The sequence below is a fragment of the Lycium barbarum genome, chromosome 1 (genome assembly GCF_019175385.1).
Source record: "Lycium barbarum isolate Lr01 chromosome 1, ASM1917538v2, whole genome shotgun sequence".
Classification (NCBI taxonomy): Eukaryota; Viridiplantae; Streptophyta; class Magnoliopsida; order Solanales; family Solanaceae; genus Lycium; species Lycium barbarum.
The window spans coordinates 105545831-105617919 of record NC_083337.1 but is presented as its reverse complement, the minus strand read 5'-3'; the positions used below and the strand labels follow the sequence as shown (position 1 = coordinate 105617919).

General features: G+C 36.7%; 3 protein-coding genes and 1 long non-coding RNA gene across 29 annotated transcripts; 2 read left to right on the top strand and 2 right to left on the bottom strand.

The window, feature by feature from the left end:
* Positions 1-9626: 9626 nt before the first annotated feature.
* On the bottom strand, positions 9627-11364 carry LOC132643833 (uncharacterized). Its single transcript, XR_009583777.1, has 2 exons — positions 11027-11364; positions 9627-9811 (listed from the first exon to the last, which is right to left on the bottom strand). It is a non-coding gene; the product is annotated as an uncharacterized LOC132643833 (long non-coding RNA).
* Positions 11365-19692: 8328 nt separating this feature from the next.
* LOC132636833 (uncharacterized) lies at positions 19693-28682 on the top strand. 9 transcript variants are annotated; one of them, XM_060353890.1, is made up of 6 exons: positions 19709-19968; positions 20142-20255; positions 20859-20906; positions 21154-21236; positions 28044-28159; positions 28540-28682. In XM_060353890.1, exons 1-5 carry the CDS (start codon positions 19934-19936, stop codon positions 28157-28159), a joined length of 396 nt encoding a protein of 131 aa, XP_060209873.1. In that variant the 5' UTR covers positions 19709-19933; the 3' UTR covers positions 28540-28682. The 9 variants fall into 9 exon arrangements, 6 of the variants coding, with proteins under 6 accessions (XP_060209873.1, XP_060209865.1, XP_060209879.1 ...); XR_009581475.1 differs by adding an exon at positions 20361-20394 and having other exon boundaries at positions 19693-19895; positions 21154-28682; XR_009581470.1 differs by adding an exon at positions 20361-20394 and having other exon boundaries at positions 19711-19968; positions 21154-28682.
* Positions 28683-30346: 1664 nt separating this feature from the next.
* On the bottom strand, positions 30347-30868 carry LOC132613319 (uncharacterized). Its single transcript, XM_060327338.1, has one exon. It carries the CDS (start codon positions 30866-30868, stop codon positions 30347-30349), a length of 522 nt encoding a protein of 173 aa, XP_060183321.1.
* Positions 30869-34321: 3453 nt separating this feature from the next.
* On the top strand, positions 34322-55720 carry LOC132636787 (uncharacterized). 18 transcript variants are annotated; one of them, XR_009581418.1, is made up of 7 exons: positions 34336-34749; positions 34939-35013; positions 35214-35263; positions 35786-37260; positions 37351-37479; positions 37546-38497; positions 38583-46772. XR_009581418.1 is itself a non-coding variant. In XM_060353827.1 (7 exons), the coding sequence occupies exons 4-7, from the start codon at positions 36954-36956 to the stop codon at positions 38346-38348; spliced, it is 1179 nt and encodes a 392-aa protein (XP_060209810.1). In that variant the 5' UTR covers positions 34336-34749; positions 34939-35013; positions 35214-35263; positions 35786-36953; the 3' UTR covers positions 38349-46772. The 18 variants fall into 18 exon arrangements, 3 of the variants coding, with proteins under 3 accessions (XP_060209801.1, XP_060209810.1, XP_060209791.1); XM_060353827.1 differs by having other exon boundaries at positions 37546-37863; positions 37924-46772; XR_009581436.1 differs by lacking the exons at positions 35786-37260; positions 37351-37479; positions 37546-38497; positions 38583-46772 and adding exons at positions 46780-47010; positions 49880-52263; positions 52352-52428; positions 52560-54495 and having other exon boundaries at positions 34355-34749.
* Positions 55721-72089: the final 16369 nt, after the last annotated feature.

The window sequence follows — 72089 nt, the reverse complement described above, 5'->3', positions numbered from 1 at the left end:
TAGTCATCATCGTAACACTCGAGGAAGCTTCAGACCCCAGTATCAGGGTAGGCCACTAGGCTACCACCACCTCAATCTTAGGGGTACAGATCTGATCGTTATGTTCCATCTGGACTAGGTGAGAGCTCTCGTGCATCAGGGCCACAGCAACATAGGGGTTCAGGGCAGACCAGGCCACTACCACCGCAGTGTGGTAACTGTGGTAGGACACAGTATGGGCGATGCCAGTATGGGTCACGTTCTTTTTATACTTATGGCAACCAGATCATTTCATGAGAGAGTGTCCACAGAGAGGACAGGGTGGCATGGCACAGTCGATTGGTTTTGTAGCAAGGTCATCTGCATCAGTGCGTCCTTCTAGGTACAGGTCTCAGTCATCATCTGGTAGAGGCAGAGTAGAAGAGGAGTTTCTGGTTCAGGCGTTGCTCAGAATCGCATCTATGCCTTGGTAAGTCATCAGGACTTGGGGTCCTCGCTAGATGTTGCGACAGGTACATTGACAGTCTGTTCATATAATGTTTATGCAGTAATAGATCCGAGGTCCGATTTGTCGTATGTTACGTTGTTTATTGCGGGGAATTTTGGTATAGTACCAAAATTGTTGAGTGAGCCACTTTCTGTATCTACACCGATTGGTGAGCCTGTTATTGCTAGGAAGATTTAACGAGGTTGTTCAGTAGTTATTTGTGATCATCAAACCCTAGCAGATCTTATAGAGTTAGAGATAGTTGACTTCGATGTTATTATGGGTATGGATTAGTTAGCGTCTGTTTATGCTAATGTTGGGTGCTGGACAAAGATTGTTACATTCCACTTTATAGGGGAACCAGTTCTGGAGTGGAAGGGAAACACGGCTTCACCGAGAGGTAGGATTATTTCCTATCTCAAGGCGAGGAAGATGATTACAAAGGGTTGTATCTATCATATTGTTCGAGTCCAGAATGCTGAGGCAGAATTGCAGACTCTTCAATCTATCCCAGTGGTTAACGAATTTTTAGATGTATTCCCAGACGAGCTTCCAGACATTCCACCAGAGTGGGAGATTAACTTTGCTATAAATGTGTTGCCGGATACTCAGCCGATATCTATTCCTCCTTACAGGATGGCTCTTGCTGAGTTGAAGGAATTGAAGAAGCAACTGAAAGACTTGCTTGAGAAAGTCTTCATCAGGTCTAGTACTTCGCCGTGAGGTGCACCAGCATTATTTGTAAGAAAGAAAGACGGCTCACTGCAGATGTGTATTGATTACCGGCAACTGAAGAAGGTGACGATAAAGAATAAAATACCCACTCTCGTGGATGGATGACTTATTTGATCAGTTACAGGGTGCCAAATGTTTCTCAAAGATTGATTTGAGATCGAGTTATCATCAGGTTAGGGTCATGGAGAAGGATATTCCGAAGACAGTTTTCACTTTCAGGACCAAATACGGTAATTTTGAGTTCCTTGTAATGTATTTCGGGTTGACTAAGGCGCCAGTAGTATTCATGGATTTGATGAACAGCATATTCAGATCCTTCTTAGATTTGTTCGTGATTATATTTATTGATGATATTCTGGTCTACTCTCGATCAGAAGCTGAGCATACGGATCATTTACGTGCAGTACTCAGAGTTCTTTAGGATCGGAATCTATGTGTGAAGTTTTCTAAATGTGAGTTTTGGTTAAACTTAGTGGCATTCCTAGGCTATATTGTATCAGATGCGGGCATCAGGGTTGATACTCAAAAGATAGAGTCCGTGAAGACTTGGCCTAGACCCACGACACTGATAGAAGTTCGTAGTTTTCTGGGATTGGCAGGGCACTATAAGAGGTTCGCAGAGGAGTTTCTTCTCTTTCAGCAACACTGACGAAGCTGACTCGGAAGAAAGCTAAGTTCCAGTGGACAGACGCTTGCAAGCGAAGTTTTCAGGAGTTGAAGGACAGATTGACTTTAGCACTAGTTCTAACACTTCTAGAGGGGTCTGAGGGCTTTGCTGTTTATTGTGATTTTTCGAGCGTCGGGTTAGGCTATGTATTAATGCAGCACGATAAATAATTACCTATGCTTCGAGGCAGCTGAGGAAGCACGAGAAGAATTATCCGACCCATGACTTAGAATTAGCAGTAGTGATTCATGTACTTAAGATCTAGAGGCACTATTTGTACGGTGTTCATGTTGATATCTTTACAGATCATAAGAGCCTCTTGTACATCTTCAAGCATAAAGAGTTGAATTTACAGCAGAGACAATGGTTAGAGCTATTGAAGAACTATGATGTTGATATTTTATACCATCCAGGGAAGGCAAATGTAGTAGCCGATGCCCTTAGCCGCAGATCTATAAGTAGCTTATCGTATTTGGGAGCTGAGAAGAGAGAGTTAGCTCACGACCTTCATCAGTTGGCTAGTTTAGGAGTATGATTGCTAGACTCTGGTGATACTAGAGTTACTATTCAGGATACAACAACATCATCCCTAGTAGCCGAGGTGAAACAGCGCCAGTATGAGGATCCTTTATTGATTCACTATAGAGATACAGCCTCGCAGAAAGAGAAGTCACCCTTTGAGGTCACCGAAGACGGAGTCCTGAGATACCGAGGTGGATTGTGTGTTCCTGATGTTGCAGGCTTACATCAGCAGATGATGGCGCAGGCTCACTATTCCCGCTATTCTATTCATCCTGGGTCGATGAAGATGTACTACGACATCAGGGCAGTCTACTGGTGGAATAATATGAAGAAGGATATAGCCGAGTTGGAGGCTTAATGCCACAATTTTTAGCAGGTAAAGGTTGAGCACCAGAATCCTGGTGGATTGTTGCAGGACATAGACATTTCGACTTGAAAATGAGAAGCAATCAACATGGATTTCATTACGGGTTTACCCCGATCTCAGTGTGAGTTCGATTCTATATGCGTGACTATTGATAGGCTTACAAAGTCAGCACATTTTCTGCCAGTCAAAACTACTTATACTGCTGAGGATTACGTGAAGTTATATATCAAAGAGATAGTATGACTCCATGGTGTTCCAATGTCTATTATTTGAAAGAGAGGTGCCCAGTTTATAGCCAACTTCTGGAGATCCTTCCAGAAAGGGTTGGGGACACAAATGAACCTCAGTACAACTTTCCATCCTAGACAGACAGACAGGCAGAGCGCACTATTCAGATGCTCGAGGATATGTTATGGGATACCATTCTAGCATTAGGATGGCCCCGTATGAGGTTCTATATGGGCAGAAGTGTAGATCTCTTATCAGATGGTTTGAGGTCGAAGAATAAAGGTTATTAGGACCTGACTTGATCCAGCAGGCGGTAGACAAGGTTAAGCTTGTTCTGGAGAGGTTATTAGTAGCACAGAGTCACCAGAAGTCATATGCAGATAATCGACAGCTAGACTTAGAGTTTCAGGTTAGATTTTCAGGTAGATGACTGGGTGTTCTTGAAGGTATCGCTAATAAATGGCGTCATGAGATTCGGCAAGAAGGGAAAGCTTAGCCCTAGATACATCGGACCTTAAAGGATTGTTTGTAGAATAGGCCAGGTAGCCTATGAGTTAGACCTACCTTCAGAGTTAGACCTACCTTCAGACTTGGAGTCAGTGCATCCGGTCTTCCATGTATCCATACTTAATTAGTGTATTAGAGATCCTTCCCGAGTTGTACCCGTTGATGATATTCAGGTCACAAAACAGTTATCACACTACAAAAAAAGTTGCAATTATTGGAGGTCAAAATTATAATCTGTAGAGGTTAATAACCTCCGCTATTTGCTGTCACGGAGGTTGACTATACCCCCGCAGTTAACGTTGCCACAATCAATTTGCGGCAGATTACTGCGGGGGTTTGGTCAACCTTCGTCACAACAAATAGTAGAGGTTTATGATGTTCGGCCTAAAATGCATATAATTAGCCATCATTGCCTCACATTCTAATACTTTTAATAGTCTTTTGAGTATTATTATATCAATTTGTGCTTAGTATTATAATTTCATTTTGTAGGAATAAAGCACCGCGAGAATGAGAAGATTTTGGAGAAAAATGAAGTAATGTGTTAGAAATTAAGAAAGCAGAAAACAAATTGGACGACGTAAAGTTGAAGCTGCAACTGCCAAGGATATTCCTAGAGGAAAGTTCAAGTGAATATTTAAGACGACCTCAACAAGGAAAAGAGAAGTCTTGAATTGTTGTGTTATTTGGGGAGGGAATTAATTAACATATAAGGTGGAATTTGTCTATGGTATAAAGTATAAAAGGAAGGTTGTTGTAGGAAGGATTAAAAACAGGAAAAAAAAGGGTTGCTGGGCGCGTGAAAGTGGGACTCCTAGTCCTACACAGTAAAGGAGGGCACAAAAGAAAATTTACTTACAGTTGGCATGCCAAAGGGATGCCAATAAAAAAGGCCTCTGTGTAACTATATAAATACACCTTCTGCACGATTTTCGGGGGACAACTTTTGACGTAGAGAGAGCTTAGAGCCGCCGTGGAGGCCGGAGTTACAAGGTTTTACCTTCTCTTCTTTGTAATACTTATTTTGAAGTTTTTATTCGGATGATTTGTTATTTTTCTTTCATGTCTATATGGAGCTAAACTCTTTAGTTCTAGGGCTTTGACACAAATATAAAAGTTGACATTTTATTATCGTTTCTATCTATTGATTTTCCATCTTTGGGTTATTTATTTATTCTTGGTCTTAATTGTTTAATTACTTGATCACTAATTAGACACTATCTGTGGCGTGTGAATTGAACTAGGGATAGGAAATTTGCATGCGTAATAAGAATAAATAGATCTTGTTTGATTAATCGTTTCGCTAATGAGGATAGGAATATACCCTTTAGCCTTTCTTAGTTGAATACAGAGAAGTAAATGCGTTCTTGTTACCTCTGGAGACCATACGAATATAGGCGTTATAGTAGCATCTACAGGCTTGTGAGCAACTCGGAAGATACTCATAAAGTTATAATTAACCCGTCAACTAGTAACCCGTACGTAGAACGATTTGATGGCTCAACTGGACTGTTAGTGGTCATAGCTCTAGATCTATCTCTTCTCCGATAAAAATCCTCTCTTTCTTGGTTAAAGTTCATCATTTGTTTTATTTTATTTTTAGTTAGTTTATAAATATAACTTTGGATTTTACTTCTTGTTTAGATAATTAGCAAGAGTTTAATTTAGTAAACAGTTGATCATAAGTCCATGTGGGTACGATATCTGGACTTAAAAATTCTATATTAGTTATACGACCGCGTATACTTGCGTGTGCGTTTGGGAGCAACAAGTTTTTGGTGCCGTTGCCAGGGACTTAGAAATTAACAGTTTTTCTAGATTATATTTTTCCTTTTATCTTTACAAGTTTTTATTCTATTTTAGTTTTGCTTTGTTTTGTGTATTTTTATTTACATGGAGTTTTCATCTTGTCATTACTTGGCATCTTTGGAGTACAACTTTAAAATATATGTTGCTAAAGTTGATAGACTCTCGAATGGTATTATTCAAATAGTTAAAGAAAAAATTGTGTTCTAACATGAGGTTGAAGATTTTTGTGTCACTGTTCACTACTTGAATAGGGATTTGAGTGCAAAAGTTGATGCTTTTAACGATCAACAATTTAGTGATGAGTTGTGTGAAGCCGAAAAAGATCTTCTAGGCCAAATTAAGGAGTTAAAATTCGAGAGTAAATCATTAGACCATATTTTGCTTGATGATGCCAATGTTGAGAGAAGTGCACCAGAGTCTTGTGAGGAAGTAGATAATATTATTTTTGATGACTCTAGCTTGTGTATATATGGGGATGGGGATGGAGATAGTAGTACAATTCATGAGTTAGGACGCATAAGACCTCATTCCAATCATTTTTCCACATTGTATTTAGATAGTAAGATGGTAATCAATCCATTTGAGCCAATGGGGGAGCCAAATGGTGAGGATGAGAGTGCCTATATTCTTGAATATGTTGTGCCAAAAAGCGAAAATTACATTCCTCATCTTAAGGACGAAAAATGCAGAGTGAAAAAATTATTACTTGGCCTAGTTATCTTTGTACCTCCACCAAAGGAGCATAGCCGTAGACTGGATGCCCTGTTAGGGGTACAATTCATAAGTTCAAGGTGGAGGAAAAAGTTGATTCACGTCGTGCCGCGACGTAAATCAAGCGTTTGTTGGGAGGCAACCCAACTTGTATTTTTTTTTTAATTTTTATAGTGTCACGTTTTGTTTTGTTTTGTTTTTATTGTGTGTGTTTTTTTTTTTTTTTGTAGATTAGGCTAAGTCCGAGTACCCTGAGTTGAAAGCTGAGGAGCATGCCAGAGTTTTATGTGTGGGGTCATTCACCCCTTGATGATGAGAGCATGTTGCTAGCTAGGCCCTAGAGGGTCCCAAAGAGTATTTCTTGTTTTACCTGTTTTTAATTTTTCCATCTATATACACTGAGGGCATTGCATAACTTTAAGTGTGGGGTGGGAAATACGTCCCTGGTAAGGTTGAGGATGATGATTTAATATGCCTTAGAATTTTCTTTTATTAGTTTTGAGTCTTAGTGTCGAGAAAAAAAAATGATGAAAAAAAAATTGAAAAATTCGAAAAAGATTCTTTAGTAACTTCTTAGGTCCCTCATTAGTGGCATTCATCATCCGCTCCTTGGGTTTTCTTATGGCTTCAGTTCTTTCCCGAGGGGGGACCTTTGAACCGGGTAATTTTTATTTTTTAGGATTAATTTTTTTTAGGAGTAGTAAAGGAGAGAGAAGAAAGCCCTTGTGACTTGTTTGATACTAGCATATTTAGGCCTGAGTAGTACTTTCCTGTGAGTGCTTGAGTAATGAAAAAGATAGCAGACTTTCTGACACCTAGCTCATGGTTGTGACTCTGTATATAGCTTATTCTTATTTTGTAGTTCGCAATGATCCTATCTGTCCTAGAGTAGAATTGATCCATCTTGATTGAGACTTGTGCCATGTGTGGTGAGGATTTCTTGCATAAATTGCATGTTTTGCATCTTAGTCTAGAACTTGCCCTGCATGTTATTGAAGCGAAATAAAAGTGTTGCTCTGTTTGGAAGATGATTATAGGCTTTCTTTGATATGTTTTGTGAATTTTAGCCTTTTCAGAAATTGTTACCACTATTTAGCCCTTTGAGCCTGTAGCCTTTCATTTGTTAGCCGTATTTTTGCCTTGATCCTTTTTGTTGAATCCCTAGCTTTTGCACCCTGCTTCCTTGGGCATTGTAGCTCAAACTGTGATATAATTGATAAATCGAAAGAAAAAGGACGGTCAAGTGAAAAAATGGGGACCAATGATAGATGCAAAGTGATGAAAAGGCCCTCCTTGAAAGAATGTGACACAAAAAAAAAATGAAAAAAAAATTCTGAAAAAATTGAATCGTTCTTGATATGATGAGAATTACTTGTGAAAATAATTGATGAAGAGAGGGCTGAAAAATAAAATGAAAAGATGAAAATAATGGGTAATGAAGTCTAAAAGTGCAAAGTGCTTAGGAAAGTGTAAGTCACTATTATATAGTTTTCCTACCCGTCCCCTAGCCAACATTACAACCCGTTAAAGTCCTATTTGATTCTATTCGAGCATACTTAATTAGTGCAGATGTACATAATGGGCAAGCCTATGGTTCTTTGTGCATACATGTGAATTTCTTTGTGAGTGCGAGAGTTATGCTTTGATGCTATGTTCTTAAATTACATTCGATTCTTTGTTTTGAGTATGCGGACTATTTCTTCTTGTGAGGGCACTTGTTTCATGATAGATAGGTCATGTTATTAGATTTCTTTGACAGAGTAGGTCAGCAAACTTAAATTTGATGAGTTAGAGTCCGTCTTTGAGGTTAGGAGGTTAGAAGTTTGTTGTTCGATTGAGTTCACTTGTATATCTTGCATGATGATCAGAAAGTGTATGCTTAATGGTTTGAGTTTCTATAGGGCCTAATTGTTGGTATCAACAAACTGGTGGTGTTCCTAGGCTTGATTTATTGAGTGTGGTTTTAATGCTTACTCGAGGACGAGCAAGAGTTTAAGTGTGGGGTAGTGATGTTCGGCCTAAAATGCATATAATTAGCCATTATTTCCTCACATTCTAATACTTTTAATAGCCTTTTGAGTATTATTATATCAATTTGTGTTTAGTATTATAATTTCATTTCGTAGGAATAAAGCACTGCGAGAATGAGAAGATTTGGAGAAAAATGAAGTAATGTGTTAGAAATTAAGAAAGCAGAAAACAAATTGGACGACGTAAAGTTGAAGCTGCAACTGCCAAGGATATTACTAGAGGAAAGTTCAAGTGAATATTGAAGACGACCTCAACAAGGAAAAGAGAAGTCTTGAATTATTGTATTATTTGGGGAGGGAATTAATTAACATATAAGGTGGCATTTGTCTATGGTATAAAGTATAAAAGGAAGGTTGTTGCAGGAAGGATTAAAAATAGGAAAAAAAGGGCTGTTGGACGACGTGAAAGTGGGACTCCTAGTCCTACACAGTAAAGGAGGGCACAAAAGAAAATTTACTTACAGTTGGCGTGCCAAAGGGATGCCAATAAAAAAGGCCTCTATGTAACTATATAAATACACCTTCTGCACGATTTTCGGGGACAACTTTTGACGTAGAAAGAGCTTAGAGCCGCTGTGGAGGCCGGAGTTACAGGGTTTTACCTTCTTTTTTCTGTAATACTTATTTTGACGTTTTTATTCGAATGATTTGTTGTTTTTTTTTTCATGTCTATGTGGAGCTCAACTCTTTAGTTCTAGGGCTTTGACACAAACATGAAAGTTGACGTTTTATTATCGTTTCTATCTATTGATTTTCCATCTTTGGGTTATTTATTTATTCTTGGTCTTAATTGTTTAATTACTTGATCACTAATTAGACACTATCTGTGGCGTGTGAATTGAACTAAGGATAGGAAATTTGCATGCGTAATAAGAATAAATAGATCTTGTTCGATTAATCGCTTCGCTAATGAGGATAGGAATATACACTTTAGTCTTGCTTAGTTGAATACGGAAAAGTAAATGTGTTCTTGTTACCTCTGGCGACCATACGAATATAAGCGTTATAGTAGCATCTACAGGCTTGTGAGCAACTCGGAAGATACTCATAAAGTTATAATTAACCCGTCAACTAGTAACCCGTAGGTAGAACGATTTGAAGGCACAACTAGATTGTTAGTGGTCATAACCCTAGATCTATCTCTTCTCCGATAAAAATACGCTCTTTCTTGGTTAAAGTTCATCATTTATTTTATTTTATTTTTAGTTAGTTTATAAATATAACTTTGGATTTTACTTCTTGTTTAGATAATTAGCAAGAGTTTAATTTAGTAAACAGTTGATCATAAGTCCCTGTGGGTACGATATCTGGAATTAAAAATTCTATATTACTTGTACGACCGCGTATACTTGCGTGTACGTTTGGGAGCAACATTTTACAACCTCCGCAAATTGCGTTGCTGACATCTACAATTAATTTGCAGCCTATGGAACGTTTTGGCTGCAAGGGAGGTTACAAACCCCCGCAATTTTACTATACCTATTTGGGTTTTAACCCCCACTACTTTTAAATATATTCTAGAATATATATATTTATTACCGAAAACAACTTTCCACACTTTTTTCTAATACAGATCTGAATATATTTAACACTAAACCAGAATATCAAAATTGAGAAATATCAACGTTCCATTAAACTACAAAATACTAAGACAAGTAAATGACATCAACTGAAATCGTCACAAATTCACTTTAGTCAACTAATCATATTACATGATTACTAGAGTTAGAAAATCTTGCATCCATGGATCCGCTAGCTGCATCACTCGGCTGCAAAAAAAAAAGAGAGAGATTTGTGAATACATTACCAGAAAGAACGGATAATTAAGAAAAATAGAAAAGATAAGGTTTCACCGAAATCAACTAGTAAACCAGAAAGAACCGAAATCATATTATATGATGATCCTCATGCTCCAAAAATATACATCCAAAAATATACATTCAAATCCAAGACCAACTAGTATCAACTCTTTGATTAACATACAGAAGATGGAATGTCATGAATCAATTCCATAAGAACAAGGCAATTCCATGAGAACCTTAACTCTTTATGAAGCAAAGAAGAAACCATCCGCAGAAGATTAAAGTTGAATAAATTGATCAGTCGTCATAGTAGATGTTAGAGAATTGTACATATGCCCAGTTTTGCCCATTATAAAGTATCACAACACTATTTTTGTCTCTAAGATTCCTAAAGGACATCTAATCCTAGTAATTGACATCTCACTAGTGGTGTTCCTGGACAAAATCCAGTTTTATTCAGAAAAAATAAATGAGCACACCTGAGAGAATTAATCCAGTTTTATTAAGAAAATATCAAACTTCACTCTCTTTTTACAGGAAGTAGCCTTGTTAAATCTTCATGGAACTGAGTTTTCACCAAAAGATTAAGCTTAAACGAGCATGGATAATATCAACTTTAAGACGAGTGATAAATAATTAGTGAAATAGAGAAGAAGACAAGAGATAAAGTACCTTCAACAACGGTAATTTGCAAATGAAGACAAGAGGAGTACATATTGCACAATTTTGCCCATTATCCACAAAATACATCACTTGCAAATTAATTTAATATGAAAGTTAAATTCACTTCTAATAGTTAAATTCACTCCTAATAATATGATCAGAACTCAGAAGCAAGAAAGTAGAGAACCTAAACTACACAGGTTGAATACAAATATCTAACGAGCATTCCAAGTTGCGAAAATGGGATAAATTTAGTGATTTACCCACTGACATCCATATCCCAACTATGATTTACCCACTTTAGTGCAAGCAACTCTTTAGTAGCCGGTGAAGTTCAAGTTGCTAGTTGAAAGCTAAACAAATATTCAAAATGGATACTGAATTTTTATCAAGCAGATCAAGTCCAACTAGTTTAGAATTGAGGCATAATAGTAGTACTTGTTTCTATACAAAGCTGCTAGGTGAAACAACAATGTTCAATTAACACGTATTGAAATTATAAGGAAATGAAAAACAAACCTTCAATGTAATCAAGAATTTGGTCCATGAAGCCTATTTTTTTCTTGGATGAAAAGCAAGTGAGAGAACGCTTATCTCCATTTGAGAAAAAGAAAGAAGAGGAGGAGTTGCTCTTCCAATTACTACAGCATTGTGGACATGGGAAGAAGAATTGATGCACAGAAAGAGATAAAGCTGAACTGGCCATACACTATAGAGAGGCAGAGAAAAGGAATTTGGGTGCAAAGATGTGTAGATGTTTTTTCTAAAGGGGAATTGGGTCGTGGGTGATGGGTGGTGGGTGGTGGGTCATGGGTCTGGTAGTAGGAAAAGATCTGGTGGGGAGGGGTGGGATTTTATTTTCGACCAATAGAAGGCATCACGTAATAAATAATAATAAAAAATGAGAGGTCTGTTAAGTTTAAGGGTATAAGTGAGAAAAAATAAGTGGATGAATGGTATTTTTAGATCAATAGATAGATGAAGAATATTTTTAAACCTTTTGAGATAGTTCAGGGGCATTTTTGGACATTTTCCCTTCTTTCAATTCCATGTTGATAGTTGTGGTAACTGAAAAGAAAAAAATTGTATAAGCAAAGTTCCCCGTTCAGGAAAAACATAACAACAGCTTCCACAAAGCCACATCAACACCCGCATTGCAAGTGCTTGTAGAAATATTTTTTCAAAGACTCAAGGATGCGAGGCGTACACTACTCATACAATGCCGAAAATTTAAGATAACCATATATACATATAGAAGTAATAAGAAAATGGATTGTCTGCCTTCTCGTGATTTGTACCAACTACAATCGCATAACACGAACCTTCAAATTTCACTGCATAAATACTTCGGGGAAGACTGTCACTTTTCGTAGCTATATTTTGCAATAAATACAGTCAAACCTCTCTATAATTGTCATTCGTTATAACAATATTTCACTATAATGGCCTGATTTTATCCAAATATAGATAATTAAAAGAGGTCCCACAAATTTAGGTAATTTTTTCTTCATTTTTCTCATTAACCGGTATGCATCATTTATGTTAAATAATATAATATTATGCACCATTTACATCTATATAATTTGATATTATTTATATACTTTCATAATATGCTTGTCCACATAATTATATGTTATGTATCCTGATTATATTTGATGTATATATTAGTGATACACAAGTACTATACTATTTATATATATTATCTAATTATTATTCATCATTTATCTAGTAATAAGTATACAACAAATGAATTATAAAATTTAATATAATATATGTAATATTAAATTACATTTATTATTGAATTCAAATTCTATGTTGATATTAAAAATATTCATACCAGAAATATACCATAATTATACAACGCTTTAATTTTTTTTATTTTTTTTTTGGCAATAATGTATGGTGTATTTGTGAATATTTATGGTATAAAATTAATTATAGTAATATATATTTGACATATACTATTGTTAAAAGTTAAATTTTCAAACATTTAAAAATCATAAACCAAAAATACGTTATTTTTAGGCATAAATTTGGTACAGATCATTAGTTAGTTTTAGGCTACATTTTAGGTGATAAGTATGGAGCAAATCATTAGTTAGTGTTAGACGATTTTTAGGCATATAACGGGGAGTCAGTTTTTATACTACGTGCTAGGCCTGTGCACAAATCGGTTCAATCCGAATTTCCAAACCGATTCGAAACAATTTGGATAATACAATTCGATATCGATTTACAAATGCAATTGTAAAATATTACGGTTTAACGGTTCGGATACGGTTGGCTTCAATTATCAACCGAACCGATCCGAACAAACCGAATTTATATGTCACTAGTGACTAATATGACTAATTTGGTATATGTAATGTGGTGTTGGCGGATTTGTATGCTTGCACAAGTTGTCAAGCTCTTGTTTTGCTATTTATATGCTATTATGCTTGCAAGTTTATGGTTTTTTCTTGGTTATAAGGTTGCAAATTTAGGATCTCACTATTTTTTGTTATGTTTACCCTAAAACTGAAATGAAATAGTTACTTGTTTAAATTTCGAATAAACCGAACAAATCGATTTGTGTAACCGAATCAAAATAATAAAAAACAAATCGAATTGAACATAGAATGGATCGAGTTTGGGTGAGAATTTTATAAAGTCGAAATTCGAAATTTCAACTCGATGATGGCCAAAACCGAACCGAACCGACTCGTGCACAAGCCTACTACGTGCAACATTTATTAGGCTTATAGTAGGGTTTTTCTAATATGGTAATCATTAGTTGGCTATAATTGTTATTATCATTTTTATGCTAAAAATCTGTAATGTATATTTTAACACTGCCTAGTTACGTAATCTTCTCCAAAAAAAAAAAATGTGAATTAATTGATATTGCGCGCATCGTAAGACTAGTTCATATTAAAGATAACTCAAAGACTGATTGACAACATAGAAGGGATATTATGTTGGGCTTCAGGCCTAACACATAATGTTGAATGAATTCGGTGATCCTAGTAAAATCGTCCATATTTCGTGCATCACATAGGAAAAAGAATGGAATTAGTATAGAATAATACTAAATGAGATGGTGTGCTTAAATGATTAAGAGCATAATTAAATACAAATAATCAACCACTGCTGCAAATTTATTATCGGCACTACTATATCAAATAGAGAATTTCTAAAATCGTTTAAGATTTGAATTTAAATTGCACACTTGAATGCTTAGTTAGAAAGTGATGTATTTATCTTCATCTAACGACTCAAGCTACATCAAAGAGAGAGAACATGAAAAGGATTGTTAAAGAAAACATATGAAGCTTAAACAGTGACTGAGCCTAAATAAACCTTATTCATAAACTTAGCAAAAAACCTTGTTCCTTAGGTAGCAACTTAAGCTACTATAATAACAAAATAAATAATCTAAACTGACCCTTAGGAATACGCAAACACAGACTATAATTCCAACAGCCTATCAGTGCATTGAGGCAATGTATAAACCTTGTATAAAAGTTTATAATAATGTATAAGACTAGTATACAATATTATATAATAATATATAACTTTATACATCTACTGTAGACAATGTATAAACCTTGTATAAAAATGTATAATAATGTATAAGACTAGTAAAAAACTAAAGAGGAAAAAAATGGCTATGGCGGGTAATTAAAAAAAGATGGGCTAAAACGAGTAAATATTTTTTCATAATTGGCATACAGTGTAAAATTTCCTTAAGTTTTTCCCACCCGACATTCAGAGGTTAATAGCAACTGAATATTTTTCAGAGATTTTTTAGTAGTGCACATGATTTGACGTGACATCGGCTAACAAAACATATGTGCAATTGTACTTGACGACTGACATGACGAGGAAATGAAATGGGTAATTCAGATAACTTTTTAATTCCGTATAGGTAGCAATTGTAATTGATTTCCTTCTGGACAAATTCGGGTAAATACTTTGCCTATGATGTGCAGTTTTTGTAGTTTTCCCAATTTTAATTTAGTGCTGAACAAAATCTAAGCCGAGTGATAACCGTTGTATTTTGTCATTATTATGTACAGCTAGCATATTAGTCATTATTATGTACAACTAGAATATTTCCTAGAATATTATGTACAGCTAGAATATCTCCTAGAATTAGGCAAGTCTTTTGTATATATTGATGACATTCAATCATAATCAATCAAGGAATTGATTTCCTACATGGTATCAGACTAGGTTTTCGTTCTCCACAAAACCCTAACCTAGCCGCCACCCTAACCCTAGCCGGCCGCCTCTCCCCTCTCTCCTTCGTTCTTCTTCTTCCTCAAATTATTCCTCCTCCCTTCGTCTTCAAAGCCACCATGACTGACACAGGAGCAAAATTTCACTCTGCCCTCTCCATAACCAATGTCAAATCTCTCGTTCCTTTCACATTGGACATTGAAAATGGTCCATATCATTCATGGGTGGCGTTATTTAAGGTGAAAGCTCGAGTGCATAACCTGATGCATCACATTCTCCCCCCTACAGAGGCCACGGCTAAGGCCAAAATTGATGCCTTACGGGCAGCTGATCCTGAACTCTATGATCGTCTTGATACGGCAGTCTTACAGTGGATATATGGTACGATCTCTCCTGAATTACTTCAAGCCATATTGGTGAAGGATGACACCACCTATCAATTTAGGAGCTATAATTATACTTTTAGTTGTAGATATTTTGAAATAATTTTCCTACATAACAAGATTTTTTTTCTTTGTAGCAATTTAAAGGAATACGTGTGTCCCTTTATTTTAGGCTTTAATTTTGGTATGTCTCCCACCCAATTTTTCTAATTTTCTCTCAGTTTAACATCTCCTCCACCTGCCTCTTTGTTTCCTCTCTCAGTTTCGCCATTGAGACCTATCATTTTATTGTCGTTGTGACGGATTGGGTGGAGAAAACTAAAAATTCCATTCAGAGCTTTGAAAAGCTTGAAGACACGAAACGGATTTTGATGATTTTGTGTTCATCTAAGAAAATTGATATTGGGATTTTTCGTATCTTGATACAAAAGCAATTGTTTAGATTTTATATCATTTGGATTAGGTTCTGAGTGATTTTAATTGAAGAATTTGAGCTAAAAAGGGATAATATATCACATGTATATCATAGTATATCATGTATCTATCTTGACATATCCTATGTATGTCATGTACATCAGAATTATATACGGGACATACATGTGATATACATGTGCTATACAAGTGAAATACATATAACAAATGAGTGACATTCATCAGACTTCAATATTCTTCTTCAACCTCGTAGTTCAATTTGAAATTCGATCCAGAACTTCACCAAATTTGCACCAAATCTTCCCAAACTTGAGATATAAGTTCTTCAAGATGTTCCAAGCTTTTGGAACAAGACCTGGTCTGAAATGACTCCAACTTGCAAACCTCAATTTTAGCTTCAAATCTCCAAAGCTTCATCAATGGCGGATGACTCTGGTTCTTCACGGTTCAATCATCAAAACAATAGCCAATCACAAGTTTCAGCTTTATTTAATATAAAACAGCAACTATTAAGCTCGAATTGAGATTTCAACCACAAGTATTCTTAGTCCGAAAATAAAGTTTTCTCAACTAGAAGTTTAAGTTTTCAGGAGGTCCGTAGCTTAGTTCTTCAATCACTAATTGTGTGTAAAAACTGAAAATAGAGTAGGTTATCCAAATCCAGTAAATTTAAATGCTTACATGTACTATGAGTTATTCCAAAATATGGGTTTTATTTCGTATATCTATGTAATGATCCAATAAATAAATTATACCCCTTAAGAGTTTAAATAATTTTCCTTTAAGGAAACTTAAGATATAAATAACAAGTAGTTTACCATTTGTTTTCAATAACATTGGACCCCCTCCCCGGTGAAATACAGGCATACGCAGCGGAAGCAAATAGCCAGGATACTTGCATGTAATATAGAGAACATGTAATCAAACATAAAATTGATACTTATCTCTTGAAGCGTGACTGCGACCAAGAATCGAATCGTCAACCACGAACACACATCATCCACAAGATCGTCATCATTCAGTTCCACAGTCTTCTGCTGTGTAACCCGAATAATACCAGAACTTGTGAAATTCGTGTGGGCGAATTTCTATAGAAAAGGTGTAGAAACTCGTAAAACCCTTGGCCTCCTTATGGAATAATACTCCTATTTTACAACTACAGGTTTAGGGGTTTCACCCTTTTTCAAAACCTGTTGGGTCTTTATTTTCCATCAAGAAATAATATTCCATTTTATTCTTTATTATTCGGTCACAGCAGGGACCACATAATTTAATTACGAGGCTTCCTATTATGGAATTAATTCAAAAAATCTGAATTAATCCTACCATAATAAATTACAAATTATTCCACTAAAAAATCATAACTGCACTCCTCAGTTCCATTTCGAAATCATACATTAAAACTTATTTAACTCCCCATGTTAAGATTACAGGTACCAATCAATTAAATTAAATTATTGACAATTTAATTCATTGACTGAATCCTTTATATTTCTACTTAACTTAGATCATGTGACGGATACAAAATCTACCTGCAGGGTTTTCACATGAGACTTATAAGCATCCATAAAGGTGTATCATCAATATCAAAGTCGAGACATGGATTCTATCAACTAATTATTATTTCACAAATGTAATTTGCCATTATCCAATTTACCAGGAATACATAAACCCGCAATTGAGTCGTACCTTTTAATAAATCAAAATAGTGAACAAATCACATTGATCATAATAATTATATCAAGATTAAGAGTATAAGTACATCTAATGAACTAGAGAATTGCACTACTAAAAAACTGCTAATTTCTGACCTACAAAAACCGACCTCAATTTAGGTTGGAAAAAAAAGCGACCTCATGAGGTCAGTAAAGGCCTCTTATTTATTTTTTAATTTTTGTTTTAAATAAACTGACCTCATGTGGTCGGTAATATTATTCAAAATCCGTAAAAGAATATACTGACCATACGAGGTCGGAAATTTATTTGAAAGTAAAAATTAAAAATTATTTTTAATAAACCAATCTCGTGAGGTCGGTAATATATTAAATAATAATAATAATAATAATAATAATAATAATAATATATTACCGACCACATGATGTTGGTGTCTTCTTAGATTAAATAAAATAATTACTTAAGATACCGACCTCATGTGGTCGGTAAATTTTTAATGTCAAAAAATAAATATTTAAGTTATCGACGTCACGAAATCAGTAATTTAGTCAAAATCTGGTCAATTTATTTATTAAATTTACCGACCTCATGAGGTCAGTAAATTTATTAATTATTTTACCTCATTTTTACGTTTGTGACTCAAAATCTAAACCCCCGTCTCCCTCTCTCTCTCTCTCTCTCTCTCTCTCTCTCTTTCCATTTCTCTACCGCCGTACCCTTGCCCACATCGCCGCTAGCCAGATCCGTCGCCACCTAGCCAGCTCCTGCGTCCAGTACGCCACCACCACCATCTATTCCAGGTATTTTTTTAATTGTTTGGGCTCTGGTTTAGGGTTCTTCAAGACATTTACTTTTTTACTTCTTTTGCGGGTTTCTCACTAATTTGGTTTTATGGGTTAGTGTATTTGGTTGATTATAGCTGAAAAGGTTAATGTACGTGGTTTTTTGCTTCCTTAGTCGTAACTCTTGCATTTAGGAAACGCAAACATCTTGTTTTTAAACTAAGCAAAAATGTATTTTCTCTTTTTTCTTAAATCTTGTTTAGACTAGCTTAGCCACAACATAGGTAATTCTTCTCAAAACAAAAATGAATTTAGTTTTATATAACAAGGTTTGGATTTTGAACTTTCGGAGGCAAAACTTATTGTAATGGTTCCTGTAATGCAAAAATTTTCAGTTTTGGGTTATAATTAAACGAAATTAATACTAACGACAAGTGATTACTGTTATAATTTTGGTACAAAAGTAGCATTCTTTTTTGTACAAAATAAAAAAGAAAACGTGCCACATAAATGAGGACATGGGAGTCATATATACATTCTAGTTAACTAGCAGCCAAATAATTTGATGTGATTTTAAGGCCTTCAGAACTAGCTGGATTGGTACCGAAAAAGGTCAGGTTGCCTCCAGAAATCTAAACCTGCATAGGTAGGTCCAACCCTTTGGTGCAAAGAACCATCTTTATCCAATTCTAATAAATCCCATTAATCAGACCAGTACTTTGGCAGATGGCTTGGTATATTACACTCTTGGGTTAGGTAGCCTGTGATAGAGCAGTTCTTAATGTCTTACAGGAATCTTGATTTTGGTAGATATCACTTTTTACTTTATTGACCAAAACTTGAGTTTGGGTGTCTACTTGTTCAAAATCATATGCAAATTTTGGCTTTTGGTAATTCTTTGGTACATAAAGCTACTACTTCAACAATCAATTTTGTTGGTCGTATTTTCACTGTTTTCTTGTTAGACAAAGACAATTAAGGAAGTTAGTAGTAGTAGGGCAATGTGCTTCTAAGTTTGTTTGGTGGCTGGAAGTGTGCTTCTAAGTTTGTTTGGTGGCTGGAAGTGTGTTATAAGTTGTTGGTGTTTTGTTTTGTGTAGGAGAAAACATGGTATATTTTGTTTGAATCTCTATAATGCTTTGTTGTCACACCACTGGTGTTGAACAATGTTAAGTGTTTTCATCTAATGGCTAGTCCAAGTTATTGAAAAAAAAAAATCTTGGGTACATAAAACCTAAGTTACTCGGACTCTTAAAAAATGTCGACGGGTGTCTGTCGGATCTCCCAAAAGTAGTGTATTTTCGGAGAATCCGACACGAGTGCGGCAACATTTTTGGAGAATCTGACATGGGTGCGGCAATATTTTTTGAGAGTCCGAGTAACTTATCATAAAACTAGCCTTAAAACGAACAGTTGAATGCCTATGTCATCATAGACTGGTGTTTTTTAGCACAAAAAAATTTAAAAAGTTGATTTTTTTCATGTAAAGTTGGTGTAATGGCTATGAGTAGTTAGAGTTGTCATATACTTCTGTTATTACAATTTGCCACTATTACAACGTTAACTGTGCAGCTTGAGTTGCTCATTTGGTTGTGTTTTTATAACTATATTTAATTTAAACTATTAATAAGTGAGAGTTTGGGTACGACGAAGGATATTTTGGTAAATTTGAGTTAGTGTATGGGCGAATTGGTAACTTGATTGTGTCCATTCTCAGTAAACACGCATCCGTTGGTTCATTCTAGAAATTTCTTTTTCACTGTTGCTTCTGCTCTTTCGTCACTCTCCCTTTCTCACCCTTTTTGCTTTAGTTCTCTCTCTATAGGAGTTTGCTCGTTTTGGATCATCATCATCTTTAAGTTTATTTGGTTCGGATAAATTTTGGTTCTGAACTCGGTATTAGTTTGACCTCTGCTTCGTTGTTTCTTATATCCATGTCAACTTCTCTATCTATTCTTACTCATTTCTGGTTAGTTTTTTATTCCTTAAGTGTTGCATATTGGTAATTTCGCTTAATTATTGTTTTCATTAAGGAATTCGAGATTTTATCTTTGGGTTTTAAAATTGATAATTTAAGAATTTTTAGAGATGGACCAAATAATTGAAAGGTATCCAATTGCACATTGGGTTTTTCTTTTTAAGTTCAATAGTAAGAAGAAGAAGAAGAAGAAGAAGAAGAAGAAGAAGAAGAAGAAGAATAGAAGAAGAAGAAGAAGAAGACTCCAACAATGGAAAGTACTCGCTCATAGTTGAGAGGTAAGGAATGAACTTCTCAATATCTCAGTAAATTAGTAACAATTCCTAGGTTACTTTGGTGGTGATTGGTAAAACAACTGATTATATTTTATTTCAATTGCACAGATTGGAGAGCTCTTTCTCTTCAATTGCTCTTTCCGTATTATCTCTTCCTCTTTCTCCCTTACTTCTTATATTGGATTTGCAATTTCTTTGTTCTAGTTGTTGATTTCATAATTTTACTGCATTTTTTCTCTGTCGAGGTTTCATTTTTTCATTTATTTCCCTATTGCAACTTGTTGTTAATTAGTTTAATGTTCATTTGTTAGCAGTTCCTTCTTTTGGATTCTTTTGTTGCGTAATTATGTCAATGCATATAAGTTCTTGTGCCTCATTTTCACATGCATGCCATTTTTATTTTTTTTGGTTGAAATGGCAAGAATATGATAAATCAATAGTAAACCTTGCCTGTTACTATTATTTTACTGAAATGGTAAGAATATAGTAAACCTCGCATGCTATGTACATTCGAAGTGACCTTCCCATTTGAATTCAATTTTGCTGAAGTTTATTTCCTCTCATTGATCTCTCTCTGTAAACCTAACCCATATCTTGCTTTGGCAGGGGCTTAAGAGGACTCTTCTTTAATCTCTCTCTCCAAATGCCCTTGAGGTAAGTTCACAGTTTCCATGTTCATATTCTTAATTAGTAGGGAACATCAAGTTACATTTTTTCAAATATACTTGTCTATTTAAATATGAGAATAAGTTAGTTTATTTTTGTGCGATGTTCCAAAGGATCTATATTAGTGGCATGACATGCCCCTCTCTAGGAAGTAGTTCTAATGATATTCTATGCTTATGATTGTACAAATTTACCCTAACATTCTATAGTGAATGATTATTTTTCTTCTACATAGTTTACAAAGTACTGTCCATCTGGAGAAAATGGAGGAATATGCCAAAGCATTTGCTACATTTGCTAACTATTTACTGCAAACAGGTATGTGCCAAGCCTAGGTTTCTATTAGTTAAAAACAATTCCAGTTAAGCTAATCCTTGTTCTTTTGTAGTCTATTCCAGCTTTGACACACATATATATAACTTTACCTTATATAAAAAGTTCTTGTTCTTGTGCAGGAAGTTCATCTTGCTAACTTCACTATAATAAATTATAATTCCTCAAAAGTCAAGTAACTAAACTTAGAGCTATAATCTACCTTTTTTTTTTTGGGCTTCCAGAGAACCACATGGTGCAGATTGTTATGTTCCTTGTACTTGATTTACAAGATGGGATTTCTTCTTCTATTTGTTACTAAACATTGCGCTAAAAGAAATTCAGTTCAAAATTCTAATGAGATCCCCACACCTTTAAGTATCCCAAGCTGATCCTAATTACTAAGTAGTTACATAATCTTTGTATTCTCTTCTTTCAGTTTTACTATCCTATTACAAAATATAAAGAAGTAAAAATGATAAATATGCAAATAACCTTATTCATGTTATGTCAAGATTAAGTGTTTCTGTTTTGTTTATGTGAATAAGGGTGTTTATCAGGATTTATTCTAAGGGTGTTTATCAGGATTTATTCTTCGGCATTCTCACTAGAATTTTATTAGATAATTTTTTTCACTGCCCTATCCTGGAACTTATTGTTTACTGATATAAATTGTCCTATATGTGATTATTTTTCTTCAAGTGAGGTTCTTCAACATCTTATATCAGGAATCAGTTTAGTCACTTAATGGTATACAGTCTATAGAATCTATGTTAGTTATTCAAATTAGTTTATTTGTGGAGCTTTAGTTACTCTTGGGTTATGAGCTTGTGCTGTGATTGTTTTTTTTGAATTGATCTAATAAATGTGCTGCACTGATCCTGAGTTAGAAAATATACTGTTATATAAAAGTTGTAGACCATGTCTGAAAATATGCGACTTTTGCTATTCTAAGGCAATGACCCTATGTTTTCGTGCACCCGTGAGATTCCTTTTGTATAGATGATTGAGTGTCTTTTGCTGACAATCTTTTTATATAGATTCTCTAATTGTATATGGAGCTTTTCCCATTATTAATGAAATTACTTACCTTATTAAAAAAAGGAAGTGAAGCAGAACTATGATCTATGGTGGGATTGGTTTCTTTCTTAGTTCAGTTCCTGACAGGTTTATCTGATTATATATTCTGCGGCTTGCATTTTCAACCCAATTCCACAGTAGAAACTCCAACCTATATTGTACCAGAAGTCTTAGCAACAAAAAAGTACAATGGAAAGGTATGATAATGACCTTTGGAAGACGCTAGTCACCTAATGCATTAATCTGTTAACCTGAACTTCAAGATATATCTTATTATTTGAATGTGAAGATGGAAGATGGTTGGACCTATGGGGTCATATTATATGTGATGATGGTTGGTATTTATCCCTTTAATGATCCTAACGACACAAAATTTCAGCAAGACTTAACTATGAATTTTTGTCCATCTTTAAGTTATAGTTGGCTCTTGTTTTGCCTTCTTTGTCTCAATCCTTGCTTCTCAAAATCAGTTAAAACCATTGTTTGATATTGCTGTAAGAACTAAATAACTTTAAGATGAAACTCTTCATCTTTTCCCAAGAACCATCATGTCAAAACATCAAGAATGTAAAACTAGATGCGGAAGCGTACCTGAATCCATGACAAAATCGGATTTGGTCAACTAGCAGTCGGCCTTCCAAACCTAGACGTAAGCCGCTTACTCTTCACTGATGACGGGAAATCAGAAAAAGAAAACCTAGGTCTGGTTTGGGGACCATAACCCTTTATTTATAATTGCACAAGTTATGTTAATTTCTAGTTTAGCCCATCATTAAACTAGAAACTACAACCGGGTATCTACACATAGTAACCCATACTTTATGAGGTATTTAATTTGGCCCATATATTTTAGTCTTTAGTAGATCACTTTTGATGAGGGCCAACCTTCTAATGATAGCTAATAACATACAACTATTATTTGTATATATGCGGAAGTCCATAAATTCTTACAATCTCCCACTTGGACTACACATATACAATTTATAACCTTATAACTGTATGTCACCATATGAGCTCAAAATATTTGCTATCATAATCTGAAGTACCTCCAAACAATCTCGTCCATCAATCATGTCAATGTAAAACCAAGGTGGTTTTCATTACATTAATCGTAAATAAACCTTTCCTGATCATGTACACTAACATAACCAAATGACATAGATCAAGTATAGATGTGCAGCACGAAAATTACATGCTATGTGATCTAAGCATGCTTATTTCCAACTGGTCCTACTGAAGACAAGTCAGAGTGGAAACAAACTGAATACTTCATTTCTGTAGAAATGTCCAAAAGAAAACTAAAATCATAAACTGTAAACATAAACTTAAAGCTGTAATATGTCTATTTTAAAAGAACATTTAAAAAAGGTTACAAACTCCCACTAAAACTGAATATCCTCAAATGACATGACACCCATATGAGCAACGTGCTCACAAAAGACCTTGGGTGGTAGTCCCTTAGTAAGTGGATCCACAACCATGGAGTTTGTTCCAGTATGCTCTATAGACCCCTGACCACTCTGAACTCTATCTTTAACAACCAGCAACTTAATCTCAATGTGCTTTGACTTTGTTGAACTCCTGTTGTTATTGGAATACATGACTGCTGATTTATTATCACAAAATAACTTAAGTGGTCTTTCAATTCCATCCACAATTTGCAGCCCTATGACAAAATTACGCAGCCATAATCCTTGATTTGATGCCTCATAACATGCTACAAACTCAGCTTCGATGGTGGAAGAAGTTACGAGTGTTTGTTTAACACTTCTCCAAGAAACAGCCCCTCCAGCAGGCATATAAATGTAGCTTGATGTAGATTTTGTACTATCTTGGCACCCAACAAAGTCGAAATCAGAATATCCAATAATCTCTAACTCATCCGACCTTCTATATGTGAGCATGTGATCTTTTGTTCTTTGTAAATATCGTATAACTCGTTTGGCTGCTTTCCAATGATCCATTCCCGGATTGCTTAAGTATCTGCCCAACATCCCAATAATGTACGCAATATCTGGGCGCGTACAAACTTGAGCATACATCAGACTTCCTACTGCTGAAGCATAGGGAATCTTTTGTATTTCTTTAGTCTCAAAATCATTCTTGGGGCATTGTTTGAGACTAAACTTGTCTCCTTTAGAAACAGGGGTATCACCTGGTTTGCAATCATGCATGCCAAATCTCTTTAGTACCTTTTCAATATAGGCTTTCCGTGATAATCCAAGAATACCTCGAGAGTGATCTCGATGTATCTGAATTCATAATACAAAACTTGCATCACCAAGATCTTTCATCTCAAAATTCTTTGCTAGCAATTTATTGGTTTCATGCACATGCCTATATCATTTGTGGCAAGTAATATGTCATCAACATATAAAACCAGAACAATATGCTTGCTCCCACTGAACTTGTGGTATACACAATCATCAACAAGATTCATCTCAAAACCAAATGAGACAATAACTTGGTGAAATTTGTAATACCACTGACGAGACGCCTGCTTAAGCCCATAGATGGATTTCTTTAATTTGCATACCATTGACTTTGCATCACAAGATACAAAATTTTCTGGTTGCACCATATAAACTGTTTCATCAATGTCTCCATTGAGAAATGCAGTCCTGACATCCATCTGACGTAGCTCAAGATCAAAATGCGCAACTAATGCCATTATAGTCCTAAAAGAGTCTTTCGATGAAATCGGAGAGAAAGTCTCTTTAAAATCAATGCCTTCTTTCCGGGTGAAGCCTTTAGCAACAAGACGTGCTTTGTACCTCTCCACATTGCCCTTCGAATCCCTCTTGGTTTTAAATATCCATTTAAAACCAATGGGTTTCGCACCTTCAAGCAATTGGACAAGCTCCCACACGTCATTGTCCTCCATGGACTTCATCTCTTCATTCATTGCATCAATCCACTTTTGAGAGTTAGAACTTTCCATGGCTTGACGGAAGTTGATTGGGTTAGCTTCCATCACTCCAATGTCATCCTCATGTTCTTGGAGAAACACAATATAATCGTCTGGAATTTCACTTCTCCTCTCTCTAGTGGATCTTCTTGATGGCATTGGTTCCTGAGGTTGTAGAGTTTGTTCAAGGACATTGTCTTGATCTGGAGTTGCTTCTTGAACAATGTCAGGTATAGGAAACTATTTCTGAGCATTGTCAGTAGCAATTAGAGGAATACTTAAAGGAATTTCAACATACTCCTCTTCAAAGACAAAGTCCTTTATTCTTTCTTCCCCAGCAAACTTAACATCCTCAAAGAACTGCGCATTAATTGTCTCAAAAATAGCCTTAGTAGTGGGATCATAGTATTTGTAACCCCTAGACCTTTCAGAGTATCCAATAAAATAGCAATTGATTGTCCTTGAGTCCAGTTACTTTTCATTTGGCCTATAAGGCCTTGCCTTAGTTGGACATCCCTAAATGTGCAAATCATTCAAGCTAGGCTTTTTTGCCTGTCCAAAGCTCATAGGGGGTCTTATTGGTTGCCTTAGTCGGAACTCTATTGAGTATATATGTTGCGGTCTTTAATGCTTCTCCCCAGAGTGAATCAGGTAAGGTAGAATGACTAATCATACTTATCACCATATCTTTAAGCGTTCTGTTTCGTCTTTCAGCAACACCATTCATAATGGGCGAACCTGGCATGGTGTACTATGGGATGATACCGCATTGCTCTAGGAATTTTGCAAATGGTCCTGGACGTTGTTCACCTGATGCATCATATCTACCGTAGTATTCACCACCACGGTCAGATCTAACGCTTTTTATAGTTTTGCCAAGTTGGTTTTCAACTTCAGCCTTATAATTTTTTAACACATCCAATGATTGAGATTTTTCATGAATGAGATAAAGGTAGCCATATCTTGAAAAGTCGTCTGTGAACGTTATAAAATATTGTTGACCATTCCAAAAAGCCGTAGAAAATGGTCCACAAATATCAGTATAGTTCTAAGATGTCTGATTTCTTATTGGCTCCAAATCTCCTTATATTTGTTTGTTTCCCCTTAATACAATTTACACATATATCAAAATCTGAAAAATCAAGGGGACCAAGAATATCGTCTGACACAAGTCTCTCAATTCTCCTTTTGGAGATATGACCTAATCTCTTGTGCCACAACGAAGCTGAATTCTCGCCGGTTAATTTGTGTTTATTACCAATTATATTAACATGCAAGGATTCATTATACGAAGCAATTGTGTCAATTAAATATAGATTATCGTAACCTGATAAAGAACCGGATCCAACCAATTTTGAATTATGAGAAAGACTAAATTTTGCATTTCCAAATGAACAACAATAACCAAATTTGTCCAAAGCTGAAATGGAAATCAAATTCCATCTAAAAGACGGTACTGTTGACACCTAATTTTGGTTCGACGTGCTTAAAATTAACGTTTCGGGTGATCCTGATTCGTTAAAGAGTACAAAATAACTTTTTTACACGTTTTTGCATTTTTTGCCAATTTATCGATAATTATCCTTATTTCAGGAATTTTATCAATTTATTGTCATTTTTAAGAATCATTATTTTTGCACATGTACAACGTAATACTGTCATTTTTTGTGCAATTATTAATTGTTTCTTAATTTTATAACAGTACATTTTCGTATCTTATATATGAATATTTATATTTTATACGTACATTATTATTCATACATATACTAGTTAACTATATTTTAGTATAGTCCGTCAGTACATAGAAAAACCGAAGCAGTTAATCTTAAACGCGAAGAAAAACTGTGATCAAATCAAGATCTTGTCACCTTTTAAAAAGGTGACATTTGAAGTGATGGGTTGGATTCTTCATCCATTGGTCAATACATTTTTAAACATGGGTTAAAAGGGATAAAGGGGATAAGGGGTGGCGTTCTTTTTTTTTTTTTTGATAATAAATGGGGTCATGTTATATTATAAGTAAAAGGGAGGGGGGCATTTCTATTTTTCATGTACATAATTTCAGATCTTTTGTTTAGGATCTTTTAGTTTTCTCCCTATTTTCTCTCATAAACTCAAAAACTCCTTCACTCTCAACAGCTTTCTTCTTCACTCATTCTGGTGAGTTCACCAGAATTCGATGAAACTCCGGCAGCTGCCCCACCACTCTCTCTCTCTCTCCCTCTCTTATTCTTAACATACATACAGACCTGTCCCCTTCCCCTCTTTTCCGGCGAGGAGCTTTCAACTCCGATGAACCGGAGCAACCACAAACCACCACGCCGCAACCAACCAGCAGTCATTTTCACTCTTTCCCTCTTCCCTATCACTGCTCCGACAGGCTGCAATCAGCCACCGGCAAACTGGGCAAAATCTTCCTCCAACCAAACAACCTCCAAACACGAACCAAACGACACCAAAACAGCCCCCTTCGTCTTCTTCGCTGCTCCAGTTCACTGGAGCAGCAAGCAACCATGACCCCACCAGTTGTTGCTCCCACTCGCTCCTTTCCTCTCATATTTTCATTTTTGTGTTTCTGATTTTTAAGGTTTTCCACCAGAAAATGTACAAATCTAGACGGAATCACGACATGGCCTCTGACCTCTTTTCGTTCCGTATATTTTGTGTATATATGTGTTTGTATTGCCATATCTTTTTCTCCGCTGATTTACGCTGGAAATATGGAGCTAGCTGAGGAAAACAAATCTCCGACGACGACCTTTATACTATGTTATTGTCTTTTCGTTCTCACTCGTACAATCTCTTATTGGTGTGCTTGATTCTAGATGCTTGGCCTGATCTTAATCTCCGGAGAATTTCCGTTATCGTTGAAGCTACTATGTTCATTATTATGTTCTCGTCGGAGCTTCGACTTTGGCTCTTGCTCGCTGCTTTGTTCTAGGTTTGTTTTGGACCTTTTCATACTAGTTTAATGACTACATTTTGCCGACGAACTGCATCTCATCTTTGTGTTGGTGTTGCTAAGTTACTCTGCATTTTTAGACTACTTTTAGGATTCTTTTTTTAGTAAAAAATAAATGTTTGTTTTGTGCCCGGAAAATACTCCCGGCGGCCAACAACACTTTTATCCTATTTTACCATTTATTTAAACTCATTTGGGAGAATGCTAAACCGAAATGGCCGATGAAGAAATTTCCGTCGATTTCCAAGGCCTCCCATGTACAAAAGATGGGTTTTTATTTTAAGTTTATTCATTATTTCTTTAATTCATTCGATAGTTATTTATTCTCTTACTAACACTTTTACTAAGTGTTTATACAGGTACCCAGAGACACATCTCGAAGACGATACTCGGAAGGAACCCGAATCACTGTTTGTATTTACTTTCCGCATTCTTTATAACTGTACAAAACATAAACTCGTAGTATAGTGGAACTTTAATTTTGAAATGACGAGTTGATATATTTATTTACTTGTCACCTTGCTTGTTTAGCTTAAAATTTTTCAATACTTTCATAAATAGATTAAATTGACTTGGTATAAATATTTTGCTAAATAAATTCACACTATTGGCGTTTAGGCAAAAAATACTAGTCCATCTTTTATTATATATTCTTTATACACTTTAAATACAGCGTACATTTTATATTTTCTCGTATACACCAATACGTATTTTAGTTAAGTTAAATTCACATTGTTGATGCTAGGTAATACTAGGCCGTCCATTTACAAATATTTTATTCTTTAAAAGGCATTATATCTTTTCACTCATTTTTCATAAATAATTCTTTATACTTATTTTTTACCAAAACATTTTACTAAACTTTTGTTTCTTATTCTTTTGATAGGATATTTATTAAATAAACTCTCTTTTTAACTGAACGGTAGAAACAAGTCAAATAAACTTCACTTTTCTGAATAATTTCGTTATATAAAATCTTTACACCAATGAATATTCGTAAATTATTTTTACATTCTTTATGCACTAATATACCTAGTTATACAATTCTTTATACATTTTAGGTTTGATGTACAATCTTTTACACTTGAAATATATTCTTTATATGTTTAATATACATACATTCTTTTAATATACATAGACGCATATTCTTTATATCCTTGATATATTTATTTTACATAGTCTTACATTTTTTATACATTCTTTATATAGTTGTATACATTCTTTACTAACGTATATACGCTCTTTAAACCAACAAATACACTTTTATACTTATGAGGTACATTCTTTTTATACTCTTTTATATATTCTTTTTTTTAATATACATTCTTTATAAATACTTGATGCTTAGTATAAATACATTTTTATACACTGTATATACTTAGCATATAATCACCTAGTGTAGCTTTTAATGAAATCACAACATTTTGAAAGCAGGTAATAATAATGATAAACAGACAGATAATCCCTCTCTAGTGTTCAGTTAAACTAAGTTTAAGGACTGTCGTCGGACAGGCTCCGAGGGATGCTTAATACCTTCCCCTCGGGGTAAATAAAACCCTTATCTATAATTTCATAGGTTTCATGGACTAAAAATGGAGTAGACACACAAATACATATAGGTTTCCTCTTTTTCCTCAAAATAAGGTGGCAACTCTAACCCTTTTCAAACCAGTTAGAAGAACTGGGAAGTTGCAAACTATCTTGGACTCGTTCAAAATAGGGCGTAACAGGTACGATAAAAGTCTCATTCAAATCCAAATAAAAACCAGTTCTTAACAATAATCTAAAGGTTCCAATTGCTTCGACTTCCACCGACTTGCCATCACCAATGTAAATGTATCTTTCACCATTATTAGGCTTTCGGCAATTCAGGCAACCCTACATAGACACATTGATGTGAGTTGTTGCACCAGAATCTAGCCACCATGTGTGTCTTGGTACCGAAGTCAAATTAACCTCAGAACAAACAAAATTAAGAAGCATACCTTTCTTTGCACGCCATGCGTGATAGTTAGAGCACTGCTTCTTCTTATGACCAGTAGCTCCACAAAAGAAACAACCATCTGTAGATGGTTCCTTATGTTGTTTCTTCTGTGGTGCCATATCCTCAACTTCCTTATTCTTTCTCTTCTTGTCTTTTCTTTTGTCCTTTGGAACAACGGCTAACTAAGCACTTTCTGTCTTTTTTTGCTTCAATCTATCCTCTTCCTGAACACAGTGTGAGATGAGCTTATTCAGAGACCAAGTCTCTTTCTGACAGTTATAGCTCACCTTAAAATGACTAAACTGTGATGGAAGGGATATTAAAACTAGATGCATTAGCAAGTCCTCAGAGAGTTCCAACTTAAGTGCTTTCAACTTTGAAGCAAGATGAGACATCTGCATGATGTACTCCCTGATGTTACCTTTTCCTTGGTACCTCATTGAAATCAGACCTGCCAAAAGTGTACCAATTTCAGCCTTTTCACTCTTGACAAATACTTTTTCAATTTCAGCAATAAATTCCTTAGCCGTCTTAACCTTGTCAGACATAGTGCCCCTGAATGATTCTGGAATGGCCTTCTTCATGATCATCATACACATGCGATTTGATCTCTTCCACCTTTCCATCTCCCTCTTTTTGTCAGAGGTACTCTTGTTTGTAAGAGGTGGTGGAGAGTTAGTCCTTAACGCAAGGTCGAGATCCATGACTCTGAGAACTATGTTAAGGTTCTTTCGCCATGATTTGAAGTTGGTGCCATTTAGCATGGGAATGGAATTGATGTTGGCAGTAATACTTGTGGGTGTAATTTCAGCTGAATCAAAGAATAATTACAAAATAAACTCACATAAGGTTTATATCAAATCTAAAAATAAATTTGAATAAAGGTAAACCCCATCTCAAGATACCTAGCACTCTATTAACATTTCATCTTTGGACAAAATATTAACTTGTAAGTGATATCTTCTCGTAGTGATCAAACACTGATAATAAAAGAACATGTCGAATAATAAATCTTCCTTTGGGCCGATTTAATTATTCACACGTAAAATCAAATAATTATCACACGTTTATTACCACAAAATGCACATGTAATTCTGTTAAACATTAACCTTCCTTCAGGCCGATCAATATTCACATAGGTTACACACACAAACTTTTTATATTTTAAAACAACTAAATCTTCACAAGAGAGGTCACTTTGGCGACATCTAGCTTCAACTTATTCATCTCAAAATACATAATTAGCTTCAACTTATTCATCTCAAAATACATAATTATACCAATATTCAAACTCAAACTTACCAAAACAGAAAATATAAATTTTAAAGACAAGTGTGGGCCTCATATTTACGCCAAAGATGCTGATTTTTTTTAATTTTTTTATTACTGAATTACTACCAAAAAATAATTATCTAGAGAGGTGTCATATTAATTATTCATGGCAGCAAACATATGATGCAAAAGAGGCACCTAAAACCAAAAATCAAAAAATACGTAATGGTAGATTCACGTTTGTTGTTAACCGAAAATAGGGACTGCCAATTTTCTTTTCTTTTGTTAAATTGCCAAAAATATACGTTAGGGCAATCTAAATAAATGGACACATATAATAATCAAAATTGGCCTTAACAAATCTGGTAGCAAGATTTAAAAGGGAAGTCAAACTTTCAAAATTAGACGCAGCAATAGCGGTAATTACGCAATCAGCAAACGTTAACCAATCCTTTTTTTTTTTTTTTAAATAAAATAAAACTGAATACACCAAAAGATCTGAATCCATGGCTCATCCAAGTATAATAATAATAAAACAAAATATCATCACATAGGAGCAAAATTGTTTGCGAGCACAAATCAAGTGCTAAACATTAGATCCAAAAATTCATCCGAAGTTGCAAATTCTCTTTTGAGACGAAAGTAATAAAATATTCCCAGACGTAGGCTCAGTGGCGGAGCCACACCTACTCAAACCTAGGTTTTCTTTTTCTGATTTCCCATTGTCAGTGAAGAGTAAGCGGCTTACGTCTAGGTTTGGAAGGCCAAAGACCGCTAGTTGACCAAATCCGATTTTGTCATAGATTCAGGTACGCTTCCGCATCTAGTTTTACATTCTTGATGCTTTGACATGATAGTTCTTGGGAAAAGATGAAGAATTTCATCTTAAAGTTATTTAGTTCTTACAATTAGTATCAAGAGCCTGTATCATGTTAAATTATTGAGAATCAGTTTTGATTTGAGTTTCGCGTAATATTAGTTTTCGTAAAGAATATAATATGGCTGCAGTTAAAATTGTTTTCTGTTTCAAGATGAGAAGCCTACGCAGGGGCGGAGCCAGGATTTTCAGCAAGGGTGTTCATATTTTAGGACAGGGGATGTGTGAGGGGAAAAAAAAAACAACGCATGAAAAACACAATGCCTCTAATGCAAAAATAAAAAAATTGTGCCACAGCTGGGATTCGAACTCGCGTCCTGAGCAAGAATTTGCACACCCTTAGCCGCTGGACTATCCTTTGTTTTTATGTCAAGGTTGTTCATTACTAGTATATATCCACAAAGTTCTATATTTGACATAGGCATCCGACATTTTTTTCCGACGAATTTAAAATTTTCATTTCATCCAATCAGGGCATCAACTTTGTATTAGTGGGACTACCAACATACACGTGATTTGTTCGTCTTTCTCATTCTGATGGAAGTAAGCTCAAGAATGTAAATGTACGATTTTGTTCCGCAAATGAACATATATTGTATGCAGCTTATTATGTTAGTATTTAGTCACCTTGATGGAATTGTTTTCTTTTCTTTTCTTTTTTGATAATCTTACTACTAATAATTTAATAAGTATAAATTTATCTTTCTCAATGTTTGTTGGACTTCTTTTGTACGATAATGTTAGCCGTAGCCCGTGGACCATCTAGTTTAACTTATATAGAAGCATGAGTTTTATAAGGATCGTCGTCCATCATGATATTTTCGCAAATAAAATGAAAAGTGAGGGTAACTAATGAATCATTCTTCAACTCTTATTTTGACTCTCAACACGTGTCCATTGTGACAGGCCTATGTCCCTTTCTTCACATTTTAGGTGTCCTTATTTTCAATAGAAGCTCATATTGCTAAATTCTTGCTTGCACTGTAGGCTCAGCTTATATCATTTCACGGACCCCACTTTTCCCAAACCCCCAAATACATAACCATAATTCAAACATGGATTGTTACTTTAATTAAAGAAAAAATCAGTTCTGCGGCTTCTATTTGTCTGCTTTATAATTCTGCAGTGAACAAGTAATTGTTCTATTTTTAAATAAATTATTTAGAAATTGAATTTAAAATCTTTACTACTTTAACTATAAATTTGAATATAAAATCTTTATGTTTTTTGAATTAAGTTTACATATTTAAAAATTAAATAAAAAATATTATAAATCACAATAATGGACAATTTAAAATATTTAAAAGTGATATGAAAAACATTGTAACTTATAATACATTTCTTATAGTTTTCAAAGATCTAAACTTTAATTAATCTGATTTAGTTCCGATCTCTTGAGAACTGAAACATGACAAGATAGAGAGAAAGAGGGAGAGTAGTAAATCACCACCATATTTAAATTATGTGACTATTTTTTGAAAATTGTGCAAATTAATTAAAAAAAAATCTGTTGGACTTAACCATAATAATTTATAGTTAACTTGCTTACTCTTAATTTGTGATAGACAAATTCCTTAACCATATAAAAGACAAGAGACAATTCCAGATAGTTTCGGACATTAATTTATGATAGTAAATTCATAATTTTTTCGTTTCAACTATATATGAGAGGGTTGTACTTGGAATTTAGGACTATAAGAATGCTATTTGAATTATAATTGTTTTCGTTACTCATTCCATCTCAATTTATATGACATCATTTGACTAGACACAGAATTTTGAAATGTAAAATCCAAAGCAAGTCTCAAATATTTGTGTGGACTGTAAATCATTTAATAAAGTTAAGTTGCTTCTACAAATAAAATTAAAGATGATATTTTTTTTTCGCGACAGACTAAAAAAGAAATTATGTCACATAAATTATGACACATGAAATACTAAACTGTCTTATTTTTTATGTTGAGCCCCGTGCTTGCACGGGCTAACCATTATCTAGTAAGTGGATAAGTGAAAGTTTGGTGGTACGACGAAGGTCAATTCCGTAATAATGAAGCCCTTTATGGGTTATTTAGTAATTCTGCATCATTTCTTAAGGACATATGTACTGCAACCCTACATAACACGTGTGCGCCTCAAACATCAATGCGAAGCCATGTTCTGCTTTTCTTCTCGCTTAGACCCTCTGTATGCCTTTTCAATTTTAGACAAATTCTTTCAGTCTCCCCTTTCTCGAGTTTTTGGTCATTAACTTGTTGAGTGATCCTGCAATCTTTCTTTATTGTTTGCACTACCTATTGGTAAAATTAGGATTTGGTGTTTACTCTTTCAATGTTTATCCATCTTTGCTCTATTTGAATAAAATATGGTGTGAACTCTCTGATTTGATGAGCTATTTGTGCACGTTTTCTTTGTTTATTGCGCTTGTGCGGCGTTTTGGTGAGTTCTTTTTCCTACTACTCTCTTTTCTTGCTCAATTTTGTTTTCAATAATTTTGTTTATCTATATAGTTCCTCTTTTTTTCTGGTTTTTCTTTTTGAATCTCTCTTGTGACTTTAAAGTTTCCTCACTACTAAGCAGTGAAAATTAGACAAATTACTGAGTATTGTCATCCTCTTCGACATCCAGGGTTGCCATGCATGTTCTTTGCGAAAAGCTCGTGAGAAAGCTGAGCGGAAGGAAAAAATGTAGGCAAAAGGGAATGTAAGTATCCATCTTAGACAACCATGTTCTCTTAGCAATTGTCGGCAACATACTTTAGAAAGCCCAAAAAACTGAATTGAGATGGCATACTTTTAATTATTTACCTTGATTATTATTTGCATCCATTAATGTCAAGTGTTATGTACCTCTAATTTTTAACACTGTTGTCTCTAACTATTTTTTTATCTTTTATTTTGTAGGGTTGGTAAAAGGAAGACTAATTAAAACATTGAAACTCTGATATGATAAGGTAACTTGGATACTCATTATTCCTGTTATTGAATGTAAAAATAGATGCTAATTTTGAGTCGGTCCTTCTTAACTTTTAGGCTTCTAATGATATGTTTACCCCAAATTTGGATAATCAATTAAATTTGTGAGTAGGTATAGGATATGTGGTTAAGCCTCAATCTATTTGGTGGAAAAAGATATATATGGATATGATATGAAGAAGCAACTGATAATCAGTGGTTTGCTATAGATTTTGTATCTAGTAATATATGAATATTGTTTGATCGAGCAGATCTAAAGGATGAACATGATAATTCGGACCAAAATCAGATGTTAGAGAGAGAGATTTTATATATTTTGCTATTACAAAAGTTCTTGATCTGAGAAGCCAACCCCTCAAAAGTAGGGCAATGACCCCTATTTATAGTATTGCCCCATAGGCTTCATACAACATGAGGCCCTCAAAAATAAAGAAAAAACTCTTAAATGGATTAGGTTGGATTAGGTGGGTCGTACGGTCAGACATCTGTACGATTGGCAGTTAAACATGGCAGAACGGTATCGACGCGTGGCAATCGCGTAATGGATCTCCCGGACCAACGGCCACGATCAAACGGACCAACGGCCACGATCAACTCGGCTATGGAGAAACCGGACCAAATGATGATCTTCCTTCTCTTCCTTCGATCTCTGGTCTTACCGGTTTTAACATATATCCGATTTTTACCGTATACAGATAGTCCCCACACTTTCCGGACCGTAGTTCTGTCGGAGTAACGAGAAGTGGATGAATCAAGAAACCGGCGTCTCAATTTATCTGTTGTTATCTTTTCATTTTGGCGGGAACAGTTGCGTCACGTCCCTTTGTCATCGGCCACGTGTCTCATCCCGGATGGTCAACTCTGACAACCGCCGTAACGCACGTCGTTTCAAGTCGTTTCTCATTAATTATGGGACACGTGGCTTCCCCCGGTTGGCTGGTGTTTGTAACCGCCTTGATCCCACGCCTATATATCGTCCTTTACCTCTCCACTTCGACATTTTTACCTCTTCATCTTTTCACTTTTCTGTTTCAAGTTCTCCGCCTCTTATCCATTTCATTTCTTCACTTATAATCATATGAATGCTCACATTTCTTGTTGATTCGCTACTTACACTACGTGAAAATAAACGATTTTGCCAACTTCTCCACTAGTCGTTCTTGTGCGTTGCTGCTTCCTCCTCCCGTTCTTTACCTTTTTTGAATTCTTTAACTGGTCCCTTCACTTTCTAACTTCCTTTTCGAATTCACCCAATCTCTCTTTTCCATATTTTCAAATGTCTGCCAACACCGAAACCACTTCCCATGATGTCCCCTCGGTTTCTTCTCAAGGAACCGAGCCAACTTCTCCAGCTAAGGCAAAAATCACCTTCGAGCCCACTGCCTCGGATATTGTTCCGTCCAAACCCAATTTCAACAAAGATTTCGAGGTTGAAAAACCTTCTCCGGTATCCGATAGAGGGTTCGATGTGAGACGATATCCCTCATCCATTACCGAGGATAAACTCGACTTAGTCCGGGCTGATTGTGGGTGGGACAACCGTTCAGTCCAAGTTTTTGCCCCCGGGCCGGACGAATCAGTCATCGACCATTGGGAAGGCCTCTTATATGTTTATACTTACCCTTTCACCCTTAAGCTCGACCCCCGGTCGATCCGGTCATCTTAGACATGTGCCGGACTTACAACGTAACCTTGGCACAGATTGGCCCAATTGTTTGGAGGGCCGTGGCCTGCCTCCGGCTGTTGGCCAATAATGCAGGAAAGGAATTCACACTGGCCCACTTAATACGGTTATACCCCTCGAGGTTGTTCCGGGGTGGTGTAATAAAACTCGCAAAGCGTAGCCGGAATCCAATTTTCTCAAAAATGGACGAAGATAGAGACCGGGGCTGGTTGGAGCGATATGTCCGGGTGCGGACCTCGGACATTATTCCGGGCAACTACATGCCTTTTCCGGAAAGGTGGAATAACAATCGTAAGTCTGAACTCTTTTAATAATTGCTCTTGTATGTTTTGTCGAACTTTAGTTCTTCCACCTTCTCACTACTTTTTTTATTTATATTAGCCATGGGTTGGATTCCTCCGGTCGTCCGGGATCTCAACGAATGGGTTACAGCTCTCCTTAGCCAACATGTCCACGACGATCGGTCGTGGGGACACCTGTCACGTGGCCGATGGGTCGCCCAGAACCACGGTAATACGTTGCTTCTACCCATATTCATTGCATCTTCTACCCTTCTGTAACATCTTCGATTTTCAGGTTTACCTAAGGGCTCGGTGGATCCAAGGCCGGAGTCAGCAGCTGAACCCGCAACGTCGGCACCCGAGTTTGATTCAGCGGGTGCATCTCGTATCCTTGCTGCCGCCGCCAAGAGAAAAAGGCCCTCGGACAAAGGGCAAAAGCCAAAGAAGAGGGCGAGGAGCGTCACTAGGACTTTAAGGGATGAAACAAAGCCCGAGCTCCTCGTCCGGAGGATCAGTGCGGCCCCTTCCGTGGCTCCCATTCCGGAGGAGGGTATCACCGTGTCACCACTTCCTTCAGCCGGGGAAGAACCTTCGGCTCCGGCATTACGCACAGGTGGGGAAGAAATTCATTACCCGGCTCCTTTAAGGTCGATTGAATTCGTTGATATTTCAGGTGATTCTTCTTCCGAAGAAACCTCTCTGCAAAGGATAAGAAGATCCGGGGAGGCACCTGCTGCCCCGTGGCACCTGCTGCCGGGGCCGGTCAAAGGACTGAGCCGGTCCCCGAGACCGAAGTCCCTACGGATGTTGGTCCGACGCCCCACTATGAGATTGCCGCAACTTCGGAGATCCCTGCCTTTGCCGAAGCTGCTGAAGTCCCTCCGAGTTCTCCAATTTCGGCCTCAAGATCGGATGAGTTTGATGAAATGTTCGCGGACACCCCTCCTGCTACCGGCGAAGCTGCTGGTTTCGGACATTTCCCGATCCCTCGAGCCACGAGGGCGGCTAGTCGGACCACCGAGTCCGGTGCCAGAGATAGCTTGGTGTGCACCTTTCCGGCCCCAAGTGTGGAACCGAGGAGGACGAGATCGGCTGTGATCACCGTTCTCGAGGATTGCAGCTTTCTTTCTCGCCCGGTGGGTGTGGCAAGCTACCTGAGGCCCCTTGTCTCAGATTCGGACAAACGAAAGATGAACGGAGTCCCTTGGCAGTGCCTCATTAATGAGGGTATGCACGCGGGCAATCGAGTAAGTTTATCAGCCATCCTTGCATGATTTCATTGAGAATTTTTATCTCGTTTATTCAAAGTGTTTAAATTGCTTCATTTTGCAGAGTGTGGTGCTCGTTAGCGAAGCCTTCGTCCGTGCCCAGCAAGAGGTGGACGATCTCAAGGGCCAATTGGATGCTCAAGGCTGAGAGACGGAGAAATATCTGCACCTTCTGCGGGTGAAGGAGGATGAGTTGAACCGAGCAGTTACTCTTTCCAACCTCCAACCCGAGCTCGATGCAACAAAGGCCGAAAATCGTCAATTAAAGGGTGAGCTGGCCGAGATGGTCGAATATAACCGGCGTCTCAAAGCGGACAAGATCGGCCTTAGCCGAGACAACACCCGTCTTTTCTCAAGGCTTGGTGAGCTCGAGACCACCATCTCTTAACTCCGAGAGGAGTTGGACTCTGCCAAGTCCGATGCTACGAGCATGGCCAAGAGGCATCAGCTGCTCGAATCTAAGAGTGCCCGGTACAAAGAGCGTATGAGGGTGTTTGAGGAGAAAGCGGAGAAGAGGGCCCAGATAGGTGCTGATTTGAAAACCGAGCTCGAAGAGACGGTTGATGCTAATGACACTCTTAAGGCCGAGCTCGAGTCTGCCACCCAAATGCAAAATGTCCTCGAAGAGGCTCGGGATGTTCTGGTGGCAAAGCTGGCCCAGGCCGAGGCCGATTTGGAAGAAGCTCTAAAGAGCGTGGAGGCCGCCGAGGCTCATGCCACTATTGCTGCTGAGTATGAAAAGTAGAAGTCTCGGAGGATCACCCTTGAGCAAGCCGAGCATGGCTTTGCGGATCTTCCGGCCCTAATACTCGAGGCTAAAAGAGTCGAGGAAGAGGCTAAGGCTGCCCTCGGGGCTGACTCCGACGACTCCGAGCGGACAGTGTCCGAACACTCCGGATCCAGCCATACCGGATAGATTAGGGCCTGTACTTAGCATTTTATTTTTCGCCTTTGTAGGAGTCTCCGATGTAAAATCCTTTGTATAAATAGAACATGTATTTTCCTTGATTCTTTACTTTGTTTGAATGTTTGTTATGACTTCCGCCTGAATCGTCGGTCCGTTTTAAGGAGTTATTATTTCTGGCTGTGCCTGAATATCGGCTTTTCTTTTCATCCGGTACATTTTGTCCGGGAATTTTATGGAGTTTTTGCCCGTGGGACTTATCTTATGCTTTTGTGAATTCGGACGTCTTCGAATCACGATGGGCATTTTTAGGGTCGGTATTTTTCGGCTTTTTTTTTTAGGGCCGGTATTTTTTGGACACCTGAATCTCAGCCTTAGCTAAATTTTGATGTAACAGTCCCCGTTTGAGGGTTTAACAATTTTGGCTTGGTTCACTATAACCTTGTTGCCTTTGTCGAATTTCGACCGTAGTGCCCGGAATAGGGTATATGAATGAAGTAATGCCGAAATACGGCGATAATCATCGGGGTAGTGTTTTAACAAGAAGACATCCGAGATATCGTTATCCGAACTTGCATTGATTTTTGTATTGCAAGTATTTGTACATACATTATGGGAGTTCTGTTTCCTTCTGCTTTTGCCATTGCAAATACTAAATGGACACGATTCATTCTGATCGTTTGACTCTTACATCGAAACCTACTATAGAAGGTCCGGTCTTGGTTTTGCCGTAGCAAATATTGAGTGGACACGATTCATTCTGATCGTTTGGTCCTTACATCGAAACCTATTGCAGAAGGTCCGGTCTTGGTTTTGCCATAACAAATATTGAGTTTCTCCGTCTTCCGTTGACCGAGGTAAACTTCGATATGGGCGTAATAGTCCCCTAGCGCTTATACGAGCTGCAAGATCGGGTAAGCGCTATTAAGTCCCCATTCGTAGGGTGTGACCCCGAGTTTCTGGGCGTTTGTCCTTGTCTTCGTCGAGTAACACGTTGTACTTGTTGCCTCATTAAAAACCTTGTCGGAAAACCCATTTTGGGACAAAACCGTACTAAGGAAAAGAGTGCAACACGTGTTTTCAGACCTAGATTCTAACTTTATCCGGTACTTGACCTCCTGCAAAAGAGAGGTTAAAAGAAAAACACGGGGAGTCCACACTTTAGCAGTAGTATCTTTTCAGATGAGCCACATTCCAGTTATTGCGCAACCGTTGCCCGTCCATGGATTCCAACTGGTACGATCCTTTTCCCGTTATCTCGGTTATCTTGTACGGTCCTTCCCAGTTCGGACCCAGTTTTCCTTCGTTGGGATTCTTGATGTTCAAGGTAACTTTCCGAAGCACCAAGTCCCCAACTTGGAAATGCCGAAAATTGGCTCTCCGATTATAGTACCTTTCCATTCTCTGTTTCTGGGCTGCAATACGGACCAACGCGTTTTCGCGGAGTTCATCCGTGAGGTTCAGTTTTACGGCCATGGCCTCCTCGTTTGACTCCTCGGTAGTATAGCTGAACCGGAGAGTCGGTTCACCAACTTCTACGGGAATAAAGGCTTCGGCCCCGTAGACCAACGAGAAAGGAGTTTCCCCCGTGCTAGATTTCGATGTGGTTCTGTAAGCCCACAATACCTCCAGTAATATTTCCCTCCAGTGATGCTTCGAGTCTTTTCCTCAGATTTTGGATTATTGTTTTGTTCGTGGATTCCGCCTGTCCGTTCGAACACGGGTGATATGGAGTTAACACAATTTTCTTGATTTTCAACCCTTCGAGGAAATCGTTGACTTTGCTGCCCACGAACTGGGGCCGTTATCACAAGTTATCTCGGCAGGGATGCCGAAATGACAGATGATGTGGTCCTATATGAAGTCAATGACCTCCTTTTCTCTAATTTTTTCGAAGGCCTGTGCTTCAACCCATTTGGAGAAATAGTCAGTCATAAACAAAATAAATCGGGCTTTACCTGGTGCCCATGGTAATGGACCAACAATGTCCATTCCCCACTTCATGAAAGGCCACGGTGACACCACCGAATGCAACAACTCCCCGGGCTGATGAATCATCGGTGCATGTCTCTGACACCCGTCACATTTCCGGACAAAATTCTTTGAATCTTCCTCCATCCGGTTCCAATAATAACCGGCCCTAATAATCTTTCGGACCAGAGCTTCAGCACCGGAGTGGTTGCCGCAGGTTCCTTCGTGCACCTCTCTCATCACATACTCCGTTTCTCCGGGACCCAAACACTTGGCCAGGGGTCCGAAGAAAGACCGTCGATACAATTGGCCGTCTACCAAGCAGAAACGCGCAACTTTCGTCCTTAATGATCGTGATTCTTTTGGGTCGTTCGGGAGCTTTCCCTCACGCAAGTAATCGATGTACTTGTTGCGCCAATCCCAAGTTAAACCCATTGTGTTTATTTTGGCATGTATGTTTTCTATCGCCGTATTCATCAAGTGTACCGTAGTCCCGGGGTTGATTTCTTCCCCTTCGATCGAAGATCCCAAATTGGTCAATGCATCGGCTTCACTGTTCTGCTCCCTTGGTACATGCTGTATGGTCCACTCTTTAAATCGGTGTAGTATCACTTGGATTTTTTCCAGATACTTCTGCATCCGTTCATCCTTGACCTCGAAGACGCCGTTCACCTGATTTACGACCAAGAGCGAATCGCACTTCGCCTCGATTATTTCGGCCCCATACTCCGGGCTAATTCCAAACCTGCAATCATAGCCTCATACTCGGCTTCATTGTTAGTCAATTTAACAGTTCTAATGGATTATCGAACGGCATCCCCGGCCGGGGTTCTAAGGACGATTCCTAGCCCGGAACCTTTGAGGTTCGAGGCCCCGTCCGTATGTAGCGACCAAATACCCGAGGCTTTCCCCGAGGTTAGCAGAAGTTCTTTCTCAACCTCGGGGACCATAGCAAGGGTGAAATCCGCCACAAAATCGGCCAAGATCTGGGACTTGGGCCGTTCGAGGTTTGTATTCGATATCATATATGCTAATTTCTACGGCCCACTTAGTTGGTCTACCCGATAATTCCGGTTTATGCATGATGTTTTATAGGGGGTAAGTAGTCACTACACATATCGGATGGCATTGAAAGTAGGGCTTGAGTTTTCTAGAAGCACTTACCAATGCCAATGCCAATTTTTCTAATGGGGATAACGGGTCTCCGCATCCCCCAAAGTTCTACTTACATAATAAATAGGGAATTGCGTACCTGATTCTTCTCAGACCAAAACGCCACTTACCGCTACCTCGGAGACAGTAAGGTAGAGAAAAAGTTGCTCGTCCGCTTTTGGTGTGTGCAACAGCGGTGGGCTGGACAAGTATCGCTTTAATTCTTGTAAAGCTTTTTGACACTCCGGTGTCCAAACGAAATCGTTCTTTTTCAGTAAGGAAAAGAAACGATGACTCTTATCCGAGGACCTCGATATGAAGCGACTCAACGCCGCTATCCTTCCGGTGAGCCTCTGCACTCCTTTGACGTTATTCACTTCCTCAATGTCCTCGATGGCCTTGATCTTGTCTGGGTTGATTTCAATCCCCCGGTTTGACACCATAAAACCCAAAAATTTGCCAGACCGGACACCAAAGGCACATTTTTCTGGGTTGGGCTTCATGTTATACTTGCGGAGTACATCGAAGGTTTCCTGCAAATGTTTTAAATGGTCCTCTGTTTCCAGGGACTTGACCACCATGTCGTCAATATAAACTTCTATTGTTTTCCCTATTTGTTCTTCGAACATCCCATTAACTAGGCGTTGGTAAGTTGCATCGGCATTTTTTAGTCCAAAAGGCATGACATTATAACAGTAAGTCCCATATCGGGTAACAAAGGATGTTTTCTCTTGATCCTCCGGGTGTATCCGAATTTGGTTATACCCGGAGTAGGCATCGAGAAAACTTAACATCTCATGCCCGGCCGTCGCATCGATCATTCTATCGATGTGAGGCAAACGGAAACGAATCCTTCGGGCATGCTTTGTTTAGATCCTTGTAATCAACACACATTCGAAATTTATTACCTTTCTTCGGCACCACTACTACGTTAGCTAGCCAGTCCGGGTACTTTACCTCCCGGATAGAGCCTATGTTCAAAAGCTTTGTTACCTCGTCTTTTACGAAGGCGTGTTTTGCTTCTGCCATGGTCCTTCTCTTCTGCTTTACCGGGAACCTCCCGTCCAAACTAAGCTTGTGAGTTGTTACTTCCGGTGGTATACCTGTCATATCTATGTGGGACCATGCAAAGCAATCTGCATTAGCTTGAAGAAATTCAATTAACTTGTTCCTGAGCTTCGAGGTTAACCCCGTGCCCAGGTATACCTTTCTGTCCGGTAAATATTCGAACAAGATGATCTGCTCTAGCTCCTCTACTGTTGACTTGGTTGCATCCGAGTCATCTGGCATAACGAATGATCTGGGTATACCAAAATCATCCTCTTCATACCCCGGATCTAACCCCGATTGCTTTGATTGCTATTTGGTGCCCTATTCCCCGGTTGAATCTTCTTCCTCTTGATTCGATTTTTTGGGCTGAGGTGTCACTTCCCCGACCGCGAACATCTCTCTTGCAGCGGGTTGTTCACCTCGGATGGTTTTTATCCCCTCCGGAGTCTGGAATTTTAGCAGCTGATGCAATGTCGACGGCATGGCCCTCATGCTATGTATCCAGGGTCTACCCAGTTACTCATTATACTTCATATCTCCTTCGATTACATAGAACATCGTTTGCTGGATAGTGCCATCGATGTTTACCGGCAATGAGATCTCCCCCTTTGTGGTTTCGCTTACCATGTTGAACTCGCTGAGTACCCGGGCTACCGGTACAATCTGATCGAGTAGCCTTAGCTGTTCGACCACTCTCCACCGATGATGTTGGCCGAGCTACCTGGGTCAATCAAAATACGTTTAATTTGAGTTTTAAAGATAAGAATAGAGATTACCCATGCATCATTGTGCGGTTGAATGATGCCTTCTGCGTCCTCGTTGCTGAAAGAGATGGAACCCTCGGGTATGTAATCCCGGCCGCGCTTTTCACGCACAGCAGAGACCTTGGTTCGTTTCATCACCGGCCTTCGTGGGGTATCGGTGCCCCCAATTATCATGTTGATTATATGCTGGGGTTCTACTGGCTCGGCCCTTTTATGGGTCTCCCTTTCCTTGTAGTGACCTTTGGCTCTTTCACTTAGCAATTCTCGGAGATGGCCATTCTTCAGTAACCGAGCTACCTCCTCTCTTAACTGGCGACAATCCTCAGTTCTGTGTCCATGGGTTCCATGATATTCACACATCATGTTCGGGTCCCGTTGGCCCGGATCCGACCTTAGAGGTCTCGGCCATCTTACATCCGGAATACGGCCAATGGCCGATACGAGGTCTGAGGTGCTGACGTTGAAGTTGTACTCCGATATCCTCGACGAATCTTTGTTGCCGGCGGAGCTTCCGGCATCACTCCTGAATGAGAGACCTCGACTGTTCGACGGGCGCTCGACCCGTTTATCACCCCGACCGGAGAAATGGCTCGGGCCAACCCTGGATTTCTCCGACCTGAAGCTTGGTTTCTCCGAATGGGAATATGGCCGATACCTTTCCCTCAATGACCTCGCCTCCGGTTCGTAATTTTTCCTTGGTCTCTCAAAACTTTTGTTCATGTTTACTGGCCCCGGGGGAAGCTCGAGTTGGTCGTCCTCCACCCGAATCTTCGACTCGTATTGGTTATGGACATCTGCCCATGTCACTGCCTCGTATTCCAGCAAGCTTTTCTTTAATTTGAATGAAGCCGTCGAGCTCCGAACATTGAGCCCCTTTGTGAAAGCTTGTGCAGCCCATTCCTCTGGAACCAGGGGGAGCTCCATTCGTTCCCTTTGGAACCGGTTGACAAATTCATGCAGTAACTCATCGTCTCTTTGGGCTATACGGAAAATATCCGCCTTCTGAGCCTGCACCTTTTTGGCTCTGGCGTGTGCTTTTACGAACGCATCGGCGAGCATTTCGAAAGAAGTGATTGAATGCTCGGGCAGATGGTCGTACCAAGTCAATGCTCCTTTTGACAGAGTTTACCCGAACTTTTTCAGCAACACGGATTCGATTTCATCTTCCTCCATATCATTGCCTTTTATAGCGCAGGCGTATGAGGTCACGTGTTCGTGAGGGTCCGTTGTGCCGTCATATTTTTGGATATCCGGCATTTTGAACCTCTTCGGGATCAATTTCGGAGCCGCACTCGGAGGAAAAGGCCTTTGGATGTACCTCTTTGAATTCGGCCCTTTCAAAATAGGCGGAGCCCCCGAGATTTGATCCACCCGAGAGTTGTATGTTTTCACCCTTTTTTCGGTCGAGTCTACCTGCTTCGCCAACGTTTCGAGCATTCTCAAAACCTCGGTGGATGAACCAGCTCCGGACCCATTGCTTTCAACCATCCGTGCCTCATCTTTTCTGGGTTCAACAACACCCTTCACCTTCTCCGAGGTCGTTTTATCTCTTCCGTTTTGCAACTGGGCTATTGCGATTCCCTGTTTGGCAATCTCCGCTCTCTGTTCCTGCAACATTTCAAAAATTAAACGTAAGTCAATATTACCATTCGGGGTATCCGACCCTGTGTTCGGGACAAAGTAATTGAATTGTGAGTATTTAAAGGGTCAGTGGCCGGCTGGGCGGCATTTTCCTGGTCCACAGTGTTTTGTCGGTTGAGGCCCTCCCTCGAATTAACGGGGTTAGGGTCAGCGGGGTTTGGTAATCCTCGTGGCCCGCTGCCTTCATTTTCGGCCACGATCTCGTTGTTGTTGACGTGACCAGATTGTCCACTGTTAGCCATTTGGTCCGTTTTTTCAGAGACGAACAGAAGATGTTTTTGATTTTGATGGGTCAGATAGAGATCAAGATCAAAGACCACTATTATCCTAGCCCCACGGTGGGCGCCAAACTGTTTACCCCAAATTTGGATAATCAATTAAATTTGTGAGTAGGTATAGGATATGTGATTAAGCCTCAATCTATTTGGTGGAAAAAGATATATATGGATATGATATGAAGAAGCAACTGATAATCAGTTGTTTGCTATAGATTTTGTATCTAGTAATATATGAATATTGTTTGATCGAGCAGATATAAAGGATGAACACGATAATCCGGACCAAAATCAGATGTTAGAGAGAGATTTTATATATTTTGCTATTACAAAAGTTTTTGATTTGAGAAGCCAACCCCTCAAAAGTAGGGCAATGACCCCTATTTATAGTATTGCCCCATGGGCTTCATACAACATGAGACCCTCAAAAATAAAGAAAAAACTTTGAAATGGATTAGGTTGGATTAGGTGGGTCATACGGTCTAACATCTGTACGATTGACAGTTAAACATGGCAGGACGGTATCGATGCGTGGCAATCGTGTAATGGATCTCCCGGACCAACGGCCACGATCAAACGGACTAACGGTCACGATCAACTCGGCTATGGAGAAACCGGACCAAATGATGATCTTCCCTCTCTTCCTTCGATCTCTGGTCTTACCGGTTTTAACATATATCCGATTTTTACCGTATACATGATAGTGTTTTCAGGGATTTGCTTATGTATTACTATGTAAGTCTCCTGCATGACTATGTAACTATTTTTAATTATATAAGAAAGTATTAAAGATGTAGTTAATTTTGTTATTTAGGGGTAGGATTGCGGAATATGGAGTCAATGTTGTCTATGCTAATCAAAATTATATTTTTCGCCGTTTCCTCCAATTATGTCGGGTATGCTTAAGAATTGCTTATTTTGTATGCTTATGTATATTTCTGGGTCAAGAAGGTTTTGCTTTCCTATTGGATTTTTTAGATTATGCTACAGGTCTTCTTATGATGGTTTATCATATCATAATATCATTGTTTGCATGGAATGTTGTTTTCAATGCCAATACTGCTCTTTTTTAATTTTTCCCTGGTGTCGAGATCGGAAAAAAGAAATATGCAGTAGGAGTTGGGAAGTTTGTTAACATGTCATAAGTTATTTACTTTAGTAGTCCATGACTTCATGTTTGTAAAAGTCTTGGGTTACTGAACAACTACACGCAGTTAAGAAGCCACAGTTTATGATGGTAGTTGACATGAGACTCTATGAGGTTTATCTGAAAATTAAATGGACCAGTACCTAAAATTTTGTGGAAGTGGTATCAATTTGTTATCTTAATTTGTTCTGAAAGAAGGTTGGATCTTGGATTACGATGGACCTTGGATTATGATGATTTTAAGATTTTACTTCCGATTCCAAATTAATACAGTACCTTTTATTTACTCCTGATCTTGAAGGAGAATCTAGAAGTTTAATTTGTGAGTCTAAAATTTTTGAGTTCTTGAATTTCAAAGTTGTTGAGTATATAACTATATATATATACACACAGAGCTTCCAGAAAAATGGTCCAAAAGGTTTGGGCCGGAATGACTGATTTAAAGTTGTCTTTCTTCTTATAATTATCTTTTGCAGCTTGTTTAACAAGGAAGGATTAACATGTTGAATGTAAATGTAAACTAGATTTTTGTCTTAGTTCAGGATTTCCCCTTCGCTCTCTTTAACATTTTGGTTTAACACCACACAGGCAGCTGGTACCTTCCCAGCTTATTCATAAGGTAACCAGCCAATTCAACACATTGTCAGCAGCATTTAACTCTGTGTGTAATTTGCTAAGCTGGCTTATATTGAACTAGAAGCGAGCAATTTACTGCTTCTGAAAGTTTGAAAAGCAGAAAAGTGCAATCAAACATTACAATGTGAGATCAAAATCAACCGTGTTTAGAAGTTAATGGATGGCTCCGTAGAGCTTAGCTTTCAACAGATATTTTATAAAAATTCTTTATGCTCTTTATATGCAGTTGAGCTTATTGATTTTGTGATATTTAAGGAATTCATTGAAGACAACATTGATGCTTTATAATGAGATTATGAGCTAATTTGATAGTAAGATCATTTCCTAACAAGCTCTGGAAACAAGTAAAGGAGTTGTTGGTAGTTTTTGATTTGGAATTTGAGAATTTGTTGTTTTCACAAGATAGACATCAAATTGAGTTTTCTATTTCTTGATATCTGGTAAGTTCAAAATGTTAAGGAAAGGTATACAAACTTTATGAAAGTTTGAACACGTGAGAGTTTTATATAGTGCCTAAAAACCTGTCGCTTGTGGCTAATCTCGAGTGTTGATGGGGATAAAGATGATCTTTGATTGAAAAGACGACATGGATTATGATTGTCTGTTCAGTTTTAAGCAGATTATTTTAGAATGTTGAAGGAAACTCTAAATAATACAATTTTTATTGGATTCAAAAATTATATCCTTACTCACTTGGAAATAATTAGTGAAACATTAAAATAATTTCAAAATTTCTTAATCAATTATTGTAATTTATTCTGTTGCTGTTGCTTTTGTTGTGCACAATTGTGTGTATGTGTTACGGTATAAGCAATGGTCGTTTGTGACATTTTGCAAGAGAAAAATAAGAGGCAAAAAACCTTTGCTAGCTAAAATATATTTACTGAATCTTAATGGAGTGAATCTCCTATTCTTGGGTATAATTGTGAGAGCCTATAAAAGAAAAATTATCATCCCGTTTGGAATAGGAAGAGCAAAAGATTTCGCCCCAAAAAAGAGAATCACTTCTGCAGAAAAGGTTCACAACATGGAATCTTTTAATTTATATTATAGTGTCAAATTTTTTAGCTACTACCTTAATATAAGATCAATTCTGGAAGTATCTGTGTACCCTTTTCTTGTACTTCCAGACTGATCAGAATTTTAAAGAAGGTATTGAGCATTAATTACTCAAATATTATACTTCAAATTTCAAATTTCCATAAACAATTGAGTATTTGAGAGTGCTTTTCTCCTATCCATATTTGATCTTGCATATCTATAATTACTTAGATGGCAGGTGTTTACTTGTCTTTTGAAGGTGATATAAAAATTATCATATGCCGTTCTGTTATTATGTTTGCTTGGTCTGGCTTAATAACAACGACTCCTGAGATGGACACTGTAGTAGATACTCAAAAGCGGAATAAGGATCAGTATGTGCTTGAAGAGAGACGCATTTCGTGTATTTGTGGGCATTGCATCAATAATACCTGGTTGAATAGTTACTATGTGGTTTGATTAGATAGCGATAGCGTAGGAAAGTGTTTTTATGTCTCATTTGTAGATATTGTACTATCCTACTATTTATATGATGTCTCATTCGTAGATATTGTACTATCCTACTAATTATATGATGTATTGAAAAGCCGACGTGTTATGATGGATCTTTAGATGGAGCACTATCCTATTGGTACCAGAATGTTTGCTAAAACACAAGAACAATCCCTAACATGCTATCTAGTATAAGCATATAGGTTTGTCATTTGTTTGTTCTTTTAAATTCGGTTGATTTTCCTTGGCAACATTAACAGTTGATTTTCCTTGTTCTTTTAATTTCAGAATCAATTTCAACAATCACTAATTGAGTTATGCCATAATCTGCAACTTGGCACAGAGCCTACACATCAGCAAAAGCATGAATTGTGGATTGCGACTGTTGGTGGTGCCACTAGGTTTGGCACAGCTTACGAAATGTCAAATCGAGCATTTTGTCAATTCCATTCACCCCTGCAAGGCATAGGTTCTTCCAATTAGGGGTGGGCATAAACACCGAGAACCGAAAAATCAGACTGAACCGAATTAGTTCGGTTTTTCGGTTCGGTTATCGGTTTTTTTTTAAATAACAAATTCGGTGTTCGGTTCGGTATTCGATTCCGGTTCACCGGTTCTTTGGTATTAGGTTAAACCGAAAATTTAGTAAATAATTTTTACACCCCTCACCCTCAAATCACTCAGCCCACTCCACTTTCTCAGGCCCAACTTAATATATCCAACTATGAACTATCCAAACCCATCCCTAACTGACCCAAATTAGTATACTAGCTATCCAACTCCAACGGACCAACCCTAACTTCATTTTCTCTCCTCTCCTCCTCACACCTAACCTAACAGTCCGACTCCTCAGTCCTCACACGGTCACACCTAACAGTCCTCAGTCCTCACACCAACGATGGTGGGAGTTCTCAGGCACCAACAACGGTGGTAATTTCATTTTTTCCTTATAATTTTTTTGTTTGATTGTTCTTTCCTTTTCATAAGTTTGAACCTTAATTCCTATTTTCACTGAGCCCTAGCTAGTTTTGGATAAAGAATCACTGAATTTGTAAGTATTGGGTTGGATTTGTTTTAAATTTTTTTTCCTTTTCAGTAAAGTTTAAATCTTTATTATGGGGTGTTTAATTTTCTTAAATTATCAGTGGGTATCTTTAGAATTGTAAAGAAAAGAAGAAGATAACATCTGTTCTTGTAGTTTTGGAGAAATCTGGGCAACAATTATTTATATTGTAATTGCTAGATTTTCTTTAGGTGCATAACTGGATATTTGTTGTTTCTTGTTCGGTTTTGTTGAGTGTTTGTTGAACTGCTCTACTGCTATAGAGCTCTATTTTTTTTTCTTTGAAATTGGTAATTGTTGTTATAGAGCTTCTATCTTATAGTTTCTCCAACGATGTTACAGTTAGAGAATTGTCTAAACAGTTAAATATGTGGGGAACTAATATAATGGATGGTAAGCATCTTCACGTGAGATGTATGGCACACATACTTAATCTAATTGTGCATGAAGGTTTGAAGGAAATTGATGCTTCTGTGAAACGTGTTAGGAAAATGGTGAGGTATGTTAGATCATCTTCGGCAAGAGGAAGTCACTTTAAGAAATGTTGTGAAGGTCAAAGGGTGGATTGTTCTAAACATTAGAGCTAGATGTGCCTACTAGGTGGAATTCCACCTACTTGATGTTGGATACGGCACAAAACTGTGAGAAGGCCTTTGATAGGTTTGATCTTTTTGATGAGAATTTTAATAATTATCTTTCTACTCATGTTCTTGAAGATGGAAGTGTTGCAGGTCCTCTCTAATCTAATGATTGAGTGAATGTAAGGAATGTGATAAAGTTTCTTGAAAGATTTCACGAGCTCGCCGTAAAGGTTTCAGGTTCACATTATGTTACTTCTAATGTTCATTTTGAGGATATATGTGAGCTTGATGTACATTTGAAAGTGTGTTTAGCAAGTGAAGATCTTAATTTGAGTAAAATGGCTGAGCGGATGAGACAACAGTTTAAAAAGTATTGGGGTGATCCTGAAAAGATGAAAAAAATGATTTTTATTGCTTTCGTGTTGGATCCTCATAATAAGTTTATGTGTGTTAGGCTTGAAGAGCTATTTGGGGAGGAAGTAGGAAAGAAAGTAAGCAAAGGAGTGTATGATTATATGAAATCTTTGTTTGGAGAGTATCTAAATAATTATTCAAGAGAATTCATCATAAATCATCTCCATCTGCATCTTCTTCATCTCAATGCTCATCTAATGTATCTTCTAGTTCTGACACCTCTTTGAGAACAAAAGCTTTGAGAACTAAGCTTCATTTGAAGAAACAAAAGGAAGATTCTGGATGTGGGGATGCTAAATCGGAGTTGGATAGATACATTAGTGAAGAACAAGAGCCTGAAGATGAATGTGTTGAGTTTAAGGTCTTAGATTGGTGGAAAATAAATGCTCCTAGATTTCTCGTGCTTTCAGAGTTGGCTCGTGATGTGTTGGCTATTCCGGTTTCTAGTGTGGCATCGGAATGTGCATTTAGTGGACGTATTCTTGATCCATTTAGAAGTTCTTTGACTCTTAAATGTGTGCAATCTCTTATTTGTGCCCAAGATTGGCTTAGAGAAGAGACTAAACCCGTTAGTGTGGAAGAAAGTTTGGAGTATCTTGAGCAACTTGAACTTGGTAAGGTTTTATATTTTTTTGTCTTTTCTAGTGCAAAAATAATATACTTATTTATGTTTTATGACATATTTGATTAAATTTCCTTTAGAGATAGCAAATAGTGGAAGAGATCCTTGCATTGTTGATGTTTAATTTAGGGAGTTTGATTGCAATTTGCTACTAGTGGTAAGTTTAATATTTTATTTTGTATTTCTATTCTTTTATCTTGAAAGTTACATTCTAACTTTTGGTTTTGTCTTATTTTTTATTATGTTCAAGTTCAATAATGCCTCCTAATGCTCGCTCACATGTTTTAGAATATTTTGCGGTAGTTCAAGACAATGAAGAAGGGCGTAAATTAAGGTGCTTGACATATGGTATGATACTTAAATATAATTCAAGAGTGAATGGCACAGGTTCCTTGATGAAACATATTGGGAAATGTCTTGAGCGTCAACAAGAGAGGCAAATTCGCCTTCAAATTTGAGCTTGTGTTTTGAATTTGGTGAATTTTGGACCGAACTGTGATTGCTAGTGTTGTGTTAAGACAATGAATTTAAGACTTAGTTTGTGACAGCTAATTTTTTATATTTGGAGCTAAATTTTAAGACATTTGTGTTGTTTATTTATGTTGTTTGGTAGTTTGGCTGCTGCTCGTTTTAAGCTTATGTTATTTGTGTTGCTTGTTTTTGCCTTGTGCGTTGTTTTGCTGATGCTGGCTGGCTGTTGTTATTGTTTTAAGTTGAAGGCTTTAAGCCTACTGGTTTAGTTTTGCTACTGCTGGCTGCTGCTACTGATTTTTCAGCCAACTTGGCTGCTAGTGTTTTAATGTTGTTGGCTGTATTGTTCAAGTTCTAGAAAAAAGCGGGGCACAGTTAGTGAATTTTGGGGTGGGCATGTATAGAGGATATAGATTTTCAGGTGGGCATAATGTATAGAGTGAATTTTTGGGTGGGCTGCTGCTAGTGAATTTGCAAAGGTTGAAGTAGTTTAATGTTTTGTGGATGTTTGCAAAGGTTGAAGTAGTTTAATGTTTTTTGTGAATGTTGAATTACATTTTGATTCAACTTTGAAGTAGTTTCGAGTTGAATTTGATGTAGTGTGAGTCGTAGCATGTTATTATATGTGCTTGTTGGATTGTTGGCAGCTATTTGAGCTGGTTTTAGTTAAATATAGAATTGGTTTTCATTTTTGGCAGGTGACTGCCAATTTTTCTGCAGAAAATTGACCTCCTGAGGTCGGTTATCTTAATTTCATTTTTCAGATTTTAAAGAAACCGACCTCATGTGATCGGTTGTGTTCATATCATTTTCCACATTTTAAAGAAACCGACCACATGAGGTCAGTTGTGTTCATATCATTATCCAGATTTTAAAGAACCCGACCACATGAGGTCATTAAATAAATTGCATGTTGCAGAAATCGACCTCATAAGGTCGGTTCATGATTGTCATTACTCATAAATTTGTAGTTACCGACCTCATGTGGTAGGTAACACAAACAATAAATAAATAAAATTTCAATATATCGACCACACGAGGTTGGTAACTTGAAAAAATTAACAAAAATTAATATATTTTACAGACCTCATGTGGTCGTTAATGCTTTTACTAAAAAAGTAATAATTTAATATACTGACCACATGAGGTCGGTATGTTAATTTTCCTTTTTTTTTTGGACGAATCATATACCGATCGTGTGTGGTCGCTTTTTTCCGACCTCATGAGGTCGCTAATTATTTGCGACCTGCCCATACCCGACCTACTTTTGAGGTCGCTTTTGTTTTTTTCCAGAAACCGACCTCGTGAGGTCGGAAATATCAAATTTTTTTGGTCGGTTTTCAGCATTTTTTAGTAGTTTGGTTTTATATATTCAGTACAAAAATACTTATCTCTAATTGGTCCTTTCAATACATACAAAATTTACTAGCACAAGAAGATGGAACTATACCGTGCCCATAATGAAGATACATTATATTAATCTTGTGCTACAATCATACCGATGGCTTTATCCAAATTCCATCTTAGATTGTGAACATAAACTTTATACTTATAAGAACCGATGATTTAATCTTCCGTGTATAAGCTAAATTCTATACACTAAATCATCTACTGTATAAGTAAAGGACACACATACTAGTACATGATCTATTTAACTCTTTATTAAAAAATGAATAAATAATTGTTCTATAATAAATACTATATCCAAATACATGGTTAATAGTATATATCCCAACAATCTCCCACTTAGACTTTTAACCATGACAATTGTTAGAATATATCATATCTAAACGCATGGTTAATGGTATATACCCTAACAATTTCCTACTTAGACTTTTAACCATGCATTTACAACTTTCACATGTATTCTTTTTTCACAACTACCAAAAGTCTTAACCAATAAACTCTTTGCAAAAAAAAAAAACTTGCCAAGTTGTTTTTTCTGATGCAACTTCGTCTAGTAGTGCTTTGTCGTAACTGACTGGTTTTGTACTAAGATCTTTAGGGATCATATCATGAAACTCTCCCACAAAGTGTATTTCTTTTCTGGAATCTTATCATGAAATTCTCCAAAGAGTATACACTGAACCGATCTTGATTATTATTCTCCCACTATGACTAAGTACTACTACTGTAACAAAATTTTAAAATATGTTTACATAATCTCAGTGTTGCTTTCTGGAAATTATCATGTTTATGTAACCATTGAATGTAAAATTTAAAACACACCACATAGATATCCATGCATCTTGAACAATAAATTTCAATATAAAAGAACAATTCATGCAACATATCCATGTGATGCCAGATATTCACTCTATAAATTTAAAACCAGAGCTAACTCAGACGAAGAGTATGGTGCTAATTTAAGCGAAGTGAATATCATTATCATTATCTCTAGTTCCATTGACTCAACATGTAACTTAGATGGAGAGTTAATACAAGTTATCAATAAAAGTTATCAATAACTAGTGATTATACCTAATGAAAACCTGATGCAAGCCCACTTGCCTCAAGGCCATTTACAAGGAGCCAAGCCCGGGAACTACAACACTTGCAAAACCTATTCATGAAGCGGGAGGCTCTTGAGTATACTTTTGATGAGCACCTTGGATCGCAAGTCCATTTGTTGATGAAGATTGCTTGGGGACAAGAAGAGGAAATGGCTAAAAGATGAAGAGTTGGCTATTCTTGCAAAGGAAATTTTAAGATTTTGAAGAAAGAAGAATAGCCAAACAAGGCCCTTGTCTCATTAAGGGTGTTTATGTCCTTTTGCTATCTTTTATTTCTAGCATAGTATAAATAGTTCTCTTCTTCTTCATGGAAGACTTGGACTATTTTGATTATTCATATTTTGAGATTGTAAAACTCTTTTGAGTGTTGAGAGCTTGCTAAGCTTGAGATTGTGAACTTGTGAGGGGATTGGTTATTAGGGTGTCAAATCCCTATTGGTCATCCTAAGAGTTTGGTGCTCTTTAGTTCCTAAAATTAGAGGTCAAGTTAATCTAAGAACTTTGGTTGCTAATTTGGGTCTTTAGTTGTGTCAAATTATCTATCCTTTATTTTCTTGTCCTTCTTTCTTCATTTTCGTTTCGATTATTGTATCAAAACCCATAATAAATCTATCCGATGGGGAGGAAGACCTAAAGTCAACACATAAATTATTATTTCACTAGTATTAGTCATGAAAACCATAAGGAAGAATCTCTATCACCATTAGATCATAGCCAAGTAATTTTTCCTAAAAAAATAATTTTTCAGAAAAAGAAAATTGCCCAAAACACCATCTAAACAACCCCGAATCACCGAAAAACAACATGAGTATTGCTTACTGGGTTGTTTCTGATGAACCTACCGAATTTCAGACCAATCAGAGTTCGTAATATTCCCCATCTTTTTTCTTTGATCAAATTCGATAAATAACTTATTCAGGCGATTCAAGGAAAAATAATATGATCTATATCCTTAACTATCACATGAGAACATATACATTGTGTCCTTTCTACGGGTAAGATACACGAACTCCGCACAATAAATTATCCTCTCGATTAATGTACCCGAGAATCCAAGATATTGCATTTTCTCTCTTTGGGTGAAAACCTCGATATCTCTTCTCATGAATTAATTAAGCGTTGCTAGTCTCTAAAGGTAAATTTTCTTTCAAGTAAATAAACATTCACCACCAGTGTACGCTTATACAGGACAATTTATACATGACACATTGAGCACATTCTAATGACTCAAATAAATAGCTCACTTTCGTAGATTCTATTTATTAATCATAATTTTCAATCCATGTATTGATATAATCCCACATGTATAAAGCTATTAAGAATTCTCAATGATTTCAAATAAATAAACCACTTTAATTATAATTAATCACAAAATTCTTAATAAGATATGATATACATATTTGAAAAATTAAAGTACCCGTATAATCATAACTTTTAATGCAGATATTCTTTTTGATGCATACAAGTCAGAGACTTAACATTGAGGAAAACTAATTTGGTCATGGTGGGCCACATCTTAAAAGAAAATTAACAGAGGAGACCCCAAAAAATGTGCTATGGTGACAAAAAGTAATAGCCACGCATAAACTAATTTGTTTATGTTCAGCTATGCCTAAACCAAAAGAATTCTTTGTCTCCAAACTCCTCTTCTCTTATTTTTATTTCAACCAATAAAAACACAGATATAGGAATCTTTGACTCCATTCTAATACCCCTCCTATTATTCTTGGCCGCACCGCTACCAAACCCTAATCTCCTTATTGTTTTATTTTTCTTCCTTTTGTTCATCAAAGAATATACAAGCCATGTTTAATACATAAAGAATCAACACATTGGAGTTTTTGACTCTTACGCAAAACCTAGTTTGCGGCTTATCTATGTCACAGCCGCCACCGGTTTTTTTTTTTTTTTTTTTTTTTTTTTAAAAAACTTTGCTGCATTACAATGAGTAATAACCCATCATGCGATAACAGAGAACTAAAATTAAAACTACTAAGTAGGCGTTTGGACATGAGATGAAATCAACGTTTGGACATCAGATGAAATCCCAAATCATTCAAAAAGGCATGATTTGAGATTTGAAATCATGATTTTAAAAAATATAAATGTAAAATTTGATCCATACGTTTATATTTTGTAAAAAAAGACCCATAAGTTGGTAGATATATTTACCAATCATGTTTACCAAACATTTGTATTAAATATTAATCTGTAAGTTGGTAAAATATATTTATCAATCATGTTTACCATGTGCGAGGATTATATTAAAGAGTAGTTACATTACTATTCATGCTAAATTTTCCTTTTTATTGAACTAAAGTTTGATTAATTGATGTTGTATTTTTTAGAAAGGTCTTCTAGTAGCATATTAATTTTATATGAACTCTGATTTACTCATTTGGTAAGTTTGTATGAGAATTTTTTTTTTTTTTATGGTTTTCACAACTTGTGGGGTTTCTATGTTTATAAAAAAACTGCAACTTAAGAAATCTAAATTGCACATCAAAACATGATTTCATCTCGTGATTTCATCTCATGATTTCATCCCATGAGATGAAATCATGTCCAAACATATAAATCATGAGATCAAGAACTTCATATTATATATATATATATATAAATCATGTTATCTAGTTAGATGCAAGGAAGCACTTGATGCCAATTTATGGAATACAGGCATACGCAGCGGAAGCAAATAGCCAGGATCGAACTTGCATGTAATATAGATAACACATAATAAAGATATTAATCAAACATAAAATTAATAATTATTTCTTGAAGCGTGACCGTGACCAAGAATCGAATCTTCAACCACGAACACACACCATCCACGAGATCGTCATCCTTCAATTCCACAGTCTTCTGCTGTGTAACCTGAATAATACTAGAATTTGTGAAATTCGTGTGGGCGAATTTCTATAGAAAAAGTGTAGAAACTTGTAAAACCCTTGGCCTCCTTATGGAATAAGACCCCTATTTTATAACTACAGGTTTAGGGTTTTCACCCTTTTCCAAAACCTGTTGGGTCTTTATTTTCCACCAAGAAATAATATTCCATTTTATTCCTTATTATTCGGGCACAGCAGGGACCACATATTTTAATTAACGAGACATCCTATTATGGAATTAATTCAAAAAATCTGAATTAATCTTGCCATAATAAATTACAAATTATTCCACTAAAAAATCGTAACTGCACTCATCAGTTCAATTTCGAAATCATACATTAAAACCTATTTAACTCTCCATATTAAGATTACAGATGCCAATAAATTAAATTAAATTACTGACAATTTAATTCATTGACTAATTGAATCCTTTATATTTCTGCTTAACTTACATCATGTGACGGATACAAAATCCACCTGCTGGGTTTTCGCATGAGACTTATAAGCATCCATAAAGGGGTATCATCAATCTCAAAGTCGAGACATGGATTCTATCAACTAATTATTATTTCACAAATGTAATTTGTCATTATCCAATTTACCTAGAATACATAAACCTGCAATTGATTCGTACCTTTTAATAAATAAAAATAATGAACAAATCACGTGGATCATAATAATTATATCAAGATTAAGAGTATAAGTACATTTAATGAACTAGAGAATTTGTTTTATATATTCAGTATAAAAATACTTATCTCTAGTTGGTCCGTTCAATACATACAAAATGTACCAGCACAAGAAGATGGAACTATACCGTGCCCATAATGAAGATACATTATATTAATCTTGTGCTACAATCATACCGATGGCTTTATCCAAATTCCATCTTAGATTGTGAACATAAACTTTATACTTATAAGAACCGATGATTTAATCTTCCGTGTATAAGCTAAATTCTATACACTAAATCATCTACTGTATAAGTAAAGGGCACACATACTAGTACATGATCTATTTAACTCTTTATTAAAAAATGAATAAATAATTGTTCTATAATAAATATTATATCCAAATACATGGTTAATAGTATATATCCCAACACCCCCCCCCCCCCCCCCCACACACACACACTACACACACAGAGAATCTTTATTTCCACCTAAACTCGAATAATATTGTAAAGTGAGTTTTTGTTTTCTTTGTAGATGATATTTAACATGCAATTGGCGCGAATGCCCCTCTTTTGGGCTGGTCTTTAGATTTTGCCCCTCAAAATGGTGGTCTTTAATTATTGCCCTTCCGAGCAAAAAAAAACATAGTACAAAGACATTACTGCCCCTAACCATTACATATAAACAAATATCGTTATTCAAATCTACCCTTATTCAAATCCTTCCCTTCTTTCATATCGTTAACACAAACTTCGTTCCCAATTTTTCACATTATTCAAATCGTTGTTTCAAGCCAGATTTGTCAATTGATTTTGCTGCTACAACATCAGTAAAAGATACAAATCTTAATTCAACTCAATTTAACGATTTTATTGAGTTTAGATTATTAATATTTGAAAAAAAATCATCTTCTACGACCTGATTATTAAGAAACAACTAACATACAGCTCAGATTGAACATTGCACATGATAAAATTACTCAACAAAATAGAATTGATTGGATTTATTGATTTGTTCTTATTTTAATCACTTTATACCTTACTTAAATTAGTATACAATGCTCATTAACTTGAAATTGTAATTATAGTAAATTCAATTTAAATCAGGCAATGCTTATCGATTTAAACTTGAATTAAGGCAAACTGTGAACAAATTTTGAACAAGTATGCCGAATGAGGCAAAAGTTCAATTTATTTAGGAGTACATTTTGCCGTTACAGGAAAATTCCATTATCATAACCAAAACAAAAAGTACTTATGCCGGAGGAGGCAAAAATTCAATTTACAAAAGAGTAGAGTATGCCATTATTGGCAAAGTTCTGAACAAACTTCATAACAAGTATGCCATAGAGGGCAAAAGTTCTGGTTTATATAGAAGTATAAATCAGTCCATTTTAAATTGGAATAAATGTTGCATGGATTTGATTTATATTGCATGAAGATAGAGGAGGTTTTTCAGTTTTTTTTTGAACCAAAAACAGTTACTGCATTATCATAAGCAAAACAAAAAATATTTATGTCGGAGGAGGCAAAAGTTCAATTTACAAAAGAGTAGAGTATGTCGTTACCGGCAAAGTTGTGAACAAAACTTCATAACAAGTATGCTGGAGAAGCCAAAAGTTCTGTTTTATATAGAAGTATAAATTAGTCCAGTTGCATCAATCCTCTAATTGGAATAACTGTTGCAGGGATTTGATTTAAATTGGATGAAGATAGAGGAGGTTTTTCATTTTATTTTTTAACCAAAAACAGTTACTGCATTATCATAAGCAAAACAAAAAATGCTTATGCCGGAGGAGGCAAAAGTTCAATTTACAAAAGAGTAGAGTATGCCGTTACCGGCAAAGTTCTGAACAAAATTTAATAACAAGTATGCCGCAGAAGGCAAAAGTTCTGGTTTATATAGAAGTATAAATTAGTCCAGTTGCGTTAATCCTCTAATTGGAATAATTGGTGCAGGCATTTGATTTATATTGCATGAAGATAGAGGAGTTTTTTCAGTTTTTTTTTAAACCAAAAACAGTTACTGCATTATCATAAGCAAAACAAAAAGTACTTATGCCGGAGGAGGCAAAAGTACAATTTACAAAGGAGTAGAGTATGCCGTTACAGGCAAAGTTCTGAACAAACTTCTGAACAAGTATGCCGGAGAAGGCAATACTTCTGTTTAGAAGCCATTAAAGTAAAATTCTACAAACCTAAAGAAACTTAGACTTCATTAGGATACATTTAAATATATGTCCACAAAACATAAAATCCTAACTTCATAAGTACCAAACTACCATCATCAGTTCTAATTCCATGTGTACCCATTCCAAATTGCCCCATCGTCAATTTTACTAGTGTGCTGGAATAACCTCTGCCTTACAAATCGTAGTTCTCTTCGTAGATCATCATTTTCTCTACTTAGAGCACTGTAAAGAGCCCTCAGAAAATATATGTCTCTTTTGATATCAACAATTTCTTTAGTAATTTGCAAATTTGCAATATTAGGATGGATTTGGTTATGAAGATGGGCATGTTCATGTGCTTGTCTGTGGGCACCATTACCATGTACAATATGTTGATTTTGATTCATTTTATATGTGATTATATCTGGTTTTCAGAAGTAAAGTGTTTTTTTTCTTCTTCCAAATGTTGTGTTGGTTTATATAGAAGTATAAATTAGTCCATTTTAAATTAGAGTAACTGTTGCATGAATTTGATTAAATTGGATAAAGACAGAGGAGGTTTTTCAGTTTCATGGAAATAACTGTTGCAATTTCATTGGAATAACTGTTGCAGAAACAGTTACTCCATTTTTGAAGTATGTTGGTAGGGGCAGAACTTCTGTTTACAAAATGGTAGAGTATGCCGTTTGAGGCATACTTCATGACTTTACATACAAAGTCTGCTGGAAAGGGCAGAACTTAAATTTTCAAAAATAACAACTTAAATACATTGGATTTTGGTTTTTTCTCAAGTGAATCTCTCTTTATGCAGGAAGTTTAACAAAAAATGACACCAAAATGCATCTACATAGCCTTCAACGGCAAATGGGACGCCGCCTGCAATTATGTCAATCATGAAACCAAGCTAATACTTGTCAACGATGGTGTAAATTTTCAACAATTCACTCAACAGATATTTGCAGGGCATACACAAGATACTCAGCAAAAAGAGGCCAACATATGGTTTGACACCAGTAAGAAAACATCCAAAGGGATGCGTGTAACAAACGACATTGATCTTCACACTTGCTTGTACCTGCTCAACAAGAATGACAACTTCAGAAATTCCCGTTTCATATTAGATTTCAATTCAACTGATGCGGAGAACAACCCATTACAAGAACATCATAATGACTCTATCCTAATAACAGAAGGACAAACCATAGAGGAAATTGATAGACACCTCTGCATTGCTTATGAAGAAGACATGTCTGAAGTTGGATTGGATGACGAACAACACAGCCCTATTAGACATAACCTTGGGATTCCACATGAGCAGAGTGAGATAGTAACTCTTAACCAGACACCTGAGCAGCTACAATGGCAACCGCCAAACATTGAACAAGTTATAAACAATGACCTTCCTCAGCATCCAACTTCAATGAATATTGTATCACTTACTCCGAGCATGACAATTGAAGAGACAAAAATACAACCATGCAACAAAAGAAAGACACTAAAGAGGAAGAGGATACAAAATGGTAGACAAATTTTGACACCTAGTGCATTGATTAATCAAATAAAAGTTGATATTTTATTCAAAGACAAAGATGCCGTGAAAAAGTGCATGAATAACATTGCAATTACTCGTCATCAACAGTACAAGGTAGAAAAGTCATGCACGCAACGGTATTACATCAGATGTGTTGACCCAACCTGCATTTGGCGTTTCCACAGTTCAAGGTTTAGAGGATCAAAACATTTTAAAGTAGTTAACTTTGAAAAGAGACATAGTTGTTCAATAAATTTCATCACCTCTGACATGAGGAATGCAACTTCAAAAGTCATAGCGGAATACATTACAGACCTAGTACGCCATACACTACAAGAGATAACACCCAAATTTGTGATTGAAGAAATGAGAAGCAAATATGGCTTGCACATTGGTTACCACAAAGCATGGCGTTCCCTCCAACACGCTTATAATGTCATAAGAGGAAGCCCAAAAAATAACTACACACTTCTACCGCAATATCTTCACATGATGAAATTAAGAAATCTGGAATAGTTGCTAACATCAAATGAACCCCTGACAATAAGTTTAAGTATGCTTTTTTCGCTTATGGAGCATCAATTGAGGGTTGGAAACACTGCAGACCAGTAATGATGGTGGATGCAACCTTTTTGAAATCAAAATACCGCGGTGTGCTCATGATAGCAGTAGCAAAGGATGGTAACAACAGCATATTTCCTCTCGCAATTGGTATTGCAGACTCTGAGAATAATGAATCCTACAGGTGGTTTTTCAGACACGTGAAAAAGGTGTTTGGCACGCGCAAAGACCCATCATTTCTTTCCGATCGCCACACATCAATTGCAACTGCAATCAAAGAATTGTATCCAGATACCCAGCATGGAATATGCATCTACCACATGGAGAAGAACTTGCAGAAATACAGAAATATTTCCCATCCGAAGCGATCCTATCATTGTTCTATAATGCAGCAACTACCTACAAACAGGCAGAGTTTTGTACCTATATGCCACAGATTCAACAAATCGACCCAAAAGCTGCAGAATACATAGAGAAAGAACCACCGGAAAGATGGACACGTTCCTTCCACACCAATAGGCGTTGCAACATGCTCACAACAAACAATGTAGAGACAATGAATTCTGTATTGAGAAAAGCAAGGGAGTTGCCAATAATGGCATGTATTGATTACATCCAAAACAAGCTTCAAAATTGGTTTTACCCGAGAAAATTGGATGCAACAGGACCGTCCCATGACCTGACATGTTGGGCTGAAAAGATTCTGCTTGAAAAGATAAGTAGAGGCTTCACAATGAAAGTTAGTACATTTTACCAACACACACTTCAATATTAGTTTGGTGAGCAATGCATAGTTTAATTTTAACCAAACATAAAAGTTATGTTGGACAAAGGAACAACTATGACCCTATTTTTATACTTAGTTCTGCCGGAAGGGGCAGACTCTTATTTTAACTAGCCTGGAATTATGCCGGTAAGGGCATAACTATGACACTGTTTTTATGCTAACAATAAAAGTAAGTAGATTTTACCAACACACACTTCAATTTTAGTTTTATGAGCAATGTATAGTTTAAATTTAACCAAACACAAAAGTTATGCTGGACAAAGGAACAACTATGATCGTATTTTATACTTAGTTCTGCCGGAAGGGGCAGACTCTTATTTTCAATGTACAGGAAGTATGCCGGAAAGGGCATAACTCTCACATAATCTGAAAATTGCCACAAAAATATCACTCATTTATATTGTCAATTTCCACAGGTAGAAAACATAACTCCTATCAAATTTGTTGTGAAAGATGAAAGATATCAATATAATGTAGACCTGAGGAATATGACTTGTGAGTGCTTGGAGTTCCAAACTGACGAGTTACCGTGCACACATGCCATGACAATTATAGACAAAAGAAGTTTGCCAAAATCTACATACTGTGTGGACTGGTTCAAGAAATAAGCCTGGCAAGAGACATACAAAGGTGAAATACTATCAGTTGGAAATGAAGATTCATGGATTATTCCACAAAACATTATGGATATTAAAATAACGCCACCTGATGTTAAAATAAGACCTGGAAGAAAACAAACAAAAAGATATCGTCCAAGAAGAGAATCGACAAAGTACACATACAGATGTGGTAGATGCAAGTTCTTTGGAAAAAATCTACATACTGTGTGGACTGGTTCAAGAAACAAGCCTGGCAAGAGACATACAAAGGTGAAATACTATCAGTTGGAAATGAAGACTCATGGATTATTCCACAAAACATTATGGATATTAAAATAACGCCGCCTGATGTTAAAATAAGACCTGGAAGAAAACAAACAAAAAGATATCGTCCAAGAAGAGAATCGACAAAGTACACATACAGATGTGGTAGATGCAAGTTCTTTGGACACACTAGGACAACCTGTAACCACAATCCGACTCTTAATCCATACTAAAGAAGATACAGGAAGAGGAAATTGTCATCCTAACATCACACTCTTATACATGGTTTATATGAATTTATCTTATGATTCTTGACGCATAATGCACACTCTGCTTGAAAAGAAATGGCAAAACTTTGGTATTACTAAGACTAAGACTTCGAGAATCTTATCACATATTTATTCTTCTGTCCATTCTTTTATTAAGTTGTTATCTTCTTGTTGCTGATAATAAAACACTATATAATAGCAAGAGATAAATGGCCCTACATGAAATTTACAATTCTCTACCATAAAACATTGAGGAAAGAGAAAAAAATCATCAACTTTAGTTATCTAGTTTTATAATTTATGCCTCCTGTGGTAGGTATAACAGTTTTTGCCCGGAAAAATGGCAAAACAAAATTGGTATCTCAAAGACTACATCCTGGTAAGTTTAATAAATGTATGCCGTGGGACATAACAATATTATTTCTCTCTGTTGTTTTCAAGTTTTACATTTATGCCGGAACCGGCATGTCTTCCGCTTACAAAATAAATAAGTATGCCGTTAGGGGCATACTTATGTACTTTGTTGTTTATAAAATATTTTAAAATGCTGGAAAATCAAAAAAAAAAAAAAACATTCAACACAACACAATTAACACTAAGTAAAATATTTCATTCATTCATAGCAAAATTTCATTCATACAAATTTTGGAGAGCAAAAAAAAAAAAAAAAAAAAAAAACAACAACAACATAGACTAAAAACAAAAATTCATTCATACTAAAATAAAAATTATGAGCAAATCTAGTCTATAACTACAATCCCCTCCTTCTCAACAATAATCCCTATGCCAACATTGCACTCAACAAGCCTAAAGCATAGAGTATCTCCTTCCTGCAGCCCATTGGAATCAACAAAAGTCTTTCCACCCCTGGCAAAGGCGCCGATATGCACCAACTTTGTAAGTCATCTTGTAGTAATGCCGACCATAAAGCACATAGACTTCACATTCAGAGTCCGGAAGACTGTCTGAGATGTCATTTGGAAGGATCTGCAATGAAATAAACACACAAAATTATTACTAAAAATAAGGATGAATGGAATAAAAACCCAGATGAAAACAAAAAAGTTTCATGGTAACATTTACACATCCAAAGTCATCGTTACGGACATAGGACCTGCTTAACCTTTTCTCGAAATTCACATCCATTGTTATGCAGCAAAAGTTGTATAAGAAAGAGATAAAATGTGAGTGAATGTCAAAATGGTCTAATTTATAGTGTAAAATCATAAGTATAGTCAAATACATTTAATTAAAGTTAATAAATGTGTTTGACATCCAAAAGGTTGGAGTCTCAACTAATCCCAATAAAATGCGTTCTGACCGGTCAAAATGTCACGACCCAACTAGGGCCGCGACGGGTACCCGATACTTGTACCGAGCACCCCTTATCTATCATCTTACCTCTATTACTGAGCGGGCCGCATGAACTATACCACATATTTTTTTTTGTTACTAAACATTAACATTAGTAGCATACTTATAAACATAGGCTAACAAATTTTACTAGCACCTTATACAACGACGAGGACCATCAAAAGTACAAAATATCTAACTGTACATATCTGTCTACGAGCCTCTAAACATAGTACACATATACATAGGAAGGGTCGAATACTGCTGTGCCCGAATATATACACAAAATAGTACCAAGGGACTGAGGCTCCGGGACAACTGGAGCGCTGTCACTACTGCTGATAGAACTCCTAGGAATCAGGTCCGTCTACCTGCTGACCTGCGCGGCATGAAACGCAGTGTCCACAAGAAGGGACGTCAGTACGAATAGTGTACCGAGTATGTAAGGCATGGAAATTAATAAAAACAGGAACATAGATTATGATTACCAATATCATGGGGTCATAGACATATAATGAGACAAGAAAGTAACCTGTACATAGGACTGCCTTTTCAGGCCGGATACCATGCATACTTGGCTGTCTTTGAAAACATTTCTTTTTCATATTCATAGAAAATAGAGCTTATTTCACATTGTATCATGTCATAGCATATCATAGTATATTATGTAATATCATAGCACCGAACAATGTCGGCTCGCCCACATTGCGCCGAAGTACATCGGCTCGCCCAAATATATATATATATATATCCCGCGTCCGGGCATCCCGCGTCCAGGATGATAAGCCAGCTGACCAGGTGGCAGTGAAACATGTTTCCCTTCCCATCCCCATGTATCCCTTCCCCCACCCCATGTTCATATACATGTCTTATATATATATGTCATATAAGCATGCAAGAGAGCCCAAAGAAAAATCATGTAGCCATCGGAGTGACGTAAGGTCAGTGACCTCCGATTACGTTATGGAACAACCGTGATCGCTTTGTCTCACCTTGAAGGAACGAGTATTTTAAGGCGAGACTACCAACGAAGAATAGTACTAGAAGAAAACATAGTATGAAATCATAGGCATCATAGACATCAATTCATAGGCTTTGAAATCCTTAGAACATAGTGTCATAGCTAAGAAATAGAGATAACGATCAAGAACTAGTTTGTCACCTTCGTATTCACATTGAATCCTTTGCTTAGAAATCTTGGTCATGGAATCATTCTGGTCATACTTATCGTAGGCATATTCTCTTTTCTAACATCATCGTTATCATTATCATCATAGAAGTATTCTCGTTGAAATAGGTATAGTACTTGTCATTTGATAACGGAATAAAGATCAAAGGTTTCTTTTGGATTCAACTTCAAAGTAAGTCAAGCGGAACAATAAGGAAAATCCGGGAACAATGGGCCCACCTCGGGTCAAATGAGGCGGTGTACCAAATTTACATATGTTACATGTCATGGCGTTACTTGTGAGGGTTTTAGGATAGTCGGGTCCTATTTATGCGAGTTCTAGAGGTTTAGGAAGTTCTTCCAACATTTTACACAATTTTAATTCAATTCTACTGAATGAAAAAGAGGAAACTTTAGGTACGGATTCCGGAGAATAGGGTTGTCCCCAAGGCTCATATCCAACATATTACGTCTAAGACATGCCACAGAAGGAAGGGTGAAGCCTTACATACCTCTTTCCGCTCCTTATGCTATTCCAAATTCAAGTTGCAAATCCGCCAAAATCTACAAATTGGTCACATTTACCAAACTTGATTAGAGCATTTAGAATTGGAATCTTAAGATAACACTTGTCTACCGAAATTTCGGCAGCACTTCCCCTGTAAATACACCATCCCCAAAATTCAACTTAGCCAATTTTTATCAACAACAATCCGGGAATTCAACCCGGCCAAACTATCAACATAATTTCAACAACCACACTAACAATTTCCATATTCAATCCAAGATACATTATAACAACTTAATCAATTTACTACTTCTTTCAAAACCTTCCAACTCCAATAAAAACAATAACAACCTTATAATATATATTCCAACAACACCATACTAATATCATTATCTTCCATACATGTAAGAACATAATATTCAATTTACATAATCTTCCAAGACAAGCCTCCAACTACTAATACTTCACTAAGCTCATTAGGCTTTTATTTGCAATATAAAATCCACAACACAACAACCAACATACCAAATAAAACTTGCTCACATTCCTTCATGATTCACCAAATATACACGGCTATACATCATGCATATACAACTACAACCTCTCCAAAATCATTCAACTTCCATTATCAACATAGCATTCACAACAATAACAACCAATTACTAGATAAAATGATTAAAACATGATTTCTACACACACACATGCTACCTCACGGCCACCACTCCCACTTCCATATTCCTCATGAATTTCATCCATCTTTGTACACTACAACATGCAAAAATATCCATAACATATAAGAAAAGAGTTTCACCTTACCTTTTTCTTCACTTCTTCACTTAGCTAAGACTTGCAACTTTGCTAGAATATGGATTCTTCTTGCTCCAAAGACCACTCCACCTTGCTAGGGACCCTTGAATTGGTAGGAAATGATTTTTGAAGAATTTTTTGTCAATTTCCTTGGCAATTTTTGCACTTGGCCGAAATGGCCCTTGAAGCTTCCCTTTTTTTTTTTTTTTTTTTTTTTTTTTTGTGTTCTTGGTTTCTTGAAATGTCTAGAGAATTCTATGAATTTTATGAAGACTTGGTCTTCTTTTAAATCATTCACTTAATTCCCATATGGGCTTGGCCCATTAAGAAGGAAGTTGGATGGCCAACCTTGGCCCAAAGTGATCTAGCCCATTTTTTTTTTGCACTTCATGACAAATTTTAATTTTTCCAATTTCCAAATTTGCCTTTCGCCTTCCTCCATATTTCCACGAATCATATTGCAAATTTACCTTTTTGCCCCTAATCTTTCTTAATAATCCCACTTCTAAATTCTTCATAAGCAACTCATATGCTTAACAAAATAAAAATACGGCCTTGCTTATTGTCTTCCCGCGATTACCTCGAATTATCCGATTGTACAAAAATGCGGGATATAACAAAAAAGTTAAAAGGTTTTGTCTTTGTTGCTGGTCGTGGAAAGTTCTCTAAACTTAATTTCTGTTGGAAAGGGTGGAACTTCTGTTTATAAAATGACAAACTATGCCAACCCCGACAAACTCCTATTACATAACCACCATAAAGTTGTGATGCAAAGGGCATAACTTTAGTTTTCAACAAAATAACAGCTTTCCGTCACAAATAATCCCCAATAAATGCATTTTGGCTGGTCAATAACTTCAAAGGGTTTGTCTTTGTTGCTGGTTGTGGCAAGTTTTCTGAACTTAAATTCTGCTGGAATCGGCAGAACTTCTATTTACATAATGAGAAACTATGCCGACCCCGACAAACTTCTATTACATAACTACCAAGAAGTTGTGATGGAAAGGGCATAACTTGGATTTTCAACAAAATAACAACTTTTATGAACAGAGAAGTTGAGATTAAAAATGAACACCATCAAATTACAAAGGGGCTTAAAAGTTGAATTTTATAACACAAACAAACTATACAATCTTATAACATTTACAAAAAACACAAGGGCGCGTGAAAAAAAAATTAGATAGTGCAAAAATAACTAAAACAAACTATTTTTTTCCTTTCTTCATAGATCTTGCTCTCTTTTTCATCTCATACTCACACTCCATATCGTTATGCTCATGATAATCACTTCCAGTTGTATCTGGTGGCGTGTCATAACCCTTTTTCAGCTTATCTTTCTCATGACAAACCAAATTAATTGACCACTCTTTCATGTAGTTCATCAAACCAGAACCATCCCAATCAGCAGGATTTTGACCACTAATCAGCATATCAGCAAACTTGATAAAAAAACGACAACAATTATAATCTCTAAAAGTTATAAAAGAGAGATGTTTTAGAACAACAGAAAAGCAAAAACAATAAAAAAATCAAAATCGACAAAAAACAACGGAAAAAGCTAAAAAAATATAAGAATGAACCATACGATCCTTGCTTTGGACAGGCAGCCCAGGTATATGTCAGATTACTGAAGTTATTGTATGATGACCTGAATAATTGAAATTGATCATCAACAACTTAGGGATCATACCGCAGTAGGCCTTGACAATGCGAACCAAATGATCATTATGATTGAGTGAGTTATAAACTACCAATTTACGCTCGTCAATGATGAAAACAGCAAGTACATAGTGAGAAATTGCTTCAGGATCATCATCTCCTGGGCGAATAGGGATTAATACTCTGTCGACATTTTCCCATGTTATACCACATTTTCCTCTTCTCCCATACACAATATTACTAAGCAAAGATGCATCATCACTGTCGCCACCAAACCAGTGGTAATTAACCGGGTCTTTGTTGTATCTATTGATGTCAAATTGCACGAGCTGATCAAACATTATATCTACGGTTGTGTAGTTAGCAGCATTGGCAGCTGGAGGATGATACATCATTTTCTTCCTCAAATAATATAGCATCACATCAATATGCTGTGTTAAGGAAAAAAAATAGCGATTCAGCGATAAAGAAAAAAAGAAGAAGCAAGAAACAATAACTAACAGAAAAGTAAGAAAAGAAAAAGCAAAAGACAATCACGAACCTCATCATTAAGCGCATAGACATCATGGTACAGCTCCAAAAAAACATCCTATATTTTGGCTCAACATCACCCAACTTATAAACTTCACTGAGTTGGTTCAACTTGCCAGGATACATTACCTCGTCTTCTGTCCTGATTAAAGAAAAGGGAACAAAAATTACAAAAATACAGGCAGAAGTTAGGTTCACAAAAAGGAAAATTTATCAACAAGTTTTGAACAATATGCCGGAAGGGGCAAACCTTATGCTTGAAAAAGGGAAAAGTATGTCGGAAGAGGCAAGATTTAAGTTTCAAAAAGTAAAAGTATGCCGGAGTGGGCAGAAAATAACTTTCCAAAAGAGATGAGTATGCCGGAGGAGGAAGAACATGAATTTGCAATAAAATGTGAAAGTATGCCGGAAGGGGAAAGAGCTAAGTTTCAAAAAGTAGAAGTATACCGGTGTAGGCAGAAATATAACTTTGCGAAAAAAGGTAGTATACCGGAGTAGGCAGAACATGATTTTGCAATAAAAGGGGGGATTATGCCAGGAGGGAAAAACTATCATTTGCATAAGCAAAACAAAAAAGAGCACACAAAGTGTCAACTACCAGAAACGTGTGCCAGGCAACTTAGGTTTAGAAAACAACAAAGTATAAATGTAAATTTACCGAAGAGAATTCATCCTCAACGTTTTCAATTGCATTTCCTTCAGCTTGAGATATAATGGATTCATCATGATGAGGCAACACTAATGTATCGCCCTCTTCTGTCCTATCATCTCTGGCCGGAGATAAATCTAGTTCGAGGTGATCAGAAACCACTGCATCGTCATCTTGAGTTTGCTCAGGATATTCAGGCATATGTCATTTGGGTGGAGATACGCTGGATTCTACGCGATTGGCATCACGAAACTGTTCACTTCCCAATTGTTTCTCCACAACAACCTACATAAAGTAACAAATTAAGAAACACAATGTTATAGCCAGTATATTGTACATTTGGAAATTCTAAAGTCGCCGTGGAAAGTTGAGGACGAGACTATCTTCAAAAAGGGTTGTAATGTGCAAGTTGGTTA

Bases quoted from the DNA above. Each gene is read 5' to 3' on its own strand.
- LOC132636833 (XM_060353890.1), top strand. From the start codon at position 19,934: ATGTCAACTTCTCTATCTATTCTTACTCATTTCTG. The intron at 19,969-20,141 runs GTTAGTTTTTTA...TTTCTTTTTAAG, and splicing joins TCTATTCTTACTCATTTCTG to TTCAATAGTAAGAAGAAGAA. The intron at 21,237-28,043 runs GTATGTGCCAAG...GCTTGATTCTAG, and splicing joins TAACTATTTACTGCAAACAG to ATGCTTGGCCTGATCTTAAT.
- LOC132613319 (XM_060327338.1), bottom strand. From the start codon at position 30,868: ATGGATCTCGACCTTGCGTTAAGGACTAACTCTCCACCACCTCTTACA.
- LOC132636787 (XM_060353818.1), top strand. From the start codon at position 36,954: ATGTGCCGGACTTACAACGTAACCTTGGCACAGATTGGCCCAATTGTT. The intron at 37,261-37,350 runs GTAAGTCTGAAC...TATTTATATTAG, and splicing joins GGAAAGGTGGAATAACAATC to CCATGGGTTGGATTCCTCCG. The intron at 37,480-37,545 runs GTAATACGTTGC...TTCGATTTTCAG, and splicing joins ATGGGTCGCCCAGAACCACG to GTTTACCTAAGGGCTCGGTG.